This window comes from Papaver somniferum, chromosome 1 (genome assembly GCF_003573695.1).
Source record: "Papaver somniferum cultivar HN1 chromosome 1, ASM357369v1, whole genome shotgun sequence".
NCBI classification, from domain to species: domain Eukaryota; kingdom Viridiplantae; phylum Streptophyta; class Magnoliopsida; order Ranunculales; family Papaveraceae; genus Papaver; species Papaver somniferum.
Window position 1 is genome coordinate 196144938 of NC_039358.1, and position 53861 is coordinate 196198798.

Below are 53861 nucleotides of genomic sequence, written 5' to 3' on the forward strand. Positions count from 1 at the left end.
CGGGTATACTCTGAAGTAATGCTAAACCCCAACGTGCGAAGATGTGTCCAGGATAAGACTGCCCGATATAACTTGAGTTAGCACAACACAAGTTACCCACTCTTGAACTCAGCAACAGGGATGGAAGCAAAACGCCGCACAAAATATAAGAAGAAGAAGAAAAGTAGACCTAGAGATAGTCGCTGCTTATGTGTTTTTTAAAAACAGAATTTCGAGTCATATTTATAGGATGAGATACTTGCAAATCAAGTTAGGTTTTTTTTGTTTTCTTCAAAAACAAGTAAAACTCGTAAAAGGAATTTCCCACAAATAAAACTCTTAAAAAATAATTTTGGAATTAAATTCCTAAAGAAAAAATTCTCCAAAAAGTAAATCCGAATAGGAAAGGGACTTGGTGCATGGTATACGCGTATATCGCATGGGTCAAAATATGTATTTTTGCCCACCCGCTCCACCCACGTTTTACAATTCATACATAAGTGTATGATTATATAGTGGAGCTCCTCTTTAGTTTTCCACAATGTGGGACTAAAGGTTCCACTTCATTCACCCAAAAATGAGTGAGTATCCTTAGACCCTTAGGTCATTAGATCAAACCATACCAAGACCATAAAATCTTTTTAATTAAAACTCATTTTCTCCAACATAAATTTGGTGATGGTATGACTTTCTTTCTTGCACCTTTCGGGTCTACACTTCCTCCAGAATCAAATGGTGGAGCTCTTGGGTTATTGAGTTCAAAAGAACCTTTGGTACCCGCATCAGAGAATCAGATTGTTGCTGTTGAGTTTGACACGTTTAAGAACTCATGGGATCCGAGTGAGAATCACGTCGGTATCAACGTTAACTCGATTCAATCTGTAGCTAATGTCTCATGGAATAGTAGTATTAAGGATGGAAGAAGAGCTAATGCTTGGGTAACTTATAACTCCACTTCTAAAAACTTGAGTGTTTTTCTAACTTATGCTGAAAATCCTGTTTTTAGTGGGAATTCGAGTTTGTTCCATATAGTTGATCTAAGCAAGATTCTACCTGAGAAGATTAGTGTTGGATTTTCGGCTTCCACGGGAAGTTGGATTGAAATCCACCAAGTTCTTTCCTGGCAATTCAATTCTACTTTGGAAAGTATGGTTGAAGGGAAGGGTAATAAGATTGGATTGATTGTGGGTCTGGTTGTTGGTTTGGTTGTTGCTAGTTGTGCACTTGGTTTGGCTTTGTTTATTTGGTTAAAAAAGAGGGGCAACTTAAGGAAGAGTATAGATGTAGAGAAAGCAGATTCCGACATGTCTATGGACGATGAATTTGAGAAAGGAACGGGTCCAAAGAGGTTCACATATAGAGAACTGGTTTATGCAACAAGTAACTTCGATGAAGGAGGAAAATTGGGAGAGGGAGGATTTGGAGGTGTATACAAAGGGTTTTTAGGTGATCTGAGCTTGAATGTGGCGGTAAAAAGGGTCTCGAGAGGATCCAAACAAGGGAAGAAAGAATACCAATCAGAAGTAAGGATTATTAGCCAGTTGCGGCATAGAAATTTGGTTCAACTTATAGGTTGGTGCCATGAACGAAATGAATTGCTTCTAGTGTATGAATTCATGCCAAATCGGAGCCTGGATAACCATCTTTTCCGAGGGGAAAATGTTCTAGTTTGGGAAGTCAGGTACAAAATAGCTCTTGGGTTAGCTTCTGCTTTGCTATATCTACACGAAGAATGGGAACAATGTGTAGTTCACAGAGATGTTAAATCAAGTAATGTTATGTTGGATTCGAATTTTAATGCTAAACTTGGGGATTTCGGTTTAGCAAGGCTTGTTGATCATGATGATTTAGGCTCTCAAACAACGGTCTTAGCCGGAACATTGGGTTACTTAGCACCTGAATGTGTTACTACAGGTAAATCTAGTAAGGAGTCGGACGTTTATAGTTTTGGAATTGTTGCACTTGAGGTTGCTTGTGGAAGGAAGCCAGTCGAACAAAATAGGAAAATCCTGGTAGAGTGGGTTTGGGAACTCTATGGAAGTGGAAAGATCATTGAAGCAGCCGATGAAAGACTAAAGCTAAACTCCGATGAGCAACAAATCGAGCGGTTAATGGTTTTAGGCCTATGGTGCGCTCATCCTGATCCTACAACTAGACCTTCCATTAGGCAAGTTATTAATATTCTGAATTTCGAATCTCCATTGCCAAACCTTCCATCAAAATTGCCCACCCCGGTGTATTTATCACCACCGATGCACATGTGTAAGCTTGCTTTAGCATCCACTTATGGTTATTCAACGAGTTCACAGACAGATGGTAGTCAGTGTACTTGCAGTAGTTGTACCAACACCAATTTGTCTCAGGCAACTTTGTCTTCTGCTAGTTCTTCACCTTCAAAATCCCTATTGCATTCGCATAAATCTGTTTTGTAGCAATAACTAGTGAACCCTGGGTATAGAGTTCTCATGTTCATATTATTATTTTTCTATATTTTCTTTTTTGTGTGTGTGTAAGACTTTGTTCATCATAGTAAATCATAGTATATATGTAACCCCATTGTTGTGTCTATTTGGGAACTCTAATAATAATACAGCGCAAGATTTTCTTTTAAGCCAAGTGCACGTACAACGTAGATCGAACCCATAACTTCGAACATTAGCATGGGCAATTTGTTCAGTCTACACCCTCTTGAGCTCCTCTAACCAATTATCAACAACAAAAAAAAAAAATAGTAGCGCCACTAACCAACTTGTATTTTCACAAAATTGGTTAAATAGGCCAAAATCAACAATTCCTGGGTGAAAAGGACATTTAGATTTTGATATTGTTTAAATGGACAAAAATGTAAAAATAACCAGGATATAAACAGTTTCATCCTACCCATTTTTCAAATACTTTTCTTATTTTTAATTTACATTAGGATGCATCCAGTTTCATCTTTGCTATTTTTTAAGTTTAAGTCAGGATGAATCCAGTTTCATCCTTGCTATTTTTTTGGTGTCCATTTCACCAGTACTAATTTTAGTTGTCCATTTGAACCATGTTTTAAAAATATTTGGACAAATGATCCATTTTCCGTTGTATTTTCTCTTGCTCATATTATTATTTTTCTATATTTTTTTTTTTTGTGTGTGTCTAGTACTTTGTAGCAATAACTAGTGAACCCTGAGTGTAGAGTTCTCATGTTCATATTATTATTTTTCTATATTTTTTTTTTTTGTGTGTGTCTAATACTTTGTTCAGCAGAGTAAAATTATACTAGTATACATGTAACCCCATTGTTGTGTCTATTTGGGAACTCTAATAATAATACAGTGCAAGATTTTCTTTTAAACCAAGTGCACGTACCGAACCCATAACTTCGAACATTAGCATGGGCAATTTGTTCAGTCTACACCCTCTTGAGCTCCTCTAACCAATTATCAACAAAAAAAAGAAAAAAAATAGTAGCGCCATTAACCAAGTTGTATTTTCACAAAATTGGTTAAATAGACCAAAATCAACAATTCCTGGGTGAAAAGGGCACTTAGATTTTGATATTGTTTAAATGGACAAAAATGTAAAAATAACCAGGATATAAACAGTTTCATCCTACCCATTTTTCAAATACTTTTCTTATTTTTAATTTACATTAGGATGCATCCAGTTTCATCTTTGCTATTTTTTAAGTTTAAGTCAGGATGAATCCAGTTTCATCCTTGCTATTCTTTTGGTGTCCATTTCACCAGTACTAATTTTAGTCGTCCATTTGAACCATGTTTTAAAAATATTTGGACAAATGATCCATTTTCCGTTGTATTTTCTCTTGCTCCAAAAAACAAAAAACAAAAAAAAAAGTTGCATTTTCTGAACTTGTCAGATCATACTTCTAGCCGGTCTGTAGACTGTAGATACTTTGAATCACTCCTCAGTCCTCACAATATATTTTGTCAACATAGCCATTTTCGTTTCCTAAAACGGAAAATGGGTCATTTGTCCAAATATTTTTAAAACATGGTTCAAATGGACGAGTAAAAATTAGTATGGGTGAAATGGACAAAAAAAAATAGCAAGCATGAAACTAGATTGGCTTAAACTTAAAAAAGATCGAGGATGAAACTGGATGCATCCTGATGTAAAATAAAAATAAGAAAAAGTATTTCAAAATGGGTAGGATGAAACTGTTTACATCCTTCCAGGCTATTTTTACATTCTTGTCTATTTAATTAATATCAAATTTTACATGTCTTTTTCACCCAGAAATTATTAATTTAGGTCTTTTTAACCAATTTGGTGTTACTAAAATCAGGTGGTTTTTCCAAATGGAAAAAGGGGTTTGGTTGTCATTATTCTCCTTCTTCAAAAGCCAACACAAAAATGTATTTTTTATTTTTGACACTACGAACACAAAAATGTAGCATCATGTATACACACAAGTATTCTTCATTGTTGCCGGCTTTGAAGAAAACAAAAGAAAAATCACCTAAAAACAAGTCCCTATATTTCCTAATCGAATTCCAATCCCCTGCAACAAGAGATGTCTCCTAATTCTCCATCATTTCCCTTTTCTATTTTTTACATATTTCTTCTACTTCATAATCTGTCCAAGACTACGTACTCCAGAATAATCTTCAATAACTAGTCTTTTCCTCGTACTTCATAACCTGCCCAAGACTACTCCAGAACCAATCTTCAATAACTCGTCCTTTCCTCGGGATTTGCCAAACATAGTATACTCCGGGGATGCATTCGTCAAACTATGACTCGAAGCTTAAATACCGACCTAATACTCAAAAATCAAGAGATATCGTCATACAAATCCCAACTGATGGGTTTACCCTACCAAACCGACCACTTTTGAGTCAATTATAGTTGACAGACAAAATCGGTTGTCCGTCAATATTATCTAAGTTTTGTATTCCTTTTACCATGTTTATCCCTCAACCATAGTTGATAGGAGCTGACCATAGTTACTCTTTAAACCGGTTTTATAACATGGATAGTTTTATATCCGAATTGTTGTATGGGTACGATTCGTCGAAGCTTATAAATATCTCTCAAAACAAGCCTGCTTACCCTAGGTATTTTGCCGTATAGAGCAGAAAACTACCGATCTCTACAAAACTCCAACTCATTCTTTGTCACTGCGATCTTTAGGTCATTGATGGAGAAATCCTAATTTAATTATTTGTTACTGCGATTTTGTAAAGAGGTGGCAAAGATACTAAATTATGCGTTTCCAAGAACAACCCATGTCTGAACTCATCAATAAAGCCTTTAAAATATTCAGTATCCCAGGGGAAGTCGCAAGAAATTTATGGAATTATCTTGTGTTGGTACTCTATCTACTTGGACTAGTGAAAGTAGGCTATTAAGCATTGGCTGTTGATTTTAGTGTCGATGTTCTGTTTGAAATCAAGTGATAAACGTTTTCTATTTTGATCGAAAGTCTAGTCTACATATGTTCAGGTATTTGCCTTAATTAATTACTTAAGGTATTTTTCGCATTTGTTTTGGTACTGTGTGATTTGTGAAACTAAGTTTTACTGATTAGCTTTGAAATTGTTTGACAAGGCTGGGAAGCCTTGACAAAACCAATAGGTCGATATGTAAAGGTAAATGTATGGTTTGCATATTCTGATGTGAGTTGTCATATTTGTTTATGTTACAATGAGTAGTTTGGTTTCCATGAGACAAATTCAAATCAACAGGCATAAGAGAATTAGCAATACTATACCCACATTAGTATTTCCATAGTACATACAAGATGATAAAATAGAATTGTGCATGTTTCCCACATATGATCACTTACTGTGTAGGGAGGCTATAATGGATCACGGGTATCTTTCTATGTGAGTTTTTGGCTGGTTTGCGTTATGTTTGATCGAATTTATCTTTGATCAAGGTAACTTCGCGTCATTTTATAATGACTAAAGGTTTCCTACAATAGCTTAAAATTGATGGAACTTAAATAGTTTTACTACAGTATATTGTAGGTGATTACTGGTTCACTTTTACGACCACTAAACATGGATTTGTAAACCACCTATTTCAAGTTAGCTTAAGCTATCTCAATAGCTTGCGGAGCAGTTTTTGGATTTGATCATACTTTGTTTTATGTATGAAATATGAAATTCAGAAGTTCCCATGGTGGCTTTGTATATATTTTTTTGGGGGCTTAGGTAGGTTTGTCTAGGCGTTAGACTTGGTTTCATTATGGTCGAACTCTTCCAATAATTGCCTTTTGTGATGTTATTTTTCCGCGAAAGTAAAAATGAGACATCTCATTACTGTTATCACACATTGTGTATGAGCATTTTCTCAGGGTTCATATCAGGATACCGATATGTTCTATAATCTGCATCCTTTTTCCAGTTAATTTTATTTTCTTTCTATTTCTAGTTTTTAAGTGTGTGTACATGAAATGGTAGAAATTGTGCATGTAGTTATTTTTGTTGATACATAATTGTAACCAGTTCATTAACTAAGACCAGCCACTAGTATTTGTTCTGGGTCAGGTCAAAATGATCTTCCTAATATCTAAGCAGTCAGACTAAATTAGTTATACTACCTTGATGTTTTCTTTATGTTTTTCAACCTTGATGACCCGTTGATAGATTATGGATATGAAACCCTTTACAGTACCTTGATACCCCTGATGACCATGCTTAGTCGTTCCAAAGATTATCTCATACTCAAAGATTCTCTGCTCTTCTTTTTCAGTGGCTTAATTGTTGTATACTCTTTCATTATTAGATGTAGCTTAATCTTTTACACATATCCTAGCTACAGGTAAATGATAAGGACTAACAACTAATCTTGTATACCTATTTTTTGCAGGACTCTGCTAAAGAAATATTTGATAGGGAGCATTCGGTTGGAGTTCACAAAGTTGCAGGGATTAGTTAAACCGTAGGAGTATCAATTTGCTTAGGTTGTGTCATGTTGTTTATGGTTGCTAGGAACATGATCTATGTTCTGTTAGTAACTTAATGTATCAGTGGATTCATCGCCAACACGTTTTGGTTATGTGTCTATGTAAATGTATTGCGGCACGCGATTAGAAGACAGTTACAATAAATGTAAACACTCCAGGCCGTCAAGGAATTGGCAAAAAATGATCCTTTTGTTTCCCTTTTAGATTGATTTTTTTTATTCCTAATAAAAAGTTTGATACCCAAATTGTTAATTAGTGTGAAGTATTTAGTTTCAATTACTGATTGATTCAGACGATGAGTATATTTTAACTTCCGGTGTTCTTAGTATCAAACTTTCATCAAACATGCAATACCTGGTTAATAAATCCGAGATGCCCCATAAAATTGGATTTTTTTGGTGTATATAGTATAGAAATTTGGATCGACTAGTTCTAATACCAACCATCATGCTGTAAAATGTATTTAAACAAGAATTGTCCTTTTTCTATATGACTGTAACCCATTTTAATTTATACTACCATCTCAGCAAGTTACTTAGTTTAATATATACGATCATTGGACCAACAGACCTAATATATTTGTACGACCATCTTACTAATGTACCTAATTTTATTTTATACGACTGGTATATGTCTTTTTCTTCCGAGGATTTGTCAATTAACTACAAGTAAACCTTAAATAAGCAGGACCCCGAAATCCATTGAAAAATTACTTGTGTTGGAATAAATAAACTTCAGCAAACACATCTACTTCATCAGTGATTATCACCAAATTTACTTCATCTGATTCGCTCATCCATTAACTCCAAAGTCCCTGCTAGGTTTTCAGCGAAAAAGAAGAAGAAAATAAGGGAGATCGAAGAGGAGGAAAGGTATAAAAATTAGAATGGGGGCAGAGAAGTTGGGTTCAGATTCCTAGTAACAGTTATGGCTGCTCTATTTACTGTTTACTTCACCCATGCCCGGATTGGTTAGGTTAATCACTTAAGGGACTATAGCGTCATTTCAATCCGATTCTCTACCTACGAAGACCACCCATTTGACTCGGTCTTTCAACTAACCTTGACTGAGACCTTGTCCTTCTGTCCGGGAAAGTAGAAATCTTAGGATTTCTGCGACGATAGCTCAAAAATCAATGAAAAAGTGATCACCATGAAACTCTCGATTCTTAAAGTTTTTATTAAATAGTCAACAACTCTAAAAAAAAATAAAAAAATAAAAATAATAATACAAAAAAATCTCTTGTGCCTGTGAAGAAATTTTGAACACATCTTGAACACTTACGACTCCGCGAGAATAAAATATGTGATAGTTTCCATGGTTTTGAATTGCAACGAGCAAATTGTTAATGAAAGTTTATACTCCATCTTTTTTTTGTCTTTTTTTTTGATCGGTAAATTAAACATTTTATGATCCCTGACGCTCACGACCAAAAAAAAAAAAAGAAGCCAGAAAAGCTACCAATCCAAAGAAAAACTCCAAAAAGCTATCAACACAAAGAAAAACTCCAAAACAAAGGGAGCACACCTGAAACAAATACGAAGGACAACCCACAGTGGACAACTTAAGGTGGTTCGAAAATCACCTCCTTCCAACTGACTTGCTCCAGAGAAATTTTTTGAAAGACCCCTTTCCTGTGAAGTCAATAGGCAACTGTCAGCTTCACCGAATCAACAATTTGAAGACGAGTTTTAGAAAGGTTCGGGAAGGCTCGCAAAGGAAGCCATAGTTCTTCATAACTTAAAATAATGCATTTGAAGACATGCTAAAGGCGAAATTAAAAATAAATATACAAGCAGCGGACGAGAACTGAACTAGAGGATTAAGCAAAAAGGAAAAGAACGGAAGAGTGCGACAAATTCGCACAAGAGAACTCAACTAAACATCATTGGAGAAGATACATGTGAAAGAATACAACAACAGTAATCGTACAAGGAAGGAAAAATCAAGGACCAAAAGAAAAATAAAAGCTGCAGAACGAAAAGCTTACATCAACAACAAAGGCGAAGAGGATGCACTAACTATTTTTACTTCGTCCCTGATAATCTTTTATGGTTTGAGATCGTTTCAGGTTTTAAGGTAAACTTTCACAAAACGACTATGATTCATGTTGGGCACGTCCCTGATATTGATAACCTTGCGCATTTTCTTGGTTGTAAAGTGGAGAATTTACCCATAACTTATTTGGGGCTTCCTCTAGGAAAAATCTAAGCATCTCTTCTCATATTCAATTAACAGATGATATCTAGTTCTTCAGCAACGGCTTCCCCTTGATTTTATTGAGTGAATTTCTGCATCTCCAACTTTATTTCGCAGCCGTCTCTCTTTCTAAGCACTTTCAGTTCTTTATCAACCCCATCAAAACAACACCAGTTCTCACCCTTGAAGAACAACCACAGAAACCCATCACCTAATTCTTCTCAATCATCTCTCGATTCTCAGTAATTAAACCCTAAATTTCATCTCTAAGCTCAAAAACAAACCATCGATAATTCTTCATAAATCTGCTCATGTCTACTATTATCCATCTGAGGCAATCAATCGAACCCATCTCTGTTTTCAGTTGAAGCGCAGAAACGCTCATTTGGATTTCCATCTCCTCCCTGAGTTCTTCATCAACCATTCCATGTCCTCCCTGAGTTCTTCTTCTTCTTCTTCATCCAGATTTAGACAATATATACCCTGTCATCATTAGGGTTAACGAATTTACTTGATTTTGAAAAGCTACTGAAAGAAAGGGGTAAAGGATGCTATCTCCATTGACATTGTTTTTGTATGTTGTCGATTTTTCGATCTACTAATTATTTTGTTTTCTGGGTTTGCTGATTAGGGTTTGGAATTGGTCTCGTCATTGGAGCCTCGACGTCATTTGTTTTTGTATGTTGTTGATTTTTCGATCTGTTAATTGATTTTGATTTTTCGATCTGTTAATTGATTTTGATTTCTGGGTTTTCGATCTGCTAATTGATTTTGTTTTCTTCTCGTCTGCTGATTAGGGTTTGGAATTTGTCTCGTCTGTGGAGGAGAGGAGTTCCACAGGAGGTGAAGGGGGAAGAAAGGGAGAAACGGATAAGAATTAGAGATTGAGTGGTTGAGAAGGGTTCACACGACCAAGATTGAGAAACAAATGCGTCAAAAAAAAAAAAAAAAAAAATTCGAGAAAAATGATGATCGACGGACCACGTTTAGTTTGATCATTCATACGGATTAAGAAAAGATCTTAACGGTTGAGATCGTATATGGAATGCTCATACGGATTGAGAAGCAAGCAAGTGTTTTTTTTTTGTGCTTTTACGAACTCATGCATGCGGTTTCATTATCAACTTTCGATACGAAAAAAAATCCAAAAAAAATTTTTTAAAAAATTTAGGACATTGTTATAAAAAATCCAAAAAATGTATAAGAATGAATCGGGAAAATGAAAAATGAAGATGATCAAGGATTGAGAATCATGTGTGTTTATCTTTGTGCTAATACGAACTCATGTATTCGGTTTTGTTATCAACCTTCGAAACGAAAAAAAATCCAAAAAAAATATTAATAAATTTAGGACATTGTTATCGACATTCTGAAATAAAAGACTCCAAAAAATATATAAGAATGAATCGGGAAAATGAATAATGAATTCGATAATTGGTGTGTTTCTTTGTGCTTTCTCTTTGTGTTTTTGTGCTTTCTCTTTGTGCTTCCGGTTTGAATTTCGACTAGTCGCATAGGTCATGAAGTAATTTTTACAAGTCATACAGGTGATGAAGTATCTTTAGTTCACACTGGTAAACTCAAGTTATAAGATTACTAGATATGGACCACGAAATTCAGGATGATTCTGATTTCAAACTTAGCTGGATACATCATCAAAATCGATAAATATGAAGCTCAGTGTTGATTCGAACTTCAAATGTGGTATAACAACATACAAACTATGAGCCAGGAATCTCCGGTAAGGTTCTGACTTCAAACTTAGCATAATACATCAGCGAAATCGATAAATATGAAGCTTAGTGTTGATTCGAACTTCAAATGTGGTATAACGACATACAAATTATGAACTTAGAAGCTCCGGTAGGGTTCTGACTTCAAACTTAGCATGATACATCAGCGAAATCGATAAATATGAAGCTCGGTGTTGATTCGAACTTCAAATGTGGTATAACGACATACAAATTATGAACTTAGAAGCTTCGGGATGATTCTGACTTCAAACTTAGCTGGATACATCATAATAGTCGATAAATATGAAGCTCAGTGTTGATTCGAACTTCAAATGTGGTATAACAACAATACAAACTATGAGTCAAGAAGCTCTGGTAGGGTTCTGACTTCAAACTTAGCATGATACATCAACGAAATCGATAAATATGAAGCTCAGTGTTGATTCGAACTTCAAATGTGTTATAACGACATACAAATTATGAACTTAAAAGCTTCAGGAGGGTCCTGACTTCAAACTTAGCATGATACATCATCAAAATCCATAAATATGAAGCTCAATGTTGATTCGAACTTCAAATGTGGTATAACAACATAAAAATTATGAACTTAGAAGCTCCGGTAGGGTTCTGACTTCAAACTTAGCATGATATATCAGCGAAATCGATAAATATGAAGCTCAATGTTGATTCGAACTTCAAATGTGGTATAACGACATACAAATTATGAACTTAGAAGCTTCGGGAGGGTCCTGACTTCAAACTTAGCATGATACATCATCAAAATCGATAAATATGAAGCTCAGTGTTGATTCGAACTTCAAATGTGGTTTAATGACATACAAATTATGAACTTAGAAGCTTCAGGAGAGTTCTGACTTCAAACTTACCATGATACATCATCGAAATTGATAAATATGAAGCTCAGTGTTGATTCGAACTTCAAATGTGGTACAACGACATACAAATTATGAACTTAGAAGCTCCGGTAGGGTTCTGACTTCAAACTTAGCATGATAAATCAACGAAATCGATAAATATGAAGCTCAGTGTTGATTCAAACTTCAAATGTGGTATAATGACATACAAATTATGAACGTAGAAGCTTCGGGAGGGTCCTGACTTCAAACTTAGCATGATACATCATCAAAATCGATAAATATGAAGCTCAGTGTTGATTCGAACTTCAAATGTGGTATAACGACATATAGGTTATGAACTTAGAAGCTTCGGGAGGGTTCTGACTTCAAAATTAGCTAGATACATCATCAAAATCGATAAATATGAAGCTCGATGTTGATTCGAACTTCAAATGTGGTATGACAACATACAAACTATGATCCAAGAATATCCAGGAGGGTTCTAACTTCAAACTTAGCATGATACATCATCGAAATCAATAAATATGAAGCTCGGTGTTGATTCGAACTTCAAATGTGGTATAACTACATAAAAATTACGAACTTAGAAGCTTCGGGAGGGTTATGACTTCAAACTTAAAAGGATACATCATCAAATTCGAAAAATATGAAGCTCGGTGTTGATTCGAACTTCAAATGTGGTATGACAACATACAAACTATGATCCAAGAAGCTCCGGGATGGTTCTAACTTCAAACTTAACATGATACATCATCGAAATCGATAAATATGAAGCTCGGTGTTGATTCGTACTTCAAATGTGGCCATGAGTGAACTACTATAAGTCGGAAACTTCGTAAGAACGATGAATCCATCCATTTACATGTAAGATTCCTTTGGAATATACCCTAAACCTTAAAAATCTATTTTCTGGCATATTAAAAATACATTTACATGTAAGCACCGACGGTGTGTTTCGGAGGAGAGGAGAGGTGTTTTTCGAAGGAGAGGAAGAAAGAAAGAGAGAACCAAATATGAATTAGAGTTTGAGTGGTTGAGGGATACAACCAATAATGAAAATTAAAATGATCGACGGACCACATTTTGTTTGATCCACTCATACGGATCAATAAAAAGATCTTGACAGTTGATATTATATTTGGGATGCTCATACGGATTGAGAAGCAAGTGTGTTTCTGTTTGTGCTAATACGAACTCATGTATCCGGTTTTGTTATCAACATTCGACACGAAAAAAAATCCAAAAAAAAATATTAATAAATTTAAGACATTGTTATCGATATTATGATTAAGAAAATCCAAAAGAATGAATCGGGAAAATGCAGTCTGTCTCTACTTCTATTTCTTCGGTCTCGATTTAAAAATAGATTCCTGATTATAAATTAGAGCGGACTTGTTACCCGAAACCTACTGTTTGGTTTATACAAGTGCATCTCAATCGATCGACCTTAGTCAATTTCGCCACATAGTTATCTAATAAATAAACCGAATTTTCGTGGCTTCACTTAATTTCACTTGTTATTTGTCAATCTTACCCAATGTCAATCGGCCTCACTCAGATTTTCCCAAAATCATTAGGTTCTTTATTATCTATCATTTTAATTGAATGTTCACGACCTTAATTAATTAAAGACATTATTTATCAATCTTGTCCACTATTACTGGATCTCACTCAATTTTTCTTAGATTCCATGAGTTTATATGGTTATCGATCAAATAAACTAAATTTCCTTCGTTTTGACTTAATTTAACATGTTATCCATCAATCTCACCCAATATCGTTGGACCTCACTCAGTTTCTCTTAGATAGATTGGTTTATCTATTTATCTATTATTTTAACTGAATGTCCATCGACCTTTGTGTATTTCACCCTTTATCTATCAATGTTATCCAATTCGCTCGACCTTACTCAATTTCTTTTACATAAATTGGTTTATCCAGTTATCCATTATTTTAACTGAATGTCCTTCAGTAGTTCACCGAGGATGGGAACAACCGACAGTAAATCGGGAAAATTGACCAAGGTCCACTGATTTTTTGAAAAAAAGGAATTAATGATATAATTTTAAAATTTTCAAGGTTTTGATAAAACACCTAAATCAATTTCATGTTAAATCATAGGAAACAGATTTTTCCGATTCTTCCTTTTCTCTGTCCCAAATATTTTTTAATCACGAAATTAGGATATAAATAGTATTTAAGATCATACAAAATTGTGCTAATTACAAAACGAACAAGGAATACGATTTTTCAAATTTATCTGGCCAATAGAAAGCCAAGAACTAGGTAATGATTGGAAACAAATTCGATAATTACCTTCGGTTTTCAGTTAGATAGAATTTCGAGTAATGCATTAGAAATGGACGGGAATGAACAAGTGAATTATTATCGTAGAAAATATGTAGAACATATAAATTTTGGATTGAATACTACGAATGTGTATAAATAAATTGAATGAAAATGATTAGAAAAATGAGAAAGAATGGGAAACCCACCTCGTAAAATTACTATAGAACTTCTATTGGAAACCCACCTCGTAAAATTTCTACAAATCAAAATTAAACATCTCAACATCAAACATTAGATTGGTGATCGCTTCCCTTTCCCATTATTAGAATCATCCACTTTCCTTTTCTGAATTGGTGGTCGCTATACCTTGGTTGCTCAGACAGGTTTTTAGCAGCCAAACATATTTTGAATTGCTGATACATGGTAGCTTGAAGTAAATAGCTACTAACCTACTATTTCACTCGCTATGTAGTACTGGGAAAAATGATGGAGCAACCCACAAATTTAATTAGTAGCTACGATTTAATGGGAGCATGTTAATAGCATCCAAAGTTTTTGGTAATTGCAAACATGGTTGTTTAACTATTAAAGCGACCAAAAGTTTGAGATCTTGCTAAGATTTTGGTCGCTTAAACCAAGTTTTCTTGTAGTGTCTCAGTCGAGGCAACTGCACAAGCGCCACATGAATGACGCGTGTATGTAAAGGTCTAATCTGCTCAGACGGTCAAGTCTAAAAATCAAGATCGCATTTAATGAAGGATAAGAACATGACTTGGGTAGTTGGGTATCGTGACAGAAGACTTGGACGATCTATACTACGACCCAGAGGCGATGGAGCACGAGGTTCTCCACAGAAGGGAAACACGATCCAAGGGAAAGAAAGACAACTCGTAGGGAGGACCAAGTATGCCTTCGCGAGGGACGGCATAGAACGAGTCTGAAGGAGCCAGGACGATGGATGACAGCTCACCCAGCTCGGACGATCAAGCGACTACGAGTTTATTTTGTCTATAAATACCAGTCCATGTACCAGGAGGTGGACAACTTATGTAATCTTAGATGGTTTTTCTACAGAGAATTCCTGAGAGGGACTTAGATAGAGAGAAAGTGAGAAATCTAGAAGAGATATGTAACACTTTCAAAGGTAAGACCTTATAATCAATAAGAAAACATCTTCTTCTCCATTGACGTAGGTCTTCATGTCCGAACCACGTTATATGCTTGTGTTAATCTTTACATTTCATGTTATTTACATCTTGTTCATGATGAATCTTGTATGTTTAAGTGGTTTTAAGTCTTTAATCTTACTTGGGTGTAGTAGTCAGAAAATATGCAACTACATTTTGGCTCTAGAAACAGGGAGGTATGAAGATCTAATCTACCTCCCTAACAACAACTCTATATTGTTTTCATAATCTCTGTAAGAGAAGTGTTTTCACACTACAAAGTAGATTTCTGTTGAGATGAATGAGTAGATCTCGGACTCAAAAATGATCTTCACGATCTAAGAAGTCTTGGAGAACCTCAAGATCAACAGATCTACATTTTTTCACTAATTTTATTTAAGATTTCTTGTTATTTTCAAGATTTTCAAAGTTTTCCTCAAGTAGCTCAGGAGAGTTGTAGATCGGAGTAAACATGGAGCTCTAAATGCTTCGGTGCTCAAACAATCTCCTCCATGAAAGAGCTGGAAAAGATGCTAGTCAGTAGACTACATAAGGAAGCAATCACCTTATGAGAGTTGAAAAAGACAAACTTTTCTTGATGTTCATCATCAAACTCGTCATAATCTCGGAATCTCCTTCTTAAGAATTTGAATTTAAGTCAAGGGGAGGAATTAATGAGTATATAATCAGTCATCAAAATCAAAATTTTGTTTGATGTCATAAGTTAAAAGATGAAGAGATATATTTCCTAGAATGGGAAAACATACTCAATCGTCATAATTAGATTCTTTCCCTACAGGGGTATGGCGTGTTGAGGGAGATATTTCCTCGAAAAAAGAGGTCTGGGAAAAACACCTTTTATCCATCATCAACACCTCATGCAAACAGGGATGTTTTGACATTTTCACATGTCTCCAAAATCTACTACAAAGTCTTCCTGTACTAAACTGTCCAGTGTGAACTGTGACTTAGTAATTGCACGTGACCTGCAAATGTAGGGTTCCACTTTTCTAAAAGAAAAGACAAATTAAGTATTATTGCGTATGTTGCAGGGAAGGTAATGGTGACGAGACGATCTACTCGTGCGAGCCAAGGAGAAAATGGTGGAGCCCAAACAGAAGGACTCAACGATATGGAGCCAGGCGAGCCCTTGATCCTAAGCGAGGGACAACCCGATGATCAATATCGGGAAGGACTAACTGATAATTCTAGCTTCGAAGGAGAGGGAAACCCCTTCGAGAAGCGTGAAGATATTCGTCTTACTCATCCAGGAGGGTTGAACTTCTTGCCGAGACAAGCAGCAAATGGTGAGGTCAAGAAAGACAACCCTTCAGACCTCGCCGATGCTACAATTGCAGCCATCCTGAAAACCCAAAAGGCACAGGATGAGAGAATGATGAACTTAGAAAGGCGCAATAGAAAGCTAGAACATAGTAACCGCATGTTACAAATCAAAGTAACAAAGAAGGTACCACTCACCACCAGTGAAGAAATCCCGGAGGAGGAAAACCCTTTCGAGCATCAGCAAGACGATAAACGAATTAACATCCCCGACACCTCGAATGAGGAAACATCAGATCGATTTCCTAAGGGAAGTAGAGGTGTACCCGACCACGAGGGTAACCTATCCGAAGGGTCATCAGACGTTGACCCCAAACACAGACGAAACAAGAACCGAATCGACGAAGTAAATGTTGACTGCGAGACTGAGAATCTCGCATCCACAATCCCAAAGAGAGGTGAGCACTCGAGGTCAACTCGCTCTAAGATTGTGTCATACGTTGAAAATCAGACGATGACCTAGGGCGATCAAGGCATCGCCCCCATGAACCATATTTCTCGCCCGAGAGAGCTCTGGGAAGGAGAAAGAAGGCCGAAACCAGGCAAGAAGAAGGACAATCTCCCTTATCCGAAAATCTATCAAGATTACCCTTCCCTAGAAAATACCCCCCACCGGTGTACACGCCCCCGTTCACAGGAACAAGAGACGCAATCGAGCACCTTAGAACTTATCGTATGACACTGACCTCTGGAGCACCCATATATCGTATGGAGACCTTCCCCGAGGCACGATACTTAGACTGTAACACCATATCTCACTCGGCGATGACCACCCCCGTCCGAGAAGGAAATATCACTGGACGACTTCACAAACAAAATTTCAACGACGATGAAGTCTTCAGTACATCCAGAGAACCTAAATTGGAGGAATGGATGAAACTTCCCATTACCTTTGCAGCCTCAGAAGCACCAGAAGGAGGACAAAACCATAGCGACCCACTAGTGGTTACGATGGTCATCGGACTCCCTGAGCCCGAAGGCGAGGAGACAAAAACCAAGGCACTCCCATGGGGGATGTCCAGAATTTTGATCGATGGTGGCAGTTCAGTGAAGATCTTATTCTATGAAACATTTAAACAAATGGGTCTCACAGACGTATGTCTCGCCTCCACTTACAACATATTTGGCTTCAACGAATCACCAACCCGCCCAAAAGGTGAAATAACGCTATAAGTTCGGGTGGGAAAGATCCTCACCCTAACCACCTTCTGTGTGGTAGATGTACTATCACCTTACACCGCCATTGTAGGACGATCCTGGGTCCACGGAATCAAAGGAGTGGCCTCGACTTACCATCAAAGGCTAAGGTTTCCTACGCCTGACGGAGTGGAAGAAATCATTGGAGATACTACTGAAGCAAAATGCTTCTACAAGACATAAGTTCAATACGGAGATAACAAAATAAACTCTGCCAGAGCAAAAAAGAAGCGAGCTAAGAATGCCAAAAATCAGGCCGAAATCGATGCTTACATATCCAGAACGAATAAGGGGAGACGATCAGCTATCGAACTCGCAATGGACAGTAGCGTCCCACCGTCTCACCCATGGGACCCATACAAAACCTCTCCGATGTAGGAGAATTAAAATCAAATTTCTCGGCTTCGGAGCCAACCAAAGAAGTCAACATCAGAACACCCGAAAATCGGGTATGGTAAAAATAAGGACACTCCTCAGCAAAGAAGAAGAAGAAGAGAAGCTAATACAAGTTCTAAGGGAATATTCCGATGTCTTCGTGTGGCGTATGGAAGATATGCCAGGAATATACCCCGAAGTGTGCTGTCATCATCTGAAAATTGACCCAAACCACAAGCCCATGCGGCAAAAAATGAGAAGAGGGACACCAGAATACCACGAAGCCATCCAGAAAGATCTAAAGAAAATGGAAGCTTCAGGGGTGATAAGAGAAGTCCACTACCCAACATGGATATCTAACATGGTGATCGTGCCAAAGAAAAATGGAGGAGTAAGGATCTATATCGACTTTAGCTACCTTAATAAAGCTTTCCCCAAGGACAGCTTCACACTCCCTAACATAGACCAGCTTGTAGAAGCAACCTCAGGATACAGATTGCTGTCTCTGATGGACGAATACTCTGGTTATAACCAGATCCCCCTCGCTAGGAAGATCAAGAACATACCGCTTTCTTCACCCCTCGTGGCCTATACTGCTCTACCAAGATGCCATTCGGGTTAAAAAATGCAGGGGCCACCTACCAAAGAATGGTGGAAAAGATGTTTGATGGTTGGATACACAAAACCCTAGAGGTATACGTAGACGACATGCTTGTTAAGAGCAAACTCCCACAAGATCATGCACAAGATCTCCGAGAAATATTCGCACAAATGAGAAAATTTAACATGAAGATCAATCCCGCAAAATATGCCTTCGGAGTAACCTCAGGCAAATTCTTGGGCTATTTGGTCACCAAACGAGGAATCGAAGTCGACCCCGAGAAGGTACGGGCCATATTGGAAATGCCTTCCCCAGCCACGGTCAAGGATGTGCAAAGACTGAATGGTCGACTGGCATCCTTGGGCAGATTCATTGCCCGATCTTCTGACAAATGCAAAGACTTCTTCAACACCTTAAAGAAGGGTGAAAAGTTTTCTTGGACTAGTGCTTGTGAGGAAGCCTTTCAAAAAATCAAGGAACATCTGGCAACCTTTCCAATCCTCCAAAAGCCTAACCAAGGTGAAAACCTCTACCTCTACCTATCAGCAACCAATACTTCGATTAGTGCAGTACTCACTCGCATAGAAGCAGATGCGGAACAACCAATATATTTCATCAGCAAAACTTTGACGTCAGCTGAGAAAAACTATTCAAAGATCGAGAAGATGGTGCTATCTATAGTCTACATAACACAGAAGCTGCGTACTTATTTTCATGCGCACACTGTAATAGTCATCACTAAAGCCCCCATAGAGTCCGTGTTAGACCATGCCGACAGAGTAGGTAGAATCTCCAAATGGGGGGCCCAAATCAAACAATTCGGTGTCAAACACCAATCCCAGACAACTATCAAGACCCAGGTAGTCGCAGATTTCTTAGCGGATTTCCCAATGGACGATACTGATAAGATTGAAGAAATCCCGGGGATGGAAGACGAGTTAGAGTATCCTCCCGAACTACTTTGCTCCGAAGACCCCAACCGATGGGAGGTCTTCGTTGACAGGTCGTGTAACTCGGAAGGATCAGGTATCAGAATGGTTTTTACAACCCCCATTGGTCGAAGGATAGTCTATAGATTAAGGCTCGAATTCCCTGCCACTAACAATATAATCGAATACGATGCAATAATACATTACCTCCGAGTCATTATCGCGTTGGGCATCCATAATGTGCGTCTCACAAGCGATTCACAACTTGTTATCCGCAGATAGATGGAACGTACCAAGCCTCGGATCCATGTATGCAGCGATACCTTCAACTCTCTAAGCACTATATCGAGCAGATACCAAACATCACGTTCAGCCACTTAAACCGAATCAACAACAGATATGCTAATGCCTTAGCATTCATAGCTTCCATGATAGTTAGCCCCGAAGCTACCAATATCAGAATCGAAAAGGTTCTGCTCCCCTCCATCCCATTGGAAGGAAACATGGACATCCTCGATGTCGACTCAATAGCCCAGGAGGAAAGTCCGCCAGAGGATGACTGGAGGACGCCCATCATCCAGTATCTAGCTAACAGACACCTCCCCAACGATCAATTAATCGCACACAAGATAATATAAAGGTCTGGGAACTACCAACTTCGGGATGGCGTGTTATACAAACAATCCTACCTTGGGCCTCTCCTCAGATGTCTCTCATTTGCGGAAGGACAAACCATACTAAAAGAAATACACCATGGTTACGCATGAAACCATAGTGGAGGACGATCCCTCGCTCACAAAGCAAGACTACAGGGGTATTTTTGGCCTCGCATGAACGAGGACTCGAAGCACATGGAAAAAATTTGCATAGAGTGCCTAAAATTTGGCAAAAGAAGACATGCACCTTCAATGGACTTAAAGTCCGTCCTAAGTCCTTGGCCATTCGCCAAATGGGGGGTGGATATTGTCGTACCCCTAAGAGCCGGTACTGGACAACAGAAGTATTTAATCGTGGCCACATACTACTTCACTAAATGGGTGGAGGCCTCGGCTTTAAGACACATAAGAGACCATGATGTCTTTAAATTTCTCTTCGAGCATATTATATGCCGATTCGGTATCCCGACCTCCATTGTATCTGATAATGGGGCACAACTCCGAGGGAAAAACATCGATCTCCTCTTCAATTGTTTCAAGATCAGAAAAAAAAAATCTACTCCAATCTATCCTGAGAGCAATGGACAGGCAGAGGCCACAAACAAAACTATCGCCGACATCCTCAAGAAGAAACTTGACGGATATGGAGCTAGTTGGAGTGAACAACTACACAACGTCCTATGGGCCTATCGAACCACAAAAAGGGAAGCCACATGAATGTCTCCCTTCTCCCTCACATATGGCACAGAGGCCATCATACCAACAGAAGCCATGATCCCCACAACGAAAACCGAGGCATGGGAGAAAAATATGACCTCGGACATGATACTCTCCAAGATGGACGATTTGGAAGAAAACAGAGAAATTGCTCTCCAAACAATAGAAAATTATCACAGAAAATTGGATCGGGAATACAACAAACATGTTCACCAGAGAAAATTCAGCCCAGACGATAAAGTCTGGCGCGAGATTTCTCCCTACCAACGCGAGTCGGGAAAATTTGCACCCGTATGGGAAGGACCACTAACAGTCCTCGCTAAGGCAGGGGATGGAGCATAGAGATTGCTCAAATCCAACGACGAAGAACTTGAACGCCCATGGAACATCAAATACCTAAAATCTTACAACGCTTAGGAAAACCGTCCAACGGTCCTAGAATAGGGCACGATCCCTACTTGTACACAAGTCATAGAACCTTCCTGGAATGTACTCAGAGCTTAACAAGATCTCTTTTGACAAATAATAAAATCGCTTCTTTGTGTTCATTTCGTTGTTTTTTTTTGCTTTGTTTATTTGATTTACTTTTATTCTTTTTTATTTTGTTTTCCTTTTTGTTTTTTGTTAATTACTTCATCCCATACTTGCATACAACAAAAGCCCATACACCACTATGGCACGGTGCTAGCCACACCTTCCATTCTACACAAAATGATGCAGGTACATTACCTAAGCTACCCGACACAGACACAAACCTAAGGTAATGCCATCGCGATCACGAAATCGAATGATGTCCTCTACAACAAGAGATATCCATAATTGAGATGCCTGCTCCTGGCCGGGGAAAGTATCACTCGACCGAGGTACCACCCTCCAAGCCATATGGGGTAAATCTAGTCCCAAATAGGGAACCAAATTTTTTTTTTTTTGGGAAAGCGCGAAGGAAAAAATCCTATGTATAAACTTCCAATACTATAAGCGGTGCCTTATCCAAACACAGGAACTGATCACTCCTTGGCTTTGACATCCATGATCGGATCAATATTACATATGGTCATTCCACCTAGCCACACAATTCGCACAAAGTAATCAAATAAAAAAACTATGAACAGTACAGAGCTACAACTTACACGATGCCTTCGGACAAGAACATCGCGCTCGCGCCGCAACTGGAGCAACAAGTTCCTCGCCTACTTGTTCCTCGTCCGAGGAAGCATTCATTAGAAGGAGCACAACCAACCATTCTCTTCACACATACCCTGGACTGGAGCAAACCACAAATCGATTTCCCACCTCTTTAAGCATATGACAATCCTCCGGTGCTACGACATAAAACAGGGGCAAGGTATATATATATATATAAGTTTGAAAACAGAAATAGTATTTTATACCCTAGCACCTCCGCACATCATACAGTGTTCCCAAGGCCAATCGTAAGAAGAAACAAAACACACGAAGTGTTTCGAAGCTTGCCCGTAGAAGGAAAATCAGTGATAAATACAAGATCCCGTAACAGGAGGTGCAGTCACTTGACGAACAGACGAGACTAAAGATGTCATGTGAAAAGATAGGTCTCTCTGAGAAAACATTGGTGATGATCTAGAACAGGATCAAGAAAAAACGAAGCACTACATGAATGAGACGACATACCCGTCATGGTAAAAAATACACGAATAGCTACCTTGTTCCCATGGAGGACGAGGAGGAAAAAATTTAGCGTACATCGGAGAAAAGAATGAAGGAGACCATACCCTCGTCACAAAAAGACTCTTCTTAAATAGAAGAGAAAATCTTTGGAAAACTAACTAGATTTCCCAAAACCCAAGAAGGTCAAAGGCGCGACAAGCTAGACGATAAAAATTCCGGTGGAAAAGTACAAAATAAAAGACATCTTGTTCCCAGAAAATCTGAGAGAACCAATAACTTAAAACGGGCTGACAGGTACACGTGCCGGAAAAAGTGGGACAGTTACACAGTTTTCTTCCCATCATGCCATAGGCAAGTTGCAAAGAAAAGGAGAAAAATGTGTGGATAAAATACCCGATGGCCACGTGTCGACATCCCAAGGGATGAATATATGATGAGATGATGAGGTTGGAGTACCAAATCACTCGATGAGAGAAGGATTTGTCTCAGTCGAGGCAACTGCACAAGCGCCACATGAATGACGCGTGTATGTAAAGGTATAATCTGCTCAGACGGTCAAGTCTAAAAAGCAAGACCGCATTTAATGAAGGATAAGAACAGGACTTGGGTAGTTGAGCATCGTGACAGAAGACTCGGACGATCTATACTACGACCCAGAGGCGATGGAACACGAGGTTCTCCAAAGAAGAGCAACACGATCCAAGGGAGAGCAAGACAACTCGGAGGGAGGACCAAGTATGCCATCGCGAGGGACAGTATAGAACGAGTTCGAGGGAGCCAGGACGATGGATGACAGCTCATCCAGCTCGTACGATCAAGCGACTACGAGTTTATTCTGTCTATAAATACCAATCCATGTACCAGGAGGTGGAAAACTTATGTAATCTTGGATGGTTTTTCTACAGAGAATTCCTGAGAGAGACTTAGATAGAGAGAAAGTGAGAAATCTTGAAGAGATCTGTAACACTTTCAAGGGTAAGACCTTATAATCAATAAGAAAACATCTTCTTCTCCGTGGACGTAGGTCTTCATGGCCGAACCACGTTATATGCTTGTGTTAATCTTTACATTTCATGCTATTTACATCTTGTTCATGATGAACCTTATATGTTTAAGTAGTTTTTAGTCTTTAATCTTACTTGGATGTAGTAGTCAGAAAATATGCAGTTACAATGGGTTTGGGTATTTTTGGCGGTATATTAGTTTATTCCTGATAAGGACCACAATAGAAAATAACACGAGGTAATGAAAGAGGAATGAACTTTTTCTTGTAGAAGTTGTACGATCGTTGTCTGGGGGTTGGAATGTTGAGACAATTATAGGTGGTATTTGACTGGTTTGATAAGAAGGTGAAAATGGTGTTTCATGTTGTTAAGCAACTTGACATTAAATGAGTATATGAGCACCAGTTTCCGGAGTAAACTGTGGTTAGACATTGAAGTTACCGAGTTGATTAAGAAAACAAATATCAATCTTTTTCTTAGAAACTTAATATCTTTCCATTTTTTATTGGACCCAAATTTTATTTATAGAGACTTATTATTATTTCTCAATAAAGATTAATGGAAGAAAAGAATGGAAAATGAGAAGAAAAAAAAAGTCAAAAATAGACAAATACTTATAATTTTGCTTAAATGTTTAGTGAAGATAAATAACTGATTACCCAATGGAAGTTGCGAATGAGTCCAACTTTAGGACCCAAAACCGAACACGAATTGATTGGGTTCGGTTTGATTTCGGTAATCGGGTACCCATTACAAGACCGGTCCTGCACTTTCTGTGGCCTAAAGAAAATTTTATATTGTGGCCCTTGTAAATGGAAATAAACTATATCTAACAAAATTGCCCTAACATTATTCACTGGAAAGGCATTCGATTACATAACAAAACTAAAATGTGACAGCAGATTGAGTTTATCCTACAATAAGCTAGCACACACAAAATGTCAGTTAAAACATTATAACAAATTAATGTAAAATGTGACAGCATAAAAGCTACAACAATACAACAACTTTGAGATTAATCAAGCCATAGTTGTTTCCTGTTTGGTTTCTTTTGGTATCTCCCATACGACCGTACAATTCTTCTACAGACTACAGATCCAACAAGTTTAGATAAAGTACAATGATGCGAAGAAGGTTCAAATGACCATTTACAGCATTTTTTCTCTAACTAAGAACGCGACCTTCCCACCGGCACTGTAGAAATTAAGCAACATAAAGTGCAAATGTTCTGTTAGGCAGGTCATTAGTCAGTGGCACGCAGGCCTTATGAACAAATTAGTATATCTGCTTGCCATGGCTACTGAATACTGATCAAAAGGAACATCTCAATTCTTGCACAAGTCAGTATAATCCTGCATCATAACTGTAATGGACCACCAGTCAACTGCCCACTGAATCGACATTGATAGAGATGAACAACAACTTCTATAATCAAACTTCTAAAATACGGCCTTCCAAACATTGTAATCAGAATTTTCCTTTTCCTTGTTTACAAAGACTCTAAAATTCAAAACCTATGATAACTAATCATCCTAAGGTTTAACCCAAAGGACAAAACCATATACATAGCGAATGAATAATCAAAATAATCAAAGAATACGATTGAATAAGAAACAATAATAACTATTAATCGCTCATACTTCTAATTTTATGAACCCTGGAAAGCTGGAAAAGTTCGTGTTTTCTTTTAACTTTCCTCTTGCTTCTAGAAATGGTTTCACATGATCACAACGCGCCGGCTTTTAACGATACCAAAAATCGGATTTTGTACCAGTACTAAAAGTAAAATAAAAAATTTTGTGGCCTCCTCTAATTTGTGGCCTCAAGCAAAGCTTGGTTTGCTTTAGCATGAGGGCCGGCCCTGACCCGTTGACAGCCCTAAACAATGGATTTTATCCTCGAAGTTGCTTGGTCAGTACGTTAAGAGAAAGTCTGACGATAGAATTAATCCGAATTGCATTCAACGCCATTCTGAGTTGCGCTCAATTTTGTCGTTGAGTTTTGTTTTATTTTCAATCTATTTGTCACTTTCTGACAGTTTCTTTTGTCGGTCAAGATTGAATGCAACTGTGATTGACATTTTAGAACATATTTTACCTTCACCTTTAAACTTAAACTTTCATGATTTGTTCCAAGTGCTGATCAAATGTCAACGAACTTAAAAATTGAATCCTTTCTCAACCAGGCTTGCTCTTAATTAGAGTATGATTGTTTTGGAAAGCTCTAATAATACTGCAACGTTTCTTATTAAAGCCAAGTTTGAGCACAGTAACAAGGATCAAACCTCTAACCAATCGAACACATGTGCATGAGCAACAGAAGCTCTAAGCTGCAAATACAGTGCAGCCACATAAATACAATAGAATAATTCTTATTTGGTGGATCAGTATGTCTAGAGTAAAATGCTTAGTAGTTAATATTTTCTTCATTCAAATTTAGTTGATAAAACTTGGGTTTACACGGATATTAAGAAAGAGATGCAGAGTATTATTTTTCTTTATATGTTCTTGAAGTTTATTTAGTTCTCTTGTATTATTAATATGTACAACTATTTTTTATATAAATGCACTAATTTCAAGTTAGGGACAAACTAGAAAAATGTGTGAAAAAATATCAATTTTATCGAGTATATATTAACGGACAAGACAAAAATTATATTTTATCAAACTAACCGGAATGGAGGAAGTATTTCGTATATTAAAGGGATCCGTAATGAGCACTATGATTAAATTTAATTAAGATATTTGGTATAATGGCATGGTATATTTAGCAGTTGTCAAATTTGATCACCTGGTTTTTCAAATATTTCTTATATATGTGGAAGTATCCGACGAATCTAAATTGAAATCCTCTCTCTTCCAAAAACCCATTAATAAGATGATGTATATTTATAGCCCAAATATAAGATTCAAGGTTAAGATTAGTACTTTTCGGTTCAATTTATATTTTCAAACTTTCAGTGAAACTAAACTAACCTTTATCCATTGTATATTGACAAAAACGGTTATTTTAGTAACCAAGTATTATAATAGCAAATTATGGGTTCTAAATATATAAAATCTTAATGATGAGTTTCTAATACATAAAAAAACAATTTGGGCAAGAAATAGTTTTCCCCTTTCTCATATTATCAGGGTGTGTTTGATACCGCTTGAATCTTGAGACTAACTGTTATGTCTCTTCAAGATTCAATATAAAAAGCGTGGCATTTTTCTTTAATTCAAGACAGTATTCAAGGTATTTCTTGAACGTGATTTTGAATAAAGTTTTTTGCGCCAAATCAAGTTTTTTACATTTTACCCCCATTTCATCAGATTTGGTTTTATGAGTTAAAATTTAGTGGTTCACCTGTTTGCATCCAGTAATTAGGCGTATCACACGAGAACCATTCAATTTGGTTCTATGAGCTAAAATCTAATATCTCATCTATTTCGCCAATAATTAGGTGCACCAAAATGGAATTAGTGTGGTAGCTAGGGATTTAACCTGATGTGTCATCGACTTTGAATCTTGAATTTGGAAAGCCATGGTAATTAGCTAGCACGATGAAACTAGGTGTTTGAAAGGTGTTACAAATACAGATTGATAGGTGGTTAAATATCGATTGGCATTTTGGAAGATACTTAAACAACGTTTATTATAGTCAGGGATGGGTCTAGCAAAGGGCTAACCCGGGCTGTAGCTCGTCCCTAATCTTAGCTTGACAAAAAATTTGTATAAGTAATTTTTTTAAATTATTAATTAACCCACCTCTATTTATATAATTAATCCTTATAGTTGTAGCATAAAGACATTTACCCCATGATCTTGTTTAAGCCATAGAACTTTCTTTGTAACATCCATTTATTTTCCCATTTTCTTGTATAAACCATAAATTCCATTCTCTAATCGTTTTTCGTAATTAAAATTTGTAGATTTTAATCTTATACTTATATGTTTATCTAGTATTTTATAGGCAAATTCTAATTAACCACTAATTATGCAACTCATTCCAAAAAATTTACCGTGGCTTTCGACCACATTGACGACTAATAAAATTCTAACCTCTAGCCCAAGAAGATTTTTGGGTCCGTCCCCTGATTGTAGTTTAGCATTTTAGTATTTTACCATTGTGGATGGTCATTGAGGTTGCTAAATGAGACATCTATATATTTTGCATATTTGGATAGCTTTTGCCGTTTATGATTGCGGATGCTCTTAGGCATCTATCTATAATTTGCTCATTTTGCACTCACTTGATTACTTGGGACTAACTTCATTTGTCAGGAGGTTGACTTTTCTTTTCCGGTTTAGGGAGGTTGACTTTCATACTTGAGATCTGTGGTACTCTATGAATCCTCTCGTTATATTTGTCGACTTGGCCTTATTTTTCTTTTTCTTTTTTTTCCTAAAGTTCAGGTGGGTTTCCAAATGGAACGATGGATTTGGCTGTCATTATTCCAAAATCAGTAGCCAACAAAAAAAACCTAGCATCATATACCCAATTATTCTTCGTTGTTGCCGGCCTTGCAGAAAACAACAAAAATCACAAACAAGTCTCTAAATTCTTCCGCCCTTTATTAACCCGATTCAACAATTCTCTACTCTCGAACTCAACCATATTAAGCAGCAAATTCCCTAACCAAATTTCAACCACCCTGCACCAAGAAATGTCTCCTAATTCTCCATCATTTCTTTTCATTGTCTTTTACATTCTTCTTCTATTTCATAATCTCCCCAACACTACTGCAGAAGCAATCTTCAACTACTCGTCTTTCCCTCGTACATCACCAAACATAGTATTCTCCGGGGACGCGTTCCCTTCACCCGATAATATCATTCAGCTCACAAAAAACCAAGTTGATGGTACCTTAGTTAATAGTTCCGGCCGTGCCGTTTATTCCATCCCCATTCAAATATGGGATGCTAAAACTCGAGTAGTTGCAGACTTTGTTACTCATTTTGAATTCATCATCAACGGATTAGATCAAGATAAACATGGAGAAGGTCTTGCATTTTTCATGGCGCCTGTCGGTTCTGAACTGCCGATGAATTCAAGTTCAGAATGGTTGGGATTGTTCAATGCATCTTCTGATGGGTTAGCTTCAAACCATCTTATAGCAGTTGAATACGATACGTTCAAGAATGAGTTTGATCCTGATGACAACCATGTCGGTATAGATATAAATTCTATTGTTTCCGCTACGAGTATGAAATGGCCAACTGAAATGCGAGGTGGTAAAAGAGGATCAACTTGGATTGGATACAACTCTACTACCAAAAGTTTATATGTTTACTTAACCTACACGCCAGGAGAAACATATAAAGGTGTTCCAAATATAACTTACCCTTTTGATTTAACGACGGTTCTTCCAGAAACCGTGATCGTAGGGTTTTCAGCATCTACTGGTCCCTCAACGGAACTACATCAAATTCTATCTTGGGATTTTGTGACAAGTGCTGACCAAAGGAAATCGTCGCGAAAGAAAACTACTGCTCTGGCCATTGTTCTTGTTATAGTTATTGTTGTCTTCTTAGCTGTGTCAGCTTATGTGACTGTTACGTATAGAAACTGCTTGAAAAAGAAGAAACAAGGGAAGAAAGAGATGTCGCTGGATGCTTCAATGGAAGACAAGTTTGTCAAAGGCACTGGACCGAGAAGGTTTACGTATAAAGAACTTGTTTTAGCTACTAATAGCTTCAGTGACGATGGAAAGCTCGGTGAAGGAGGCTTTGGATGCGTCTATAAAGGTGTCTTGAAAGGTGAAGATGAGAAAAATGAAACTATAGCAGTTAAGAGGATATCTAGAGGATCAAGCCAAGGAAAGAAAGAATACATATCAGAAGTCACAGTGATTAGCCGTATAAGACATCGAAATCTTGTCAGGTTGATCGGTTGGTGTCACGATTGCGGTGAGTTCCTGTTGGTTTATGAGTACATGCCTAATGGAAGTCTGGATTCCCATCTTTTTGGAAAGGGAAGTCATATTCTTAGCTGGGCACTGAGATACAAAATAGCTCAAGGGCTTGCTTCAGCTTTACTATATTTACACGAAGAATGGGAACAATGTGTAGTACATAGAGACATCAAATCAAGTAATGTGATGTTAGATTCAAGTTTCAATGCAAAACTAGGAGATTTTGGTCTGGCTAGGTTTGTGGATCATGAATTAGGGTCACAGACTACGGTTTTAGCTGGAACAATGGGGTATTTAGCGCCAGAATGTGTAACTACAGGAAGGGCAAGTAAAGAATCCGATGTTTACAGTTTCGGAAACGTTTGTTTGGAAATTGCGTGTGGAAGAAAACCTGTTGAGCCGAAACTCGAAGAATCCAAGGTAAGATTACTACCATGGGTGTGGGATCTTTATGGAACGGGAAAACTTCTCGATGCAGCTGATATGCAACTTAATAAGATATTCAATGAAGAACAGATGAAAAGATTGATGATTGTTGGACTATGGTGTGCTCACCCAGATTATAAAGCACGGCCTTCAATGAAGCAAGCAATTCAAGTACTAAGTCAAGAAGCAACATTTCCTAGTTTGCCTGGGAAAATGCCCGTGCCAATATACTATACACCTGCCATGAAACTGTCAGATTTTGCATATAAGAGTCATACTAGCGACACTAGTACTACTACTACAACTGCTGCTTATACAAGTTCATCAAGTACTACTAATTCTTCGATGGCTTCTTCGACAAAGTCACTTTTAATGAACACGCAAAAGCTGTAACTCAAAACTTTTTATTTTTGAGGAAATTTGATTCGGCTTAGTTGTAACAAAATTTGCGTGATTGTACTATTAATAGAGAGATATCACTGTGATGTACTAATAAAATCTTCATATTTTAGTTAAGTAACTTTACCGGCTTCCTGGTAAAGTTGTCTTCGTTCCGCAGTATCTTCAAAATTAGCAGCTAGACTGATCAGAGCATATGTTTGGCTAAACAGTTAAGTTCTGTCACGTTTGTTGTTTTCCCCTAACTCCTAAGGCATCAGGTTTGGCCGGCTAAAGCAATAAACATCTGTTTTCTTCTTTGTTGGTTGTATGATATTGGCAGAAGGCTACGTCATCCTTTTGGCTTTGGAATCTTCACCAAATTAAAGACGATAAATTCTTATGTTGGAACTTTCACCAAGTTTACTGGACATCAAAAAACAAGATAAAGAAAGAGATAAAAGAACAGTTAGTTACAATGCAGGTACATAGACAAGGAAACACATATTGTAAACACATAGTCCGAGTCAAGATAAATTATCAAGCACCAGTATAAGTCAGACTAATCAAACAACGAGGAGGATCCTAGTAAAAAAAAACAATGAGGAGGTTATATTTTGAAATCTTCATGAAAACAACGGGGAGGTCATAATAAACCACAGTCATATACAAGGTCGCCACTTCTTTCTTAAAGAGTCGAAGACAAATATTCAAACAAAAATACAAGAAGATAATACCTATAAATTTTTAGAGGTTGCAGAGTTAGTAAATAAATGTGAAAACTCTGAAGAAAAAGAAAAGGAAGTGCGTGGTCCATGAGCATCCAAATCCACATCTAACAAAATCTTGCAAGGCAATATATCTCTCTCAAAACCTAAAACTAGTGAATTAAATTAGATAATTGCTAAGTAAAGCTAACTACATCACACCCAAATATAACAACTCATCAATAAATATAGCTGATTTCTAATTTAAATAAGCAGAAATCTTTCCCTTAAAAATTCAACATCAATTATACAAACATGAATGTACAAATAGAAATTTGTACTTGAATAGTTATTAGGAAATTTTTCTAATATACACCAATCTGATAATGGGTTTACAAAAATACACCCGTTTTTTTCATTATTTCTAAAGTACACCCTCCATCCATAAAACCGTTAAACTAGTGTGGTTGCAACTGAGTTGGATTGTGAATGGAACGGGCTTTGAATGAACTTTTGTGCGAGAAAAAACATCAAGCAAGTTAAGGTAGATGCTTGCTTAAATGGGTTCTGTTGAGCTATTTGTGGATGCCGTCTTGTTTTATTTTTTGTCAACACCTTTCCTGTTGCCGGGTTATACATCATCAGTTGGTCTAGTCCCCCTCACTCACTAATCAGACCTCATCTTTGTTCTTGCTCTTAGTGCTGTCAAAAACAACAACGATAATTACCTTTCTCTGTATGTGATGGTTCCATGAGGATGTGATTTTTTTTTCATCTTGAATTCCTTCTTTTTTAACCTGATTATTAATGAATAAGTAATCAAATTTGTAAATCAATTTTTTCAATTTAGGATAATGGGTTCAATTTAATTCACCTTAGGTATGTTTATATAAACTTGAATTGATTAATTATGTATTCCAATTGTAAGATTTGGGATTTTCTTCATTGAAGAACTTTCATCGTGATTTCATCTAACTGGTTCTTTTCATGTATTTTGTAGTTGTAGTTGACTCGGTTCAACTCGTCCCGAGTTAGAAACTTAACGGACGTCAGCTGTTTTATTAAAAAAACGGATGAAATTTTGATATCGGGTGTATTTTAGAAATATAACAAAAAACGGGTGTATTTTTATAAACACATTATCAAATGGGTGTATAAAAGAAAAAGCCCCTAGTTATTATGTGTACAGTTCTGTGCATTAATTTTGAAAGATTTTTCCATACTAAAAGAAAGCAAGAAGAAGCAAGGTCACCTATGAGAGTTCAGTTGAACCAACAACATAAGCATGTACATATTCCAAACGATATTTCATTTTCATAATTAATGAATTCTCATAATGTTATATTTATCTGGTACATCCTTTCTGACCCTTAAATATTAATTCCATCTTTCTCTAATGACGAGGATGATTTTCTCACTGCATTATATTTTCTTCCTTGACAAAAAATGATTTAACAATGAAACAGTGATCTTTTCACCACAGTATACACGCCAAATTAACTTGTTACTTGTTAGCATGTCATCCTCACCAAGAGGAAAATCTTTTTCTATGTGTGGCCACACGAAATCTGGTTTCACAGGGAGAAATTTCTTTCCGGTTTTCCCCTGTGGGTGCAGCAGAGTTGACGTAAAACTTTTGTAGTGAGTGGATTGTTCTTGATCTTGACATAAATAAGATCAAAATAATTCAAAACTACTTGATTTGACTAAGTGTATGAATTTGAATCCAGTGAATTTGTAGTTTACGCGTAGCATCTCTTTTTTCAACGAGGAACGAAAAACACGAGCAAAGATGTATATATATGATAAACATGAGCATAGAGATTCTAATGTAGTTGTGAGAATAATTCTTTGTATCTTCATTGATAGGCAAAAGCCTGATTTATACATGTTTATACAACTAGATAAGCCAAATAGAAGATACACCTAACAACTAGATAAGGCAAAATAAAAGATACACCTAACAATATCTAGGATATATACAGAAAGAATATATATGCAGTTACAACCAAATAACAAACACAATAATATCAAAATATATCATATCTTGACCATATCTTAACACCCCCCCCCCCCCCCCCCCCCCACCCATCAGACTCAAGGTGGTGGAGTACACAACTTGAGTCTGGAAATTAAGAATCGAAGACGAGCTGCAGAGTGAGTCTTGGTGAAAAGATCAGCCACTTGAAATTCTGATTTAACATGCGGAAGAGTGATTGCACCTTTCTTGAAATGATGACGAGTAAAATGACAATCTATCTCTATATGTTTTGTACGCTCATGAAAGACATCATTGTGTGTAATTTGAATAGCAGCCTTGTTATCACAATACAGTGGTGTAGGAGCAAAAATTAGAACTCCCATATCACGAAGTAGCCACCGTAACCAAATGAGTTCAGATGTGGTGTGAGCAAGTGCTCTATACTCTGCTTCAGCACTTGAACGAGAAACCACACTTTGTTTCTTACTTCTCCATCAAATCAACGAGTCTCCCAAGAACACACAATAGCCTGTAATAGATTTTCTATCCGTAATATCCCCAGCCCAATCGGAATCTGAGTAATCTTGAAGAGTAAGATCAGACTTTGATGAGAAACACAGACCTTGATGAAGAGACCCCTTGATATATCTTAGAATTCTGAGAACAGCTGCATAATGAGTAGACCTTGGAGCAGACATAAACTAACTGACTATGTGAATTACGTGACTTATGTCTGGTCTCGTAATGGTCAAGTAATTTAGACTCCCTACTAGTTAACGATACAATGTTGGATTAGACAATAGAGTCCCATCTGTAGGACTGTATTTTACATTCAACTCAAGAGGTGTGTCAGTTACCTTATTGTCAGATAGCCCTGCACGCTGTAGAATCTCATATGCATATTTGACTTGTGATATGAAATAACCAGTGGGTGACATGCCAACTTCAATGCCAAGAAAGTAACTTAAAGATCCAAGATCTCTCATCTTAAAACAATCACTGAGATATGATTTGAGTTCAGTAATACCTTGTAGATCACTGCCAGTAATAACCATGTCGTCAACATACAAGAGAAGAATGACAATTCCTTTTTTCTGACGATCTGACAAACATAGCTGAATCACAGAAGCTTTGTGTAACGCCATACTGGATAATTGCATTGCTAAACTTCTCAAACCAAGCACGAGGTGCTTGTTTGAGTCCATACAATGCCCGTCGAAGCTTACATACTTGATTAGGTTCATGAGGCAAACCAGGAGGAGGTTGCATGTAAACCTCTTCTTGTAACTCACCATGAAGAAACGCGTTTTTCACGTCCATTTGATGAAGCCCCCATTGTCGTGCTGCAGCAACAACAATTAATGTACGAACTGTAACCATTCTGGCCACTGGTGCAAATGTTTCTTCATAGTCAACACCATACTCTTGTGTATAACCTTTTGCAACAACTCGTGATTTACATCGTTCAAACTCACCATATAAATTTGTCTTAACTTTATAGACCCATATGCTTCCAACAACTGATTTTCCAGGAGGAAGGTCCACCATTTCCCATGTGCCTGCCTCTACATGTGCTTCCAATTCATCATCCATTGAATCTTGCCATTCTGGAATGGCTGCAGCTTCTATGTATGTTTTTGGTTCATAAAATGACAAAATAGAAGACAAGGAACAGTGATACTCTGCATACTTAGCTGGTGGTCTTCGATTGCGAGGTGGCAAAGAATTTTCTTCAGAATCAGGATCTCGTTCCTGAGTTGCACTGTTAGGTTGAGTCGTAGAGTGGTCTTGGTCATCCGTATTTGGTGGATCAACAACTAGAGGAGATGGACTTTCAGGAGTAGATATAGGAAAAATGCTAGGATTGGATTCACTAGGAAATTGATCAAAATAAGTGAAAGACTCAAAAGATGATGATTTGCTTCTTGGCACCCCTACTCTGGATAGGGGGCGCATTTTTTTCTTCACAATTCGAATCGGAATTCGCGGGAAAAATGACAGCAGTCGTGAAGGTTTGGAATTGGATTTCGCAAGGGATTCGACCAGATTCGAATGCAGATATTTGTTGGGCTGGACTTTCTGGATCACAACAGGGCTGGTAGATTGATTGGACTCAACCAATTGAGGCTTGATAAGCCGCGAGAAGAAAACAGAGGAGCAAGAAGTTTTCGGGATCTGTTGAGATTATATTTGGAAGTTATGGGTGATTTGAGGGAAGATAACCCTTCCTGATATTCGTATCAATCTAATAGAGGAACTGGAATGACCTGTACAACTCAGAAACGCGTAGAGAAGAGTTTGGAAAGTGGAGAAGTCCGAGACTTTCTGCCGAATAAAAGAGAGAATTAAATCGAGTATTAGGGTTCCTGTTGGCTATAAAAAGGTTGCTTCAAGTCACAGAGAGGGGGAGACAACTTTAGGAGAGGTTTAGAAGAGAACAGAGAGCTAAAATCACGAACTGGAGTTTTATTTTTGCTGGTGCTGCTGAAGAACACGAAGAACATCAACCCACGCCCAACTGTCGCGGAACACTGTCGTTGTTCTACATCACTTCGCTTCTATCATTACTGTAGCAGTCTTATTCCTTCTGTTTCTCTTGTAACAGTCGATCTGCAACACATATAAATGTTGCGATTGAACTGTTTTACTCCCTTTGAGTCTCTTCACCTTTGAAAACACCTTTTGAGCAATGAAAAAAATATTTTGAACCTGTTTTTGATATGAGGAGATATACCCCATTGCTGAGGCGACGGAGGAAGCCATTCTTCCAATTATTATGTGGTAAATTCTATTTAATTTAATTTTCGTAATTCTTTTATGATTATTTGCACTGAACTGAAATCGAATATATGATTCTGATTAAGTGGTTGTGTTCTCAATTGATGGGTCATGCTTAGGTTAAATCTTTTGATGGTCCATGCTTTCGATTTACAACTATTGTTTTGAGAATCTACTTGTCTAGGAGAAAATATTAGAATCACTTTAAACGTAAAGAGTTGCATAAATATTGACTAGATTAAATCACATAAAAATTGGAGATTGGTGGAATCCAAAGTCTCAGTGCTTTTTATAAACTTGAATACAATTTCTTTTTAAGTTTTCTATTTTAATTTGAGTATAAATCGAGTCTACATAATCCGAGTTGAACGAACTTTACTACCACTCAAAAACTACATCAATTTTTGGCGCGCCGACGCGGATTTGTATTAGGTTTTAGGTTTTAGATTTATTTTATTTCTTATAGAATTTTTGTTCTCTTTTACGCCTTTGGTATTTTTTGATTCTTTTCAGATTTCGAGCGAAGCTACAAGGAAAGAAAAAGTGCTATAAAAGGAAAGCATCGCCAAAGAAGGAAAGAAAAGAGGAATCCGAAAGGAGTGAAGAAGAAGATTGTGTATATAGTTATTTTGGTTTATTTTTAGAAACTGCCAATAGGGTTTAATTTTTTGTAATTTTTCTTTTTATTTTTGGAAACTTTTTGGACTTTATTTTTGGACTGGGACATTATTATTTTCAAACCCTACGGAAGGGTTGGTTTAAATAAAAACTGTGTGCAGAGAAGGACGGTGATTACGATATCGCCTCGGCACCTCGGGTTCGTATATGACATAGGAGTCGTGGCCCGAGTCGACTTCAGCGGTTCTTCGCCCGTCTGGTACGGGAGGTAAGTTTTTCGAAACACCCGCGAATCCCCTGTCAGCGGGTTTACTGTATTCCTTCGTTTGCATATATGCTGAGGACTTGAAAACGGTTGCTTTAATTTCCTAGTAAAGGGAAAGGACTGGCCATACAAGATAAGGGTTCGAATTTCATCATCGTTCTCTTCTTGCCCGCCTTAGGAAAACGAAACCAAACGCGAACCTAAGCCTAAAATTTTTACTAAAACGAGACCGATAGGGTAACGATCTTAATAGGACAGTCATTCGAAAAATATTGGTTACTCTTTTGAGCATACTTCGAAGTTCATGATGGTTTCTGTGAGTTGAATGCGTGACTGCGCCGTCTTGTAACCGGTGAGGCCTTGGGTATCAAAGCTCCACTGAGCTTCCCTCGCCTTGATTCAACTTACTTTGACTCGGATTGATTCTAGAGGGGTTTGCTCATATTGTAACGAGTTCCTTTTCGAAAGAATAAAAGCTGGTCTAGAAACAATCTAAGTGGAACCATCATGCTTTTTTTTTGCTAGAAAATTAGGTTTGATTTGGTTGAGTCAGCCTTGTTTTGTGATTGCATAGAATCCCAAATATACCGATAGTGCCAGCAATGGAAACTTTGAAAGCTTTGTTGAACCCAACTAGGACTACTCGTCCTTCTTGTATCAGGTTAGCCGAAACTGAAGCAAATTATGAACTTAGGCCTGGGACCTTACAGATGCTCCCAATCTTTTTAGGGAAAGAAAATGAAAACCCATACTTCCATGTTAGGGATTTTGAGGAAATTTGTAGTACCCTAAAGATTAGAGACCTTGATGATGATGCTTTGAAACTTAGGTTATTTCCTTTTTCCCTGAAATATAAAGCCAAATCGTGGCTATATAGTTTGGCTTCCGGTTCAATAGAAACATATGAACAACTTACATCTGCCTTTTTGAACAAGTTTTTCCCTAGGCACAAAACATCGTCTATTAGGACGCAAATCTGCACATTTTCTCAACAGGAGGGAGAATCGTTATATAGGTATTTGGAAAGGTTCAATGACTTATTAGCCCAATGTCCTCATCATGGTTTAGAAAAGGTTAGGCTAGTTCAAATCCTTTATGAGGGTTTAGATTATTCGACAACAACCATGGTTAAGTCTCTATGTACTGGTGGTTTTGAAAACCAAACTGTTGATGCGGCGATGAAAGTTTTGAATGAAATCGCCGAAAAGACCCAGCAATGGGAATATTGTAGGGAACCCAAGAGAACAATTCTTCTAGGTAGAGGAAACGTTAATAGGGTAGAAGGAGGCTATGAATCAGATGCCAAAATTGCTGCTATATCAAAAAGGTTAGAAGCTTTAGAATTGGGTCACACTAGTGGTAGAGTAGAGCCTTTTTGGGAATGCCAGAATAATAAAGAGTAAGCCAATGCTCTCTATAATAACACTAGGTTTGATAACCGTCAGAAGTTTGACCCATATTCAGAAACCCATAATCCTGGTTGGAGAAACCATCCGAACCTTTCATGGTCTAAAGACCAAGGTCAGTTTAGTAATTCTAATGTTCCCCTAGGTTTTGGCTATACTAAGAATACTTCAGGATCAACTCAGTTTCAGAATCAGTATGATAAGAAAATCTTAAGTCTAGAGGAAACTCTCACCTCGTTTATTCAAAATACTGAAAATATGCGTCAATTGCTTTCACAAAGCATAGAAGCTAGTAATAGAATAGGACAAGAACATAATCAGGCCATTTATGAATTGAAAGACCAGGTTAGTCTGATCAATGAGTCTCTAAGAGAAAAAGGTAAGTTCCCTAGTCAACCGATACCCAACCCTAGAGGAGTTAATGAAGTAGGTGCAAAACCATTTAATCAAGTGAATTCTGTCACAACCCTTAGGAGTGGTAAAACGATAGACAATAAGGTAGCCATGCCTAATAGTGGACATATTGTAGATCCACTTTCTAGTTCCCAAGATGAGCCCCAGAAGGAGCCACTAACTGAAGAAACCGATAAAATTTCTAGTGATGTCAATGTGGTTCCCGACAGAATATAACACTTTCTAGTTCCCAAGATGAGCCCCAGAATATAACACTTACTTCCGAACACTCTGAGATAATGTAAGTCGGGTTTTCTACCGTACCACAACTCATAAGGAGTGTTAAGGGTTTTAGACTGTAGGTAGACACGGTTGATCAAATAACATGCTGTGAAGACAACTTCTCCCCAAAACCCTTAACGGTAAGTTTTTGTTATGGAGCATTACCATGGCGATTTCCTGAATGTTCCTATTCTTTTTTTCTGCAACTTCATTAGCTTTAGGAATAATGGATGGTGAGTATTTTTGAATAATCCCCAGTTCGTCACAAAGTTCAAACACCTTAGTGTCCTTGAATTCAGTTTCCCCAGTTTGTAGTCATACCTTTTATGTATACTACATCATGGATTTCAGGTACGCCGAGAAGTTTCATCATCCCATTCTTGCTTATGTAGCAGCAACTCCCATCTCCAAATGTTACCAGACCTCCTTCATAGTCGTTTGAAGTAATAAACCACGAGAGATCACCAGTCATATGTCGGCTACATCTACTGTCAAGAAATCATTGAAAGGGCGATGTTGATTTTAAAGAAAAAGCTCTCATACTAACACTACTATCCTGTTTAGTATTTCTTGTTAGTTTTGTACATCCTTTTAGAGAAGCAAACAGTTGTTCAGATTTCTTATGAAGATTAATTGAAATTTTTAGACTTTTCCGGAAGGACATCCATGTATGTTGAAAGAGATTGCAAGAGTCATATAACATACATGGAGCAACATCTTTAATCTCGTTTGAATAGTTTGACGTCCTGTCAGATTTCACAAAGCCTAGACCTCGTTTATCATCTGACTTACGACTATTCTTCAGAGAATAATAAACAGAGTTATTCAAATCCATTGAAGGAAGTTTGACAGATTTCAAATCCTTATACATTGCAATTTCTGCAACAAGATCAGAGTTGATCCGGATTTGTTCATCCAACTTTTTCTGGAGAAGAACAAGTTTTTCAGAACTTTCTCTACGATCAGAATTTATTTCTGGTAAGGCATTTATAGAGACTTTACAGTCCATATAGTCAGATCGCTACAAAAACAGACTTATTAGGTCTTTAACGTGTTTTCCTGCTCTGATACCAATTGAAAAAATGGGGGTCTAACAACCTCACCCAATATTTCGCTTAGCAATTTGTATGGACGAACTCCAATATACTTTCAAGAGAATCAACTAGAAAGTCAGACTCAATCTTAAGAAAAGTATATCAAGGATTTATATCTTAATTTCTCGATTTAATACTTATTCAAGCAAATAACAATTTGGGAGTCTAATTGAATACAAGAGAAATTAACTTGAAGGACACCAAAGAACAATGTTCAAGGATCAATCAATTTCAATCAACAACCAAAGGTTGGCTTTACCAATTGATCAACGCACAACCTGTGATATTTCAATTATATAACAAAATATAATGTGGAAAAGAAATAACACAGACACCAGAAGTTTTGTTAACGAGGAAACCGCAAATGCAGAAAAACCCAGGGACCTAGTCCAGATTGAACACATATTGTATTAAGCCGCTACAGAAACTAGCCTACTACAATCTAACTTCGGTCTGGACTTTAGTTGAAACCAAATAAATCTCACACTGATCCAAGGTACAGTTGCACTCCTTACGTCTCTTATCCCAATAGGATATTACGCACTTGATTCCCTTAGCTGATCTCACCCACAACTAAGTGTTGCTATGACCCAAAGTCGAAGACTTTAATATACAAATATGTATCACACAAAAAATTCTATAGTAATATATAAATATGTCTCCCACAGAAATACCTACGAGTATTGTTCCGTCTTTTGATAAATCAAGGTGAACATGAACCAATTTTTATACTAGACTTATATTCCCGAAGAACATCCTAGAAATATCAATCACCTCACAATAATCTTAATCGACTAGGGAAACAAGATTTTGTGGAATCACAAACGATAAGACGAAGATGTTTGTGACTACTTTTCTATCTTGCCTTCCAGAGAAATTAGTCTCAATTCAATATTACGATTTCACTCAATCACGATAAAAACAGCAAGATCAGATCATGCAACTACAAAGAAAATAGTTGGGTCTGGCTTCACAATCCCAATGAAGTCTTCAAGTCGTTAACCTACAGAGTCTCGGTAGAAACCTAAGGTTAAAGGAGAATCGACTCTAGTTTATACAACTAGTATCACACATAAGGTGTGGAGATTAGGTTTCGCAGTTGCTAGAGTTCTCCTTTATATAGTCTTCAAATCAGGATTTGCAATCAATGCTACCTTGGTAACAAAGCATTCAATATTCACCGTTAGATGAAAACCTGATTAGATTCAAGATAATATCTTTCAAATGTTAGATCGAATCTTAGCATGTTATACGCAAATTAAATGCATGTTCATTTAGGTTTGTGTAACCGTTCCTAAACGTGTACACCTAGTTGGTTCAACAGTAGTTAACCAATGGTTAGCCATATGAAAACTTTCATATCAACCTTATTCATCTCATAGAAGTATATAAGACACAATTGAAACAAAAACAATTTTGATTCATTCGAATCGATTCATGAACATTATATCCACGGTTTTCAAATATGCAATCCTTAGTTTATATATGTCTTAGTTCACGAATAAACCGTTTTTAGAAAATAACCACTCAAGTACGCATACCGGTACGCATACTTAGGTACTCGGATTGAGTTTGTTCTCAGTTCACAAACTCCAGCAGAAATTCACGGGACGTGAACTTCCGGAAGTACGCGTACGGGTACGCGGACTGAGCTTCTGGACATCCTGAACCAGTAAAGTACGCATACTTTAGTTCAAGGATTTTGGACTTACACAAGTATGAGTTCACATACAATGTTTATATCCATTCAAGGTTATATATTCTAAACTCTCATTTCAATCATTGAAACATTCTTAGAGGATGTTAAATAGAGGTTATTCACACATTATTTTTCATCAAAGCGATTTTCAAGATATTAAAATAACCAACATGACTTTCGTCACTTGTAAAAATGAACTTGGCCAAAGCGAAAGCTGACCAACACATATTTCGAGAAACAGATAAGCGAGATAGACTCGGCTCGAAATAGCAAATGTGTATAATCGAAGTCTATATAGCAATACGAGTTTTGTCTCAACATAAGAGATAAAGTAGATATACTTTTGAGTGATAGATAAGTTCAAGTCTCCGCATACCTTTTTAGTCGATGAAGTTCCTGATTTAAATATTTTTCGTGTTTGTAGTAATGAGGTTCAAACTCTCGGACTTGTGAAGGTGAAGGATTTTTAGATTTATAAAAATTATATACACAAAAATATTAACAATGGTGCAAGAGGTACTGGGACTAGGATTCCGCCAATTTCATTTCTTAAGGTTCAAATAATAATTCTTTTATCAATAATAGCTCAAAAAATATATTAAATATATCGACTCTAATTTATTGCCAAGATTGATTCTCAAAACATTGATTGTAAGTCCTAAGCATAATGTATCAAAACACTTAAGCCAAGCATACATCATCAAATTAAATAACAACCAATTAATTCAAATCATATTTCAATTTTAAATTAATGCAAAAGTCATAAAAAAGAATTAAATGAAATTACCCCAAGTATGAAGTTTGGCCTCCTCCGTCGTCCCAGTGTTGGGTTTTAGCTCATCATAGTAAAAATGCTCTCAAAATAATTATTTATTGCTCAAAAAGTTGTTTACAAATGATAAAAATGAGTAAAACAATTGAACAGAAAAATCGCAACAGAAATAACTGTTGCAAAGGCGCTGATCAGCTGTTACAAAAAGAACGATAAATGATAACTGCTGTTGTACGAAGAACTACGACCCACGCGTGTGCGTCTTAGACACTGTTGATAAACGACTGCTTCTGAGAGTCCGTTCTTCGTGTTCTTCATCTTCATCAATGGCAGCAGCAGCAGCAGAGAGAAATCATGGTTCTCGATCTGCAGCGTTCCTTCTCTCCTCCCAACTCTCGACAACCATTCTAGTAGACCCAAAGATCATATTTATACTCAAAGACACGCTGAAATCCCTTGCCATAACTCCAAATAATTCGTCTTTACTCGGCAGTGAATAACATTATTTTTGAATATTTTCTTACCAGATTTAGAATTTCACACGTAAACTTGGATCCTGCACGCTCTAGTAAGGCTTATACATGCCTCATAAGTCATCCAACTCCTCCAAAACACTTCCATGCACAACCAAAACACACACAACACCGTGTACAGGTCGTGTTCACTCCGTGTAGCTCTGTTTTGAGCTCGAGAATCAAATCGATATTTCCAGCCAATTCCGATCAAATTAGACACCCAAACTATCTTCCTTAGGCTAAATCACATCTTTCTACCAAAATTCAGCCATTGAATCGACCTAGCACTACTTCATTTCTTTGATCGAAAATTCTCCTGTGTGTGAACATTTTTCCCGCCAATTTTGAGAATTTGAATTGTTGAAGAAGGTGCCCCTTATCCTGGACTGGGGTGCGAATAGCAGATGCCTTGGGGGTGACCTGGGGGTGCCCCTTAGTAATTAGGTTACCCCTTATCCAAACTTGGGAGTCCGAATAACACGTGCCCTCCGGGTGCCAAAATCAACTTTTCGAGCCGAATTTTCTTAAAATATTTATTTCCAAAAAATACCTACAAATACATAAAATAACAAAATTAGTACAAAATCGAGTGCCAACAATATATAGTATTGAGATCAAATTAGACACAAAAATGTGTCTATCAGTTCCACCATTTCCTTGAGTAGTTCTTCGTCTTTGCATGATGAACTCCATGGAGTCTAGATCTCAACTACACTTTATATCCTAGTCCGAGACTTAGCTATAAGTAGACTAGAAACCAAGACTTATAGTTTTAGCAATTAAACTTGACAAACAAACTTGAGATACCAACACTTAAGAGTTCGACCGAGCAGTGCTCTAACAGTTATATGAGAAGTTTTATGTTAATTAGCTTGTAATTATGGTTATGACACTCTTCTTATAGTGGTGGTGGTGTTTATAGGACTATTGATAGTGCCGATGGTAGTGGTGGTGGTGAATCTAGTGAAAATGAGATTGGAGTGAAATCAGTTGTTTCAAAGTGAAGAACGAGGATCAACATCGAGTGATCCGCCTATAATATTTAATTTGAAACTATTATTAATGATTTTGTTCAATGAAATGCAATTTTATTCTAAATACTGGTTGTCATTGTCTGCAACTGAATTTTTTTTATTGTAAGATGACTTTTGGAGGATGTACAACATGTGTAGCTTTCGTCTACACATCTAATTAGCATGTGTAACTTTTGTCTACACATCTACTTAGCATATGTAACTCTAGTCTACAGATACACTATGCATGTGTAAATCACAGTTACACATAAATATAGCTTGTTCCATCTGTGAGTCTGTTTATTCTTTCAATTATCATATTTAACTTTCATGTACACATCCAATTATCATGTGTAACTTGCATTTACACATTCATATAGCTTGTGTACTTGATTCCGGGATTTTTCAAGCAAGTTGGAGTCTGTTTTTTTTTTTTGTTTTTGAATTAGCATGTGTAACTTGCAGCTACACATCCATAAAGTTTGTGTATTTGATTCGAGTTTTTCCCAGATCTGATTTTTTTTTTTATTTTTTTTTGCTAATTTAAGTATTTCAATTATGATATCGTCCACTTTTTTTGTGTGTTTATGAAGTGTTTGTCATCAATGACAGTTAAATATACACATCCAATTATCATGTGTAACTAGCAGTTACACATCCATAAACTGTGCTAGTTACACATCCATAAACTGTGTGTAACTCGCATCTACACATCATCCCCTTAGATTATGTACCTGCCCGACAATTATCCTTCAAATCGTATATTCGATAGAAGGTACACTAAAAAAGTCTATCACCAATGTAGAAAAAGTATTTATAATATCTTTACTTAGTACTATTTTAAGCAGTGGCATATCTTGCATGTAAAGGACCAATGACAATCTAAAACTAGTGAATTCCAAGAACTGAAATTTGTGCCTCAACAGCTAACTATAATAAAGAAAGAAACAAAAATGATCTGACAAAAATAGAAAATTCTACCGACTAACTGAAATAAAAGACAAATGAATGACATCATTTTAAATACTGAAAAACAATTCCCACACCATTCTTTATGAAAAAAATCCTCCATAACTGACTGCACACCACCTGATCGTGGAAAATCTTCTATAGAAAGGAGATTTAGCTCTTACACAAACCCTTTCGCCTTTATCACCATTTTATGTACCACCTTCTTCCTCCATTTACATCACCTTGTTGTTGAATTCAACCATTATCCAGTACGAGCCTTATTAATATCAATGCATAAACCACAATCAGTCTGTAGGAACAAATTCTCATGAAGATGAACTTCGGGAATTTTTGGGCGCGAGCTATAAATTATAGTAGATTCTTAAAAATAATCCAGAAAATACAAATTCCGTCAGGTACACATGTACTGTAATATTCAATAAGTACTTCGTCAAATGAAATAAATAATGTGGATGACATATGTGTACTCAGCAATTACACATGCATATAGCTTGTGTAATCAAAAGGTACATGCATCTGACTTCTGTAATCAAAATTTGAACATCCATATAGCATGTGTAACTAGAAGCTACACATGCATATTGTTTATGTACCTGCCAAGTATACAACTATCAAAAAATAGAGAATTATCCCTTTATGCGATGCTTTCGGATAAGAGGTCTGAGACTTCCATACATTGTTTGGAAACTGTCTAATCTGAGGTTGTATTTAGAAGAATAACTCACACCCATTTCATGAAAAGACAACATCATCGTCATTTTCCTTATCGCAAATTTAAAAAAAAAATAACAAGTTTTTATCTTGTTGTTGTTAAAAGCAATGACAGGGTCCAAAAAGAAATTATATAGTTAACTGAATTCTATCATCAACCGACTACGACAGACACAAAAAGTAATGAACGACAGCAAAAACACACACATTAGTCGTAAAAGACCGCTGCAAAAACAGATAAAAACATAATTAACCACAAATAAAAAAACACTCAGCAATTACACATGCTTATTAGCTTGCGTATCCAGCAGTTACTCATACTGTTTAGCTTGTGTAATCAGGAGTTACACATGTTGTTTAGCTTATGTAATCTGAAATTACACATGTTGTTTAACACAAAATCAAGTTGAACTAGTATAACCACAAAGATGATAATATTATCCAATTGCCATAACACAAACGTATTTAGGAAGTTGTACACATACCTATATCTCCGCAGCAGAATTAAAATCATTAAAATTCAATTGTTTCTCCAAAACAATCCATTTTTAGTGAACTACCAATCTGACACCAAATAGATATAATAGCAATCGAATACTTTAATAAGGAAAACAATGAAAAATGAAAATGGAAAAAATTCAATCAAGTGTACGAACAAATAACTCAATCGTATGAGCATGTGTATTTATAAGTTACACAGCTAATTAGCATGTGTAACTAGTAGCTACACATCTACTTAGCTTGTGTACCTAGAAGTTATACATCTAATTAGCATGTGTAAATTATAGATACACATCAACTTAGCTTACTCTTATATATTTCTGTGCCCATCTTACTCTTAACCCACACACGATCTTGCTTGTCAAGCTGTACACTCTTGTATTCAAATAGGAAGTCATACAAATATACACCACGATTCCAACTGCAACTGCAAGCGTAGAAACACAAAAAGGAAGATAAATACATAAGTATTTAAAGTATTTTTTAGAGATACACATGAGGTATTTCTGGTTAAAGGAAAGATGAAATTGAATTTCCTTGTAATTACAAGCCATTCTTCATCGTAGTAAATCTCACAGGGTCCAGGCTCTGGTGGAATATACACAATCTGAAAAATAATGCAACACCAACAAATGAAATATATAAGACGAAAATATATAAGTCTTCGATGGTTCTGTATTTTTGCTTCGAATTTAACTTCTTCAAATCCTTCTCATTCATTACATCCTGATTGTGACACAAATCGAAGACGAAAATATCCAGATAAATTTCAAATCACATAAACCCCTATAAAAGAACCTAGCAAATCAATAACTGAAATCAACTAATTACCTGTGACGACCACCATCACCATTAGCACCAGCAACAAAAACTTAAAATGGTTCATCCTCCTTCTCGCCATCTGACTTCAAATCCCCCTCCAAACCTGCTCCAGAACCTACACCTCCACCACCAATACCACCACAGATTCGTTAATCAAACTCAACATGTGTAGGCCACCACAGATTCTTTGTTTTCGATTGTAATCTATAACCACCATCACACATACATATGGATAGAACAAGGATCTTACTTCTACCACGAAATATTCATACATACAACAACAAAAAAATCATTGAATTCCTAAAAACACAATTGTTTTATTAATCGAATTAACCTAATTAGAGAATCTTCATGAATCAAATTAAAATCACCTAACCAAATGAACAAAAACTAAATCGAAAAATAAAAAGAGATCAAAGGACAACGACAAAAATGAATTATCAAAAATTAACCCTAGAAAATCAAAATCGAAGTAAAAAAACAAACAAATCAAACAACTAGAACAACACAATCAAAACATACGTAGATTCAAAATACGAGAATCGACTTATTTAATAAAAATCTCGTGTTCTTCTCACCAGATCTGAATAGATACAATCAAAAACAAAGAATCAAAACCTAATCAAACTAAAAATGGAGAACAAAGAATGATGAAAACTTATTGCAAATCGAAAACCTTACCTGAAATAGCTTTGAACAAATGAAAACTAGATTCAAAATCGATTGATTGATTCGAATCAGTAGACTAATTGATGATTAAAATTGAATCCGCAACTGCTAACTATTCACCTCAAATCAATATGGATCTATAAATCGTTTCAATTTAGATGAAGGAGAAGAAAAATCATTGAAAATATTGCAGGAGCTCTGGAAGTTTATGAAAGAGTAACGAAGAAATGAATCTGCTTTCTGATTTGGTCTCTAAAAAGGTATACATGGGGAGGGCTAGTTCTGGTATTTAGTATTTTCTGATGACGTCAGTTATCCGGGTAAATTCAAAATCTGGCACCAAAATTAAAAGTTTGGGCCTAGAAATATCAAAAAGTAAAAATATGGAGTTGATAGTGAAGGATCCATTTTGTGGGGCTTCTATACATTGAACCCATATAGTAGGGGTTATAGTAATTTCACTTTGCTATTTCAACGGAACAAAAACAAAAAAGGTTTTACCTATTTTCTTATTCCACCTTTCTCTAACTCCCATCCATATCACAAAAATCAATTTTTATGTAAGTCTATCCAGAATTTGGTGAACAAGACTCACGCCATCAAAATGTACCGTAATCTTCGTCTTCGTCTTCATCCGTAACCGTCTCCGTCTTCCTTTTTAAAAGCTAAACCTAGTAACTTTTTTTGCTAACCCGTGCAACTCATGCTAGCACCACAGCCTCACCTGCATGTTACCATCTCTACCACCGCAAGAGAAGAACAAGAAGTATATAGTTGATCTCAAAATTTGTGCTTAATTTTTTCTTTATTTACTGGACATTAAATTTTATATCGATGCGTTGAACAGAGTGTACATGAGCTCAAATTTACATCCAAGGAAACATGCAACTTTCTTTGATATTCACTGTTAAATTGGGTTTTCATCATATTCGATTATCCCCAAATCAAACAATTGTATATTAATGGATTTTTATGTTCGTTGTATACGCTATCAATACCATGTACACAAAGAAAAAATAAAAGTTTTGCGATCCGATCTCAAACCCGATTAAGATGGTGATTTTGAAATTAATTTCCGAACCTAATCAATTTGGCAGCCGACAACAGTGGTTGTGAGAGTGCATGTTAACTATGGAGAATAATAGAACGAGCAGCGCCCGTACGGAAATTCTTTTGCCCCAAAGCGAAATCGGCAAATGTTGCCCTATTGTAATTTTGATATAGATATGAACAACGAAACTTAATCTAGTAACTATAGTTTCATGGAACAGTTGATCATTCAGAGATTATAGGTGTCTAGCTTGAAACTAATCACTCACTGGATACCCAAACACACGTCGATATTATTTGAATATACATGTAATATTGTAGGGATCAATGTTGGATATGGCAATCTTGGGACCTCTCCTTTCTACATTGACGTGTAGTTAAGTTTATGGACAATAATTAGAATGGACTCACTGAAGTTTGTGACCAAAAAGAACACAATTGAATCCACTTAACACCCTTTTGGTATAAAGGGATCCGCAACTAGTAGAAGGAGATGAAAGGTGCGACTACAATATGGTTGGACTGACCTGATCATGCAATGATAATTTTGAATTGTATCACAACTAAATCATGCAAGTATGCAACTCGGTTTGTTTGATGTAGCTCCCTAACAATTGAACCGGATAAAAAATTAGAATTAACCTACATGTAGCATTTTGAGAGTTGTGTATTTTCCTTCCTACTTTGAAAGATAGAAGAACGAAGAAGAACATAGAGAGGGATAGGCTGTCAGAGACCAAAAACAAGGTTTTCCGTGTTTTATAAGTATCGAAATCATAATCAAGATCTTAAGCGGAGACTTTATATTTCTATATTGGCACGCACTTGCCAATAGTTACAAGAAAGTCCATGAAAACTATACGATCTGGCAGACTACCACTACATGGTATGTGTATACCATACCATGTAGTTTTTATGACTAGTTTTGATGTGTATATCATACGAAATATGTTGCCCCTATAGGCTTGATGTCCCGAAGTGGGGCTTGTCCTGCTTCCCCATCTGACCGGCCCTGAGGACGAGTCTTATTCACCCGAATTGAATAAAGTCCATTTTTATATTTGAGATGGGATTTAAGAAAAATGGGATGGGAAATAGGTACAACCGAATTTTTTTTTTGAAAATTTGTGGGAAAGTGACTCCCGAGCTACCTCTTTCATTACTTTATTTAAAGTTGGTCCTGTACGTTTGAGCTTTTGAAAATTCACGACGGGGGCATGAGTTTGTGTGGCAGGTGCTGCCGGAGACTTAAGATGTGATGTAAATTTGCTTTACTGAAGTCTTGAAGTTTAGAAATTATACTAACCCAGAAAGGAATTTAACCAGAAAGCTAACCATTAAATCTCACGGGCATAAAGAACCAGATGAGAAATGGTAAATCATTAAAATCTTGCTTTTATTCCCAAGAGTAGTTGCAACCCCTCTCGAAGACTTGATTAAAAGCGGAGTCAGTCCTCGAAGTCGTAGATATCAACGCAGAAATTATTGCTTCACCCGTTCATATTTAGTGTAGTACGGTTGTCATCTGCCATTTACTTATGCCGTATACATTATTCTGCTTAAATTAGACCTCCCCAAGTCTGTAACATACATGCCAAATATGACAAAGCTTATCACAGCCAAACAACTTGACTTTCTATCTTATGAGATTGTTAGAGCACTGCTAGAGCTCAACTACATTTTCTATCTTATTCCGAGGCTTAGCTATAAGTAGACTAGAACTCAATACTTATCGTTTTGTCAACTAAACTTGACAAACAAGCTTGAGATAGCAACGCTTGCGAGTTCGACCGAGCAGTGCTCTAACAATCTCCCCCTTTGTCAATTTTAGTGACAAAACTATCAAGACATATGGAATACAAAATAAATAGACTTTTCAGCTTCTCTTCCACATGCATGATCTCCTTGGTTCTTCAACGTTACTCGAAATCTTCGTCACTTCCAATTACTCCAATGATTCCAAAGATATTCAAATTAGCGTCATCGTTGTTGAAGATCCGTAGCCATAACAATGAAAAAACCAAAGCTCTCAGTCATTGTTACACGGTGTCATAGTATTATTACACAACATCAAATTTCAATTGTATCACAACTTCGACAACAATACTATGGTGATATGTATCGCTCCCCCTTAGTCAATACTTCATCTCACATGAAAACCACTCCCCCTTATATAATGATCCGAAAACTATATGTCTTTGTAGTGTGAATTACACATTAATTCTCCCCCTTTGTGTCAATAAAATTGACAAAGGTACGAAAACTAGTGGGATCTTAATGAAATTTTCATAGAGACACTTCATGACCAAAAGAACGCACATATCAACTTTTTATACGCAATCATATAGCCGATACTAAATGCATTCATCAAGGAGTTTATAAAGATACAAGATAACCCCTGTACTATTCCACAACCGCACTCCCCATAAAGATTTGGCAGTTAAGGACAAGTTCAATTAAGAAGTCTCCCCATAAAATGTCATTCCCGAAAGAACAACAAGAGTGACCTTACTTTCACAAGAAAATAAGGATTTCTTTGGACATTACACTAAGAAACCTGACAGAAAATCAACTTACTAAAACAAAATGTAGAATTGAAGCAACACCTATTGGAATTCGAAACTCAATTGCCCAACAGATCGAGATAAGCACAGGGGCAAGAGTTTTAGAAAAGACTAATGAACGAAAACAACATCAATAGACTGCCATAAGTGTTGAAATGTAACAGTATCTAATGGTTTGGTAAGAATATCAGCCAATTGTTGTTCGGAAGGAACAAATTCCATATTTATGATACCATTATCATATAAGTCTCGAATAAAATGGTACCTTATATCAATGTGCTTAGTTCTTGAGTGATCAACGGGATTATCTGTGATTCGAATCGCGCTAGAGTTGTCACAAAATATCTTCTTTATTCCAGTATCAATTCCATAATCAGCAAGCATTTGTTTCATCCATAGAAGTTGAGTACCATGATCCAGCAGTAATATATTCTGCCTCACATATAAACAAGGATTGTAAATTTTGTTTCTTGCCATGCCAGGCCACAAGATTCAGTCCTACATAGTAGAAACCCCCTGACGTACTTTTTTTGTCTTCCACACATCCTTCCCAATCAGCATCTGAATACGCAAAAAGATCAGTGTTAGTATCAAAGGTGTGAGATAGACCATACCCGACCGTGTGATTAACATATCGTATGATCCTTTTTGCAGCTGCAAGATGAGATTCCTTTAGATTAGCCTGAAATCTAGCACAACAACCAACACTAAAAGCAATATCAGGTCTAGTAGTTGTAAGATATAACAGGATACCAATAATGGATCGATACAGTTTTTGATCCATATTTACTCATTTCTCATCTATGTGTAGTTTACTAGTGGTGGGCATAGGTGTTAGTTTGGAGTTGACTTATACATACCGAACCTTGAGACAAGATCCTTAGCATATTTTTCTTGAGATAAGTAAATTCCATCCTTATATTGCTGAATTTGTAATCCTTAGAAGAACTTTAATTCAACAACATTGCTCATTTCGAACTCCTTGCCAAGAGAGACTTGAAAATATTTTGCAAGTTTTGCAGAAACCATAGATGATATCAACTACATAGACTTGAGAAATGACAACATCTTTCCCTCTCCATTTGGTAAACAAGGTTTTATTCGCTCCCCCTCTCGAAAAACCTTTCCTAAGAAGAGAAGTAGTTAGTTTTTCGAACCAGGCACGAGGTGCTTGTTTTAACCCATATAATGCCTTTTTAAGCTTAAGGACATGATCTGGGAAATCAGGGTTTTCAAAACCCTGAGTTTGAGCGACATAGACTTCTTCCTTTAAATTTCCGTTTAGGAACGCAGATTTCTAGTCTGCGCATACCTTTTTAGTCGATGAAGTTCCACCAGTTCCTTGAGTAGTTCTCCGTCTTTGCATGATGAACGCCATGGAGTCTAGATCTCAACTACACTTTATATCCTAGTCCGAGACTTCCCTGTAAGTAGACTAGAAATCAAGACTTATAGTTTTGGCAACTAAACTTGACAAACAAGCTTGAGATAGCAACACTTGCGAGTTCGACCGAGCAGTGCTCTAACAGTTATATGAGAAGTTTTATGTTAATTAGATTGTAATTATGGTTATGACACTCTTCCTATAGTGGAAGTGGTGTTTATAGGATTATTGATGGTGTCGATGGTAGTGGTGGTGGTGAATCTAGTGAAAATGAGATTGGAGTGAAATCAGTTGTTTCAAAGTGAAGAACGAGGATCAACATCGAATGATCCGCCTATAATATTTGATTTGAATTAATTATTAATGATCTTGTTCAATGAAATGCAATTTTGTTATAGATACTGGTTGTCTTTGTCTGCAACTGTAATTTTGTTATTGTAAGATGACTTTTGGAGGATGTACAACATGTGTAGCTTTCGTCTACACGTCCAATTAGCATGTGTAACTTTTGTCTACACATTTACTTAGCATAAATATAGCTTGTTCCATCTCTGAGTCTGTTTATTCTTTCAATTAGCATATGTAACTTTCATGTACACGTCCAATTATCATGAGTAACTTGCATTTACACATTCATATAGCTTGTGTACTTGATTCCGGGATTTTCCAAGCAAGTTTGAGTCTGTTTTTTGTTTTTGTTTTTGAATTAGCATGCATAACTTGCAGCTACACATCCATAAAGTTTGTGTATTTGATTCAAGTTTTTTACAGATCTGATTTTTTTTTGTTGCTAATTTAAGTATTTCAATTATGATATTGTCCACTTTTTTTGTGTGTTTATGAAGTGTTTGTCAGCAATGACAGACAAATAGACACATCCAACTATCATGTGTAACTAGAAGTTACACATCCATAAAATGTGTGTAACTCGCATCTACACATCATCCCTTTAGATTATGTACCTGCCCGACAATTATCCTTCAAATCGTATATTCGATAGAAGGTACACTACAAAAGTCTATCACCAATGTATAAAAGGTATTTATAATCTCTTTACTTAGTACTATTTTAAGCAGTGGCATACCTTGCATGTAAAGGACCAATGACAATCTAAAACTAGTGAATTCCAAGAACTGAAATTTGTGTCTCAACAGCTAACTATAATAAAGAAATAAACAAAAATGATCCGACAAAAATAGAAAATTCTACCGACTAACTGAAATAAAAGACAAATGAATGACATCATTTTAAATACTGAAAAACAATTCCCACACCATTCTTTATGAAAAAAATCCTCCATAACTGACTGCACACCACCTGCTCGTGGAAAATCTTCT

At 36.7% G+C, this 53861-nt stretch overlaps 2 protein-coding genes and 1 long non-coding RNA gene across 3 annotated transcripts; 2 read left to right on the forward strand and 1 right to left on the reverse strand.

The window, feature by feature from the left end:
• Positions 1–580: 580 nt before the first annotated feature.
• LOC113310915 (L-type lectin-domain containing receptor kinase IX.1-like) lies at positions 581–2426 on the forward strand (the record flags this gene model as incomplete). The annotated part of the gene is made up of 2 exons (XM_026559735.1): positions 581–596; positions 646–2426. Coding segments are annotated over 2 exons (1782 nt in total), but the record flags the coding sequence as incomplete, so codon positions are not given.
• Positions 2427–8174: 5748 nt separating this feature from the next.
• On the reverse strand, positions 8175–10029 carry LOC113310925. The gene is made up of 2 exons (XR_003341462.1): positions 8886–10029; positions 8175–8529 (listed from the first exon to the last, which is right to left on the reverse strand). It is a non-coding gene; the product is annotated as an uncharacterized LOC113310925 (long non-coding RNA).
• Positions 10030–28276: 18247 nt separating this feature from the next.
• Positions 28277–30343, forward strand: LOC113356788 (L-type lectin-domain containing receptor kinase IX.1-like). Its single transcript, XM_026600011.1, has one exon. The coding sequence runs from the start codon at positions 28277–28279 to the stop codon at positions 30341–30343; it is 2067 nt and encodes a 688-aa protein (XP_026455796.1).
• Positions 30344–53861: the final 23518 nt, after the last annotated feature.

What these genes read in the sequence shown, in the direction of transcription:
- LOC113356788 (XM_026600011.1), top strand. Translation starts at nt 28,277, where the DNA reads ATGTCTCCTAATTCTCCATCATTTCTTTTCATTGTCTTTTACATTCTT.